Genomic DNA, 72,089 nt, shown 5'->3' on the forward strand with positions numbered 1-72,089 from the left:
ACAGCTTTCAACTTTCCAGCAACTTATTCAGAACATCAGGAAAAAAAAGCAAGAAATATATTCAATCAAATATATCATATTGTAATTCCTTCCCAATGTTGCTTTGGAGTAGTCGCAGACACAGGGCGCCTCCCTCTTCTCGACGCAGGTTAGTCTCTCCTTTCGCTGTCACCACAAATCTTGACGCAAATGAAATTGTGATGGCGTTGCCAATATGCACAACAAGCCTGTGATGGCAATGATGGCAACTTTAGGAACTAGTGCTGGCTAATTCCAACATCTTGTCAACACTGCGCAAGACACAGTGCATCTAGCTTTCCACGGCTTTGTGCCGTAAATCAAGTTTTTATTTTCTTGGCAGATCGCACCTGCTGGCAGCCAATATTACACATGGGAAAATTGAGGCTTTTAGGGACCCAATCTAAAGGCTGATGGTGTCTTTATTCTATAGCCATTACATTGTGCAATTTACTTCATAGTGATAAGTCAAAGCAAATAACTTGTCCTTTGCCAGTTAAAACAAATATATTTTTGGTTCATTTAACCTACAGACAGACCGAACAAAGTTGGGAGTTATTTGCTGTTACTGACATTTGTTAATAAATAATACATTTTATTTGTATAGCACCTTAAAAAGGTACTCAAGGCACTCACATTTAGACGTGACAGTGGTACCAATCCAACTCTGTGAAGCAAAGATGACCTATGAAGTGGTAGCGAATCACATGGCATCCTCGTTTCTCACTGAATCATCTGATGTGAAAAAAAAGGGCTTATCTCACCTTGTTTTCCTCAAAAGAGTCGAGCTAAATTAACCTGTGAAATGTCCGGAACAATTTGAGATAATGGGATTTGCTATCATTCCAAAACGGTCCATAACTGTATGGTTAAATCTTATAATAAGCTGTTTAATAGACATGTTGCATGGCTGGCAGGGATCTTTCCGGACAATGAGTGTAATGACACTAGATTGTTGAAATGGTATATCATTAAAATGAGTCTGTTAGCCATGCCTGTAGCTTCTGCAGCTTATGCTAACAACCCTGCCGACATTATTTCCTGCTCTGTCGGTTTTTGGTCACAGCATGCGAGTGAATTTGACCTTGCCACATTGGCCGGTGACTGAAGCCCATAGAGGACATCATTTTGAACCCACACAGTATTCAGCAATGCATTAATCCTTATTAATGAGTTTCTATGTGTGTGTGTGTGTGTGTGTGTGTGTGTGTGTGTAAGTACAGTACAGTTCATATGAGGACAGTGTGACCTTTGTAATTGTGCTGGCAGATAGATGGATGAGCGTATCATTAATAGATAAGAGAGCAAATCCAAGGCGTGCTACCAATCCCATGTTCGTAAATGATCTATTCCCTGACTCCTCATGTTAATGGAAATTCTCACAGACTCATGCACATACATGCACTAGACCACCCTTTATGGGTTATGTACTTCATGTCCTTGCAAATGTAGATAACACACGCTAACCTGCAACACTCTCTCGTTCATTTACAGTGTCTGTATTTCCGAGTCCACGAGCCCAGTACTGTCGGCACTTACAGTAAAATGCATAAGTGTACTTCTAATGTACACAGCATCCCATAGACTGGTCTGCTGCCATCCATGCTGTGTGAATCAAAACATGTCTGTGGAGAAAAACAATTCATCAACAACATGCACTCTGCATGAACCCTGTCTCTCTCAGAGCTCCTTCCTCAACATTTCCCTTTTGAAAACACTCGGTGGGCAAATGAGACGACAGCAGGGACAAGGACAGCCGAGAGCTGTCGAAAGGAAAGTGAGTGGAACATGTTCACACACACACACACAACAAAAGGAAAATCTTTCTTTCATCTCATTTTAGATATAAATTACAGTAATGCTAGACTGCTAAATAGATGACATCATATCCCATTGCCTCATTTACTCAGTCGCCCCGTTTCCATGGCGTCTCATGGGGAACCGATTTCTAAAGCAGATTTGATTGGTTGCTCGGACTGCTTCCCTCTGTGCTGCTAATTAGAAGTCGCACGGCTTCCCTCAGGTCTGTAGTGAAGTTGATGGGACAACACACACACACACACACACACACACCGGAAAAAAAAGGTTACACGCACAAATATGTTCTCACACATTCTTCTCAAGTATGGTGCAGGTGTGTGTGGTGCTGCAGGACAACTTCACCATCATGCGGGATCAACTTAAAACACAAATGTCTCTTCCTGCCACTCTGTAAGAGTAAAAACATGGAAGACAGTCAACTCCAATTGCAAATGTATGGAAACTGTGTGTCACAAAACAATAAACATCCTGGAATATAAAAAACCCACTCTCACAGCCCTGTTGTTTCACTCTTCAGCTGCTTCCCTTCAGCTGCCCGTCTTTCTACAACTCCCTGTTCACTCGCCTCTTTCCATTGTAACAGCAGTAACCCTGGATTTTATTTTATTTTCATGCTACTGTGGGATAAATTAAAAACACGATTGATGTTTCCAGAGACATATTTACAGTACATTGGGGAAGGATTCATTATTTATGAAGCAGTTAACATTAAAGTGAGGCAAAAGTTTATAATCAATACACAGACGTGCGTGAATACTTGGGAACAAGGGAACAAATATGTGGGGTAAAAAAAGAAAAACTTTTTAAAAAAAGGCCGGTAATAAATATAAAAATAAATAAATAAATATAAATATGACGTGAAGACAACCTCCTATTAGTTTAGAGTGACATAAAGACATCGAAAGGAAAGAAAAATATGTCTACCAGTCAGAATTTCTTGCTTCCACCCTCGTCAGTTGTGACTTAAGAAAGTGAAAGTGCAAAAACGTCTGGTGCAAAAAACCTCATAAAACCGCAGCTGGTCATTTATTTACCGTGAAGACATGAGAGAGGTATTAATGTCCTCATCTAACTATTAGTAAGACAGCAAATAAGCATATTTCCAAAACATCAAACTATAAAGTCCAACTGAATCTTAAAAAAAGCCTGTGAACGAATGAAACACCTGATTCTACCGTCTATTTGTCTATTAAAAGCTTAGTATTTACAGCCTGTCACATCCTAAAATATGTATGACCTTCTTCTGATAACTAATAACCTCATTACCATCTATTAGTGTCAGTTTGATGCAGCGCTGGATCTCATTTCAGAACGAACCCTTACCCGACATTAAAGGCAGAGCTCAATCTAACAAACAAGATCTCAGAATTTTTTTTCCTTATTTTTTCCTTTGATGCGCTCCCTTGCATCATGCCCTCCTTCAAACCAATGTTTATGAAGATCATATAAAAAAAATAAACTGCCATTCTCTGAGGGCGTGCTCATGATGAAACAGACCATTGTCTCAGGTATGATAGGATTCACACTGTGAATCAATAAGGGCGTATGAATCAAGGCACAACGGCGTCGAACACTTAAAAATCAATCTGCTCAAGTGGTGCATTCAAGCTCCTGACCGCTCCACGGACATTTCGCCACTCTTTGATGGCCACAGTTCTCGCCCTAGGAGATTGAAATGTGGCATGGAAGTCAAGTGTTGGCAGTAGGGCTGCCCCCCGAAACGCAGTTCTAACAATGTTGTCTTTTTTCCCCTTCACAATATAATCAAAAAGAGCCGATAAGAGTCCATAAGCAGAACCAATAAGAGTACTAATGTCCATAAAATCCTAACGGTGCGATCGAGAGGTGAAATGTGAAATACAGTTAAAGAGTAGGAGAGAACATTTGGAAATATAGACAAGAAAGTATAGAGAACAGGATGCTTGTGCGTAATTATGAGGGAACAAAGGATGATGTTCAGAGGGTGTGCAGAGGGTGTGTTAACATTTGGGGGGTAGGCAAAGGCGTGAGAGAAAGCAAGATCCAGAGAGGCCGGACAGACAGATGGTAAGAGATACAGTACGCGGCAGTTTAGGGAGGTAAAAAAGACATGACACAAAGTGAGACAGCAAAAAGAATGGAGGCAAGGAGGGAGATGTGTATCCTCCCCATGATCATGTTTCTCATTTAGCCCAAGGTTCTGATTAAGTCATTTGTGTTTAAAGAGGAGGAAGCCTCTAATTCCCCTCCTTTCATCTAATTTAATTATGTGCTCTCCCTTTCTTCCTTAGCAGGATAAAAGCAGCTTAAGCTTTTATGTGGAGCTGTAATGACAGCGGCGAGGAAACTTTACTGGCTGATTGCTTAGCCTTAAGTGTGTTGAGCCTCAACGCTGCACCAAACATAGTTGTGCACACGCTCTCGCAGACACACACACACACACTGTATTCCACCCGGTGGTGCCACAGAGGCACCGGGCGGCTTGTATGCACGCTGTTCACACACAGAAAGAAACACCAAAAGTCCTTTTATGTTCCGGCAGAGTTCAGTCAGCGGGCCGCACGGTGCTGTTTACCAAGCCGCTGCATTGATGCCTTTAGGTGCACTCCCACTGCATTTTGAAGTTGTCGGTACGGTGGATCAGTGGTTAGCGTGGTTGCCAACCTGCAAATCAGTTGGCTGGGGTTTTGCTGTGTCTATTTGCATATTATACATTTGTTTTTGTAGATTTCTTCGCACAGGCAAAGAAAAAGAAAGAAAAGGACGTTAAGTAAATTGGAAAATATGAATTACCAAGAGATGTAAAGCTTTTGTGTGTTCGTATGTTCACACCGTCAGAAGGCCTAGCCTTACAACTCCAATGCCAAACAAAAAAAAGAATATTTGACATGAATGGACTGTTAAATTTGAATGAACAGCAAACAGCGGCTCCCCTCTCCCTTAGCAACATCATACACCACCACGGTCTCCATTTCCACTGCTGTGCTGACGACACACAGCTCTACAGCTCCACCAAATCCATCACCCCCACCATCCCCAACTGCCTCACAGATATAAAGACCTGGACGCAAGCAAACTTTATCAAACTCAACGGCAACACATCCTCATCATTAGCCCCCCAACAAATCCCACCACAACGTCTCCCTCTCCATCAATGGCGCCTCTGTTCCTTGGTCTGATCTTTGACCCAACCCTCTCCTTTCAACGCCATGTCAAAACGCCTTATTTCATCGTAAGTCCATCGCCCCTCCCTCTCCCCCCCAGCCACATCCCAACATGAATGGTGTGCAGGATTCTTCAGAAATTGCAATCTGTCCAGTGTGCCCCGTTACCTCTCACCCAGTACGTACTGGGATAGGCCAAAACCACAGGATGAGCGGATCGAGTTTGAAAAAGTTAAGGATTGCGAAAAATAACATTTCAGTCAGTTCGCCGTGTATTTCAAATGAAGAGAGAAGCACCGCAAACACAAATGTGCAGTGTTTTTCTAAAAAAGCCTTGGGAATGAGACAAATATTCTGCATCAACAAAATATATCCATATGAATGATAAATAATGTTGCTGCCGTGTGGCACATTGGTCGACTGTCAGAATTTCTGTTGAGTTTCCTGAAAGCGCCCCCAGGCTAGGTAGAGTAGAAGAGAAAAATGATTGTCCAACTATCCAACACTGAATAAATAAATAGCATTTCTGGGAAAGATAATTAGGACAACAAACTGAATTTATATACAAACGCTTGCATTTTCTCACACGCAAACACATTCACAGGTTGCTTCGTTAATACTCTGGGCATGTCGAAACTTCACAAAGATAATCATCCCGTCCTCATCAAAAAGTAAGTTTAGAGACATTCATCAAACTACTGTACAGCATCGGCTTAACAGCCCTAAACCAGAACTGTATTTTAAAAATCAGCTGTATAAACAGTGCTACACAGGTGGGGCCCAGCCAAATCAGCAGAAATATCTTTAATTAGGATGAGGGCCATGGGTTTAGTCACACAGTCAAACTAACAACCCATTAATCACCTCATTGGCAGTCTCATACACACATATTTTAACTATGGACTAGCAGGTGTGTGTGTGTGCGGATGTGTGTGAGGACAAAAACAGAAAGACAAAAAGAGCATTCGGAGAGAAACCTTGATGAAGACGGTGGTATAATGGAAAGCGAACACATTAAAAGAGACAACGAGAGATGGATAATGTGCAGCGCGGTGAAAGGTCAAGTGTGATCGTGACAAAGAGGGGGAGAGAGGCAGCAGTCGCGTTTTTCCCTCCAACTGTCGAGCGGACTTTAAGCAAACTTTAGAAATGTTGCAAAGAAAGAAAAAAAGAAAAGGTGAATTGAGCGCGTTTCCGTCACGTTGTCTGGTACAAACAAAGCAAAGCACGCCGTGTTGTCAGAGGTTGGCGGTGCAGGCTACGCTTCAGTAAACGAAGTAGAGGTTGTGAGCAGGAAACAAAATAAGTCGCATTGGCCATCCAACCCATCTGCAAGAGGGACAAATCGAGCGAGGTACTTCCAGACAGTTCAAAACAGCTGATCAGCCATGCCAGTTAAATGTTCGCTGCGTCGGAACGTAGTTGGCGAAGACGTTTCCACATCCCATTAAGCACCTCAACTCTTTTTGACCAAGGGAGAAAAGAAAAAAAACACCTTAAGCGAGTGCAAATGTTTATTTTTCGCAATAGAGGAAGTGTCACCGAACTGTTTCCATACAGACTTTATGATTTGTGATACTTCGGAATGTGCATGGAAATTCATTTGCGAGTGAGAGGGAGGGTGGGTAAAATAATGAACAAAAGCGGGGCGGCCTGGAAAACAGAGAAATGTGTTTTATAGACCAACATTCATCATCATCATCATCATCATCATGGGGAAGGTAATGAGCCCCAGTGGTTTAGGAGCAGGACTCTTATCTGTGTAGATTAAACATTACTCTTAATATAGCACTCACTCACACACACCTCTGTTTCTGTCTCAAACACTGATAATGAAACACACTTCCATGCATATTGGGCTCAGACCTAATGGTTTATTTACCAAGCAGCCAGCCAGCATTTTAGAGGTATTTAGTGACCATCAACAGCGAGTCTAATGTTGGCCTCAGTGAGCGTGCTACAAGCGCCAGGATTACTGTTTGCTACCATTAGCATGCCAGCTAAGAGGACCCACGTGAATAAAGCCCCACTCGGACAGGATTAACATTAAAAAAGTAGAGGTGGGAAATTAAATGTGCTTTTTGGTCATTTCACTTATTGTGAATTCGCGGGATATTGTCTATTATAGACATGGACGTTCTGTATTCTGAAGACACCCCTCGATAAGAAGCAGGAGGACCCCCTATCTTTCTTTTAAAACTGCAAATGTTTCATAAAAAGGTGACGATTTACAGTTTACTACTGTGTCTATTGCAAATAAAAAAATACTTAAATCTGCATAGGAAAAGAGGACACAAGCTAATTACCAACCATACGGCATTGGGAGTGAAATATTACCCACATACACACTCCAGACCTGATTAATCATATGTAAATGGTCAAAAACTTACTGCATTAACATTCTAATGCAATATACTCGTGCTTTTCCAGCACTGACAAAACAAGTTTGTTCATCCTCCATCCATGACATTTTTCACTCGAACAGTTTGGCAAAAAAAAAAAAAACTTTTGTATCCTGAAGATTGCAAAATGTTGTCCTCAAAAGTGCAACATTTTATAATTGAATCAAAGATAGGGAGGTGCGCACACACACACACACACACACACACACACGAGGTACAGACAAGAGGGACGAGAAGTCTAAAGGGACCTAAACAAGGGATGCCTAACGAGGAGCTCTAACAGGTGTTTCTCATTAAAGCTGGAAGAAATTAATCTCGTGCAGAGAGAGAGAGAGAGAGAGAGAGAAAGAAAGAAAGAGAGAGAGCGAAGGGTAGAGAGAAGAGAAGAGGAGAGGAGAGAGGAGAGGAGAGAAGAAAATGATGAGCTGATATATTCCCGTGTTATTCATTAGTGTTTTACAGGCTGCTGATATTAATGATTCACTGTCCATAAGATTCCCCACCCTCCCGTACACACACACACACACACACACACAGGCTTGAAAACACTCTATATTTATCTCTCCTCCGCTCCCTGACCTCCTGCGCTCTATCTTAAAAGAAAAAGAAAAAGATTTGTCTTATAATCTAGGATGCTTCTGATTTTTGTTTTGATCTAATTTTGCCTCATACTCCCCCATTTTCTTTTCTTTTTTTTCATTCTGCTGCTGTTTTATGGTTCCCTCTTGCTTAATGAGTATTCCTGCCATCTGTGTGTGTGTGTGTGTGTGTGCATCCGTTGATCCACTGCAGGCGTTGGTCAAACATAGAATATTCGGTAATGGATGAAACTGCAAACAACAGGTTCTCACCATGATGTCTTCACAGAGAAGCTGCGAGCCACTAAAAGCACATATAACCACCTTTGCACACACTCACACTCTTTCTTCCCACTTGGCACGTGGTTCCTTCCTCCCATTTCCACACATTCTACATCAAGCCTCTACCTTTCCTAATTACCAGCTGGCTCCTTTACCTTGGGAACGGCTCTGATTAACCCTCAACCCTCCAGCGTGCCTTCCTCCCCCCAGGCCCCCCTCCCCTGCCTGGACCCACAGCACCCTTCCCTCGCCCACCACCGGCAGCACTTTGCCGCACATGAAAAAAATAAAACAGGGTGGGGGAGGAGGGAGAGGAGGAGGACGAAGGGGAGGGGCTCTCATTAAACACTTTGAGCCCCGACAGAATCTATTACAGTGATGTATCGATTTGTCAGCAGGTCCCGGTGGCTCAGTCAGGGAACCGGGACCTGCCGCCGAACAAGAGGGAGAGGGGACAAATTAAAAGGGAGAAAGGAATGGAGAGGTGGGAAGATGAGAGTCGAGCAATGGAGGAGGACACGAGCAAAGGAGAGATGGAATCGGGAAGGGCACATTGGAAAGGAAGAAAAGACAAAGAAGGGCCGTGAAGGAGAAAGCGAGGAGGACTAAAGTGGTGAAGTTAGGAGGAAATGGTTAAAGGGGGAATGGCAGAGTAAGTGTAAAAAGGAAAGGGTGGAAATAAGAGACAGAGGGAGAAATATAGACCTGTAAAATAAAAAAAGGAAGGGGGGGGGAATGCATTTCCTTATCAAACTAAAGCGGTCTCCCTCCAAGTGCCGCCCCGTTTCTTTCATGTCCACCCTTCCCCTTTCTTTAACTTCCATCGTCCACCTCCTCCACCTCTCTGTTCTTTGTATTTTTCTCACTTCATCTCCCTCTCTCCTCCCCTCCATTATAACTTTTCTCCGCCTGAACTCTCTGTCCAGGGCGCACTGTACTTTCATCTCCAGCAAACTGGGGAGGTCATTTAAGTACAGACGGGGCCACGACCTTGAAAGTAATTTCGAGGCCACAACTAAGTTAAAGCTGTGCAGGCCGCAACGTGCGAGGACGCCACATGGACCAATAATAACACTGTATGTACACGAAAACAGGGATTTGTGTTGATTAAAGTGAGGACAATATGGAATCCGTTGGGCTTCTAGTGCAATAAAGCTTGAAGATTGCTGGCTTAAGGCTTTTTTTTTTTAATCTACCCATCCATCTACTGAACGTATGCCTCCGGTGTATTTCTATGAGCACATGGGTGGTGCTCACACACGCACAAACACCCCTTATTATCATTCGCCATTTGCCAAAGTCATTTCACACCTGTGTTACACGTTGCTGCTTTGTCTATTCAGAGCCCGGGAATAATAGGGGAGACACATGCGACAGCCCGCACAAACTAAGCAGCGAGGAGGCTTTTTATGTTTCGCAGATGACAGACACAACACACACTCTCCTTCACCTGTAATGAGGCAGTAGGGCTCCAGTAGACAACCTGGGACATGATTAGATGGCACATTCACAGCAAATATGCCTCCAACCTGACAACCGCAGGAGAGAAGGCAGTCATTCACACACACACACACACACACACACACACACACACACACACACACACACACACACACACGCACACACGCACACACGCACACACACACACACACACACACCTTGGAAAGGCCCAAAGGTTAAAATAGAAAAAGGCTGATGGTGAAGAGCTCATGGCATTTTGTCAGGGTCAAGAGTAATCTTGTTGTTGTTGTTGAGCAGTTAAGACAAGTATGGCAAGCTCAGCGGAAGTGCGTTCTCGGGCCATAAATGCATGGACACACACACACACACACACACACACACATCTTAAAAGATGAATAAATACCGACCTGGATATTTAACCACACTAATAGACTTATGTCCCATATTTGTGTCTGCTACAGAATACATATGCTATCTGCTGTATCACCCTATGTCCTGTGAGACAAAAAAACATTACAAAAATAAAAGTTGTCTCACGAGGACAGCCCTTTTTACTAACCATCCGCTTCACCATCCTGAAGTCACCGGGGAAAAGAAGTGCACCATTGACCGTCTTCAGTAGCCACCATGTTGACCAGTATGTTATATTTTTTTGGGGACAATATATATATATATATATTTTTTATATTATTTTTGACTACAAAACTGTCACACTGTATAATATATATTTTAATTAGATATAATATTATAAAAAAAATATATTAATATATTGTTTTTTTTTGTCACACTGTATAATAAATATCTCCTAGGCTTAAAGAAATATATTTGGTGAAAAATATCACTATATAATTGACCGATATAGGCCTCCAACCAAACCTACACCCTGTAAAGATTCCGATTAACACTCATGTGCAGCAGTACATATGTTATAAATGAATAAAATGCTGCCCAGAAGTTTTTTTTTTATCAACATAATAAAGACACATTACATTTTGTTCAATATTCAATTCATTTGTGGGCATTAAAGCATGGCTATTGTGTTATTATGATTAGGCAAATCAAGCTTATGATTGTGTTCTTGTTTAAATAGAACCAATTTGAAGCCAGAGAGGCCCTTTTTCAATGTGTAACCAAAACCACCATCTTTAACAGACCGTAATCAAATAAATTCAGTGACTTAACCCTCACACACATGACACAGCCTGTCTCGCACTTTATGGTTAATAGGCAATATTTGTGGAAACATGTGCAGCAATTCCTCAACAAAAAAAACAACAACATTGAGTAGTAAAATGTCATTTCCCTCCAGAATATGCGTAAACTACAAGTCTACACAATAAAATATTCCTTTAAGAGTTCATAAAATGGCTAAAAGTAGTGATAACAACATCTTTCTACATTAGGGGTGCTAATTATTTAATGTTATCAATTTCACAGTTTATTTGTGGACTGAAATTGTCACACATGGATGCAGCTGCTTGTCCCTTGCAGTTTCCTGTATGTGTGCGAGTCCTTTCAAGGCATAACTAAGGGTAAAAAAAATCACAGTGAGTTTTGGAGAGACAGAGAGGGGGGGAACATTCTGTTATCAGATGTACCACCAATGTCCACTGTGTTCTGTTTAAAAAGAAAGTCAGAAAAGTTTCCAACATTCAACCCAAACAGTAAAAAAATAAAAAAGTTAGTTTCATAACACAGCATATTTTTTTTCTGTCTGCTTTTTTTTTAAAACACGCCCAGTCTGAACTCCAGTTCCAGAGAAGGGTCAGTTAATATAGCGCAGTTAAATGCCAACTCCTCCAGTTTCACTGTCTTTCTGACAGCATCCTCAACATCACAGACAACTCCGAATCAAACAAAGGTCAGCCGTATTTTGCCGTTCCCTCTCCCTGTTTGTATGAATGAGGGGGTGAAGGAGAAAGAATGAGAGACTGAGCGAGTTGAGATCTCGAAGTTGTTTAAACCGAGCCCAGCGGTTCGATATTTATCAGATTTATGTCTCTGTTATTTTTCTCTCCTAAACAGTATGTGATAAACTCAGTGAAGGACACAATAACAAAGACCTACCTTTTAACCTCCCTCTCTCCTTGTCTGTATCTTGGTCTCTCTGTCGCCGTGCTATCAATCAGTGTTGTGGTGATTGCTGTTGGATTACAGGGCTTTTGTTGTCCGCTTCTAGCGATTAACGCTGGGACAAATAAAATACGTATATCCCTCCACAGAGCCTAAGTGTAGTCGGGCCAAATCCACTCACATTAATATTCACACGCAAAGTTGTCACTTTTGACCTCCATTCGACCTACGTTTGTGTATGCGTCACACATAGTTGTGTAATAAAAGGTGTTGCCCCCCCCTTGTCTACCTGTGTGTCCTTGCTTGATCCTCACATGCACATCAGCGAGAGATAAAGCAGAGGATGGTGGGTTTTGAACTCAGTTGAGGACAGTGGCTGAGAAAAATTAATAAAAAATCCCACATCAACATGTACACACCACAGAGACGACAAACCAGTTCCAGTGTTTATCTTCCCCAGCTCCTGCACACACACAGATGGTCTTATTAACTCCCTTACAGGCATAATTCATTACCTGCAGCAGTGTCTTAAGAGTGTGAGTGTGTGTGTGTGTGTGTGTGTGTGTGTGTGTGTGTGTGTGTGTGTGTGTGTGTGTGTGTGTGGACATTCTGACCTGATCCAGTGGCACCCTAACCTTGTTAATCAGAAAACAGATGACAACAGAGCAGAGTGGGTCGTGTTCAGTTCCAGTGGGTAAGAGTGGCACTGCAGCACACTCTGTCACCTGACACACACAAACATGCACACACAGTGACAAACACACAAGGGGATCCGAGCAGTCTCCTGCTGAAAATTAAACGGAAGTCACCATTTATATCCCTCCCCCTCCCACCTCCTGTCTACATCCTTTGCCTGTCTCCTCATTTGCTTCATATACCTTCATCTTCAAGCATGTATCTAACGGCGACCTTTCACGTATGAGCGTAACATATGTTGTGAATCGAGAACATGGACACATAAAATAAAGGGAAGATTAAGAACTCAAATCAAAACAGTGTTTAATCAATTACATTTTTGTAGCCATCAATTTGCACAAGAGTTCCCCACAGATGTAGTTTTATGGTCATCCGCACCATCCATTACACCACGTGAACACAGTTTAAAATTACACCAATTGTGTGTTTTTGCTCACTTTCGTCTCTTACATCTCTGCGTGCATGTATGTTTAATTAATTAACAAGCGTGTGTGTGTGTGTGTGCGTGTGTGTTTATGTGCATGCTTTTGAATATCTCAAGGTAGTGAGAGAACACTCTGCCGGTCTCTCTGTGTAGCAGCCTCTTCATCATTTCGTTGGTCTCTGGCTCTGCCCCTGTAAGACCAAATCAACCAATCAAAAGGCAGAACATCCGACACGCACAGCAGTGAAATAAAAGGTGAAGGACAGATGTAACTAGTTTCAGATCATAGATTTAGCTCCAGAAGCCTTTGTGATATATTCAGCCGGGAATCGTGTGTGTCATCTGCAGTGGTCATGAAAAGGGCTGTGGTTTGACAGCATACTGAATCCAGGGTTGAATTCACCTGCAAATTATGATTTTAGTGTGAAATGTCTATGCCACTAAAGAACAGGAAGCGGGAAGTAGAAAAGTTGTAAATAAGAGTGCACTGACCATTTTAAAACCCTGGTACTATTAACTACACCAATGGAGCCTGCGTAGTTTTATATTGAGACATTTAGGAGTTTGCATCAGACTATGACAAGGCCTGATTACATTTGGATTCTATAAAGACAGCATATCAATGCCCACCTGATCTAACACTGGTGTCAACTCAGCCTGCAGTGATACTGATCCTCAAACAGATGCATGTTGCCTGGGTTTTATAATAAAACCTGTTCTTTTAACATCATCGGGAAAATCAAGCATTGCATTTTTTTCCTCAGATGTTTGATGAGTGTCTCTTACATTCAATTTATAATAGTGTTAAAACAGCTGTCCAAACAGGATTTCTCTGTAAGATGTGTTGCTTGCTTGTTGGTATTCATTAGTTTATTAATCAGTATCTCTTTTGGAAGTATCACAAACGTTTCCTTTGCTTTGCTTTCAGGAGCTTGTTGACAGCTGGATCTTTTTAAAAGTCCACAACTGACTTGTGTATTCCCAGTTACCATCTGTATCATAACCTTCAGTACGGCTATGTGTCAATAATCACAAGCATGCCAATTGTGTACCTGCTAACACATTCACAGCTGTGTATCGACTTCTAGCCCCGAGTGTAACCATCAACAAGAGAGCAGAAGCTGACACGCAGACTTTATAGGTCATAAATAGTCACGAAAAACCCATTACAGCTAATGTTTTAATATAAATACAGCGGGAAAAAAAACAAATATTCTAATAGTTTGATCCTACGTGTTTGTTTAAGAATAAACATTAAAACATCATGTTTGGCCAATTTTAATAGTCCTTGTGTGTGAGTGTGTGTGCGTGTTTGAAGGATGTAAGGAGCTGTTTTGGGAGCCCTCCGTGTAGTATGTGTTAATCCGGTTATTACACGTCTCAATGTGATATTCACAGTGCTCTGCTCAGCACAAGGCCTCTAGCGCAGATTATGCCCACTACTCACATGTACACACCCACAATAAACACCAACAACATACAGACACACACACTCAGTTTTGGGAATACAAGAAAAATGCATTAATGCTCTCCCTCTCTATCACACACACACACACACACACACACACACACACACATTAAGCAGCACATTAAGGCCTGATAACCAACATGCTGTCAAAGCTAAAGTCGTTCTGCTGGCTAACGATCCATTACACACTCCACATATCCGACAGAAAGAGGGATTGACGGAGCACACAAAAAGAGGGATTACCCCCCATTGCGACCATCGGAATAGTGGAGAAGTGTCGTGGAGTGTACAGGGAGCGAGAGCAATGGATTACATGCCGATCATGGTGACAAAGCACAGACAACAGCAGGAAAACAGGAAGTCATGAGGAGACACAGAGAAAAAAAAGTTGCTCCATAAACATGACTCTAGTAATTCCCACTTTTTTGTTTCTGGGAACCTCACAATATGATGTGGGATACCACAACGGCGGTGACATTCCACACCCTTCGGCAACTCAAAAACAGAGCCCATGGACTGGAGTTCACCCTTGAGGTGGGGTTTAGTTTGTGTGTGCATGTTACCCACCGTGTGAACCGATCCTTTCAATGCTGATCTTCTCCCGTACCAAATTCTGAAGCCCGCGTCCATGTTTCTGAAGTGGATATTGAGGAATGGTAATGCTTATGGCCTTATTTTTAAAACCATCATCACCAACGTGTCTTATAATCCATCAAACACTGTTGTTATTGACATCAATACAGCCATGTGTTGTTGCGATTATCACAAAAAAAATTGAATACAGAGTAATATGTTGATCACATGACTTGTGTGTTTCTGTACCAGTTGCCATGAGTTCCTGCTCCAGTATGTGGAGTGCGTGTGTAGTCGTATCAGACTCCAGGTCAGGGTCCTCGCAGGCCGTGTGGTCCACACTACAGATCTCCATGATCTCCTGGGCTGCCCGGGACAACGGAGGAAACCCCGGACCCAGTTCTGAGCCCAATGTGGGACAGGACGGACTGGTAGAGTGTGGGAGGTACGGAGAATGGGAGAGGGAAGGAGAGACGGGAAGAAGGTTTGTCTTCGGACCGTGATACAGAGTTGGTGTAGACTTGCCACACAGGCTGGACCCCGACTCTGGATAAGAAAGACAGGATAAATATATCAATGCACAGAAGGATAGATGGGTGAATGCATGGATGGATATGAGGACATAAGGATTGTCTTCCAAAAACACAAACAGAAAGTGTAAATGCGCGACAGAGATAAGAGGAGATGTAGAGGAAGACGGGAGAAAGTAAAAAAAAGAAGCAGGGGGGATTCAGGGGAAAGAGGGTGAGAGACAGAGAAACAGTCAGTGGAATGAGTGGTGTCTCATCCCAGTCCTCCGCGAGCCACATCAAATTGAATCAGATTGAACATCCATCCCCACCTGCTCACTGTAAATTACATTGAGGCCCCCATTGAGAAGCGATGATGGTGTGGGTGTTGGTGTGCATGTGTGCGGCACACTGATTGCTCATGCTGCGTGCTGTCTAACCAGTTTCAGCTCCAGTGTTAAGTATTTCATTCTTTCAATCTTCCATTGTCTCCTTACCTCTCCCTCCATCTCTCAGAGCCTGGCTCTGTCTTTCTGAACCTCCACTTACTGCCTCATAACCACCTGCACTGTCAAGACTAAGCAGCATGGGAGGAATGACGCACAGTACAGTGCTGCAATCACACATACACATAACCATATCAATTTACTTCTATTTCAAAGCAGACGGGACATACATCTAGATTGTGGTTACTGTGTCTGATTTAAAACATATTCAGGGAAAGATTAGGGTGAGATTCATATCTGATCTCTCTAGATGGTCAGACTTTAATCTTTCTTGTTTTGCATGTGTTGTTCACTTCTATATACAGTATATTCTGTTTTCATTTAAAAAGAAAAAAAGAAATGGTAAAAAACATGAATAAAATACGATGAACAGGAAAAGGAGGTCCCCACTCACTAAGATGCTTTTTACAAAAGCTATTTCAAGACATTAATTAATGACACATTAAAGCCAAAGCACAGATGTTTGGGCGAGAAGCCCTCCTCAGTGTGCTGTCAGACAGCACAGTGGAGCGGCACACTTACCAGACAGCACAATGAGGCACAGTGAGTGAGGCAACTTGCCGAAACATCTGTGCTGAGGTTCCCCTGTGGAATTAGAAATATTGAATACATGTCGCGCACCAGAGTCTTTTTGAAGCTGTAATGCAATGTGTTGAAAAGGTGTTGAGCTCTTGGGGTCTGTGAGGTGTGAACCTCCTTTTGAAGTATTCAACCTATTTATTTTTTTAAGAAAATGACTCCGCACGGCACTTGGCGTGGCATCGGCTGACCCGACCGCTAGCAGCTAATGTTGCTAACAGCAAAAGTTAAAGGGAATGGCAGGAAAAAACGTGGCTAGATGTGTGAAGAAAACTATGGACAGCAGAGGGCCAGAGGGCTTGAAAGGCTAGAAAGAACAGAGTGGTGTTCAATATAAACTCAGTTGTTTACAGTAAAATGGGTGAAGAGGGAAAGAGGAAGGGAATTAATGAGGAGTGGGGGATATTTAATATCATAGGATAAAATAGATTATCTGGTCTCTCAGGTGAGTGAGTGAGTGAGTGTGTGTCTGTGTGTGTGTGTATGCGCGTGTGTGTGTGTGTGCGTGTGTGTGTGTGTGTGTGTGTGTGTGTGTGTGTGTGTGTATTGGTATAAACAGATTACTGCAGTGTTTCCAGGATGGAAATGAATGTGAGAACACATTCCTGGACCGACTCCCAATCCTGCATGTGTTTGTACAGTAAGTGCGTGTATGACGTGTGCGCCTGCTCGTGTTTGTGTTCGAGAGTGATACAGCGTAATCTCTTTAGGAACCCTGCATACTCGTGCCAAGAAAGTGTTGCTATAAGCAGAAGTAGGTGTATTAATTGTGTATTAAATAGAGTTTTGTGTGCGTGAAAGTAAATAACTAAGTCAGTTGAATCACACACACACACGTACACACACACACACACGCACACACGCACACACACACACACACACACACACACACACACACACACACACACACACACACACACACATCTACACATACCAGATGTTCCTCGTTCATTTACTGATATTTCTCCTCTACTAGAGGGTCCGGTTGAGTGAATTAGAATCTCAGTTGGCTGCATGCGGTTGTTCCTCCTTGTTCTCAAAACCAGGTGTTCCTCGGTGTAGGTATTAAAGCTGCTGCTTGGCCCATAACCCTCTGACACAAAAAAAAGAATGAGAAAAGAACTGAGACTGGGGGCACATACAGATCTTTAAAAAAATATGTGTGTACAGAAGAATGTCAATATTTGCAGAGTATATACTGTTTTATTTATCCAAAGCTGAGGCTTTTTTGAAAAGCATCCCTTCTCTTTATTCAAAACACATCCCTGTTTTGCCCTTTACATGCTCTAAAAAACATTTGCAATATCCCTGGATCCAAGATAAATAATACCCGAGGACAAAGATCATGCAACGTCACGCTGTTATCAGTTGGATGTATGGCTAGCAAATGGAAATAGCTTTGCTATCTAACTCCAACAGAGTGTGATTTTGTATCGATTCCAATGCATGGAATACCTGTTTGGCTGTGACAGTGCCTCAAAAACACACCGAATATAAAACTGCTGTGTGAGTTATAGGATACAGCTATTCATTGTCATGGCTGTTCATTAATTTGAAAAATAAAACTAGGTCATGGTTACAAATGGTTGTAATCTTTTAAACATATCACTCTTAGTGGCCATTGCGTTCAGTCAGAAAGTCAGAATGTAAAAAATATATATATATTAGCCTATTATTACTAATGAAATTCATGCAAATTTAGTAAATGACATGTAATGCGATAATCCATTTGTCCATTCAGCAGCAGCAGCATCTGTACCAAGCCAATATTGCTTAACAAGCCTGTTCAGCCAATCCTGACAGCTGCAATGCAATTACTGGTGTTTTCTTCTTTCTCTCCAGTGGTTAGCCAATCAATTAATACCATTGACTGGATGGAGAATCTACTAACTACTCTAAATCAGCTGCAAATGAAAAGAGGAAAGGAGGAGAGGAGTCAGACAGCCAGCTTCTAAACTCAGAAGTTGGCTGAGCTTTAAAAGACTGGAATTCTGTCTTCGTTCATTTGTCTTCTAGTTGTTAATTTTCTTGTTGCTTGTCTGTCTACCTGTTAATCTGCTTTTTAGCACCTCTCTCTCTCTCTCTCTCTCTGGATGCACTAGAGACAGAAACTGCACTCTAACAACCTAATTTTCTGACTGACCGGGCGACAGGGAGTACGAGCAAAAAGGGAGAGAGAGGTGGAAAGGTAGAGCAGGAGACATAAAAACCTGTTGCATGAAATAGACAGATGGAGGGATGTGTGTGCAGCCTTGTCAAGGTGATATTCCTCCTCCCTAACCTTTCTCTCTCATTAACTTTGGAGTTTTAACAATGGTGGTTTGACGAGCGGCTGGCTGCGTGGCGCGAGGAGGGTAGTGGTGCCCTTGTGGGAGTCTCTCACTGTCAACCCCGTTCGTTTGACGCAAGCTGGACATCAGGACTCGGGGAAGAGCAAAAAAAAGTTGACTGGATAATCTTCTGGCCGTATAGCTTCGAGTAAAGCATTAATTAGAAATCCCTGCTGAATCAAAACAGCAGCCCCTGTTTGAAATGCATGTATTCAACAGCCTTGGACAAGAGTTGAAGGTGTAAAGAGCCCCGAGATAAATTATAGCTTTTGATTCGATCCAAGTATTATTATTTTAACTCTGATGCAATTTGGAGGTGAAGGCTGGACTTCCATCAGCCTTGTCGGACGGTCTGAGCACCCCATAGACGTGGCCAGTTTACAAATCACGAGTGTTAAAAAGTGATTTTCAAAAACCATGCTGTGGTTACAAATAGGAAATATGGAGGTACTTATGTGAAGTTAATGTCAGACGCCTTACTAAAAAGATCTTGTTTCAGCAGCATTGGTCTGGTGCAGTTCAAGGTGAAAGTTGCCAATAAAAGAAACAAGGAGGAACATGAATCCAAACTGTGGAATTATTCTACAACGTGTGGTGATGAATAGTGTTGGATAATGTAATAACATAAAAGTACTTTCCAGCAATAATGGGAAGGACAATATGTTTTCAGAAGCGTTGAGAAGTCGGACAGCCCATGCCTTTCAACTGCTCTCCAAAGTCAAAGTAAATATGGATGCCGTGCGAAGGAACACGGACCTGTTTGTTATCTACACTGGGAAAGAAACTGTGTTTTTCTGTGATGAAACGTGGACGTTGCAACACATTCTCACTCAACTCTTCAAACAGCCCAGCTTCGCTTCACACTACGACGTCGTCGGTACCCGTGTACAAAACCACTTACTAATACATTTAATTATATACATTTCATTTAATTGAAGACAAATGGCGCAATACTTATTGAGTATATCTACATTACGTGACAAAACGGATGTAAAATAAGTCAATGCCGGCTTGGTTTCACACTGGACACAAACAGCAGTACAAGTCCTGCATTCCTCCCATTGAGAAGTGAGAGTGAGAATAGGTTCGGCCTTTCACAAGTTTAAGGTGAACTTTGTTTGCCTCAAGTTGAATAAAATGGAGGCACGTCATTTAAAAAAGAAGCATAGGCACGTGCAGGCGAAGACATACACACATGCACACACACAAAACAAAAAAAGGCATCTCAGGAAAGCTCCCCTTGGACCCACCAGTAGTAAATTATCGATGTTGTCCCCCATCTCTCGTTTTCCACCAAGCAGCCAGCGCTCCTCTGGGTTTAAAACTCATTTTCATCTCTCTTGTAAGCTCTTCGTTTTTACATATTTGTTCTAAATCCTATTATGAGGCCTTTGTGATATGAATAACGCTTGCAAATTGGAAAGTATCTCCAGGCAAAAGTTGGACACAGAGATAATCTTCACAATCTAATCTCTTGAAGCACAAAAACAGCAAATAGCACTTTCTGACATAGGAAAACATGAGGCAGTATTAAAGAAGAAAAAAATCTAATTTAAGAGCATTAAAATTCATGCACACATGTAAACTTAAAAAGACATCCCTCTTTCAACCACCTGTTGGGTCTGAATCATGCGGTGAAGTTTGGCCAGTGAGCAGCGGGTCACGGTGTGTGTGTTCTGGTGTGTCGGAGTGACCGGACTTCAGGGCCAAACCCAGAGGCCGAAACCCATCCGGATCACAGAACTGCTCCGATCCAGGCCCAGCACCTTGGTTGTGCATCACCTAAGGGGACATGAAAAGAGAAGGAGGGATGCATGAGAAGGAGGGAAGGATGGGGGGGGGGGGGGGGGGTTAAGTGGTATAAAAGAGAATAAATAGAAGGAGGGAGGCAAAAATACAGATCATGAGAGGAGGACGTGGTGAGATGATGCACAAAGAAACAGATTATGATGGGAGCTGAGGAGGGAATTGGGGGGACATGGGAATAGAGTGTACTGGGGAATCAGGACTTCATAGTTTGTTCTCCAGTTCCATTTATATCCTAAAACAATCAGTTCAAAGGACAAACTGAAATTCAATATCAATTTAACTTTTATTAAGACAGGTAATCGTGTTAAAAATTGTGTTTTTCCATTTTCTACTGTGTGAACGCAGATAAATAAGCCGGTGTCTTTCACTGGAGATTATTCCCCTCTCCTCTCTCCCTGTTTCCTCTGTTTCCACTTGATGAATTGATTTTTAATTAACCCCTGGAGCTGTTGAGAGCATCTCACAACGGCGTGTTTGGTGAGCTGTTCTTCCCGCGCATGTGTCCTCCTGTGAGACGGGGGTGAAATAAGGAAGCTCTGTTTAGTTAAGATTAGATCTGATGCATTGGCATGCTAGGCATAGCTTTGCAAAACACTGACGATGGGCCAGGGCAAAATAGAAAGTAGTGCATGTGGGAATGGTATTGCTCAGAAATAGGGAGGAGCAAGGATGGAGAATGACAACAGGGAGACAGAGCAAAAGAAAGAGGAGGAGGCATAACAATGAAAACCTGAACACAATGTGACTGTGTGGAAGACGAAAATGGAGTTGTGTTTGTGTGAGCGAATGTCTCCTCATGACAAAAAAAGGATGCAGCAGTTGACTTGCTGCCTGAACTACGGCGTAAAGGTTCAACGAAATGGGGGGACAGCAGGAGACAAGGCAAGAAAGCTTACACAAAAATGACAAAAGAGAGAGAGAGAGAGAGAGAGCTGGGAAAAAATTACTATCAAATTTTAGGAGCAGTTTGATTCAGGTCCAGAGGCCACAGATAACCACCATCTTCACAATCATGAACCTCATTTTGCTCCAGCTTTTTAATAAAGCACCAGACCCCCTTCTTTTTTTTTATTCCCTTGTCACAGTATAAAGAATTCATACCATTAAATGGCTGATAGGTCATTTGGGACCATTCAAGCAGTGTCTTTTTAATCCACTCTGTTCCTCCTTTCTTCCTACAATGGTGTGCACCTCTAACACCACGGCCTTAGGCGTCTCGGAGCTATAGATGAATAATGTGAAGTAATTAGTACGATACAAATGTTATCAGATAGATCAGGTCAGCTACAATAAGAAACTCTCACTGAAAGTCTTGTAATTCTATGGAGTGATAATGTCCAGTGTAACGATGTAGTTCTCTTAACTAGCTAGCTCATTCATTCATTTTATGACCAACTTGAACATATTGGGATATGACTATTTACTACCTCTTTTATTTATTTGTTAGCAAACTAATAATTTCCCCACTGTCATATCAATAATATTTGTATCAAGTTTGCTGCAGCCCTCATTAATTAAAAGGTTGTGTGCCAATACATTTTGTTGCGTTAGTGACGCATGCATGGGTTTGTGTGTGTCCTTGCTGCTAATATATTTTTTAAATAGTCTAACAACTTCAAAAGCTGCAATGCGTCATCACAGTAGAGTTTTCTGTGATGACGCAGCCAGTGTCAAGTGAGGCCAGTGAGAGAAAAGACAAAACAGCACCGGAAAGAGGACTACGATTGTTAAAAATAAAGATTTTTACTTTGAGTGAAGTAATTAAGGTGGCCGAGGTTAGCATGGCTAGCACACCGTCTGTTTTTCACATCATAATTGGACACGAAGGAGCACGCACATGCCACACAGTATAAATATGTATGTTATACATTGTTAATAAACTCTGTGTTACTAACACATTGTTCCCTGTGCTGCTAAACTTCTTTCCATGCTCTTATATTTTTAATTTAGGAACACATGCACTCTTGAGGAAACAAATAATGGACTAAGTAATGGATTAAATATACTAAGCTTATATTAGTAACACTGGTTTAAAGTGAAATCTCTTTTGGATCTTTGCCCGATTGTCAGCTTGGCAACCACTTATAAAATGTTGCCCTGTAAATGCATAATATCGCTTGTGCTCCCCAGAAAATAGTGTTTGTACAGCTCTCTAGCACGAGGTTCTTCGTCCAAGAAGACAAAAAAGCACGTGGGAATATGAAAACATGTTACCGCGGATGATTCTGACAGTTGCTCTTGCTGATGTTTTTCGATTTCTGCTTCTGCGGGAACAAAGGGATCTTCTGAATGAGCTATGGCAGGATTCCCTTGCTCGTCTCTGGATCTCCCTCTCGTTAAACATCCATGCATCTGGGCTTCTTTGTCTGAGGAGTCTTCTTCAGACGGCACCAGACCCAGGCTATCAGTGGACATTTCATCTCCACTGTCTTCATGAAAAATAGAGGAGACGTTTTTTAAGATTTAGTACGAACACATTGGCCATTTGTTAATGTATCGTACTTTGAATCACTGAAGCAACATTTTCATCTCTATCATTCAATGCAAAATGTAAATGTGATGTAAATGTCCTTGAAATTGCCACACATGCATCAAGCTCTAATAAGCTAATAAAGCAGACTTTGAGTGTCAGACTGGTCACAGAGCTGGAAGAAGGGAAGGATGAGAAGGATGAAGGAAGACACAAAGATGACGGATGAATAGAGCAAGAGAGCTAGGGGTGTGAATCGTGACTGAGAGACATAAGAGGAGGTAAAGGAATGGGGCCATTTTAAAAAGTCATCACAGTTTACAGTCCTCAGTTCTCTATTTAAAGCCCATATTGTTACCAGAATGTATCATTTTGAAAAGACAGTAAAGTAATAAGTGTTTGGAAATAAATAAAATACCTTGACCAAACCATACCCTATACGCAGTCAAACGTTCTGGATGTTTGCACAAACAGACACACACACACACACACAGCGCACTTCAGCAATTCAGCAAAACACACTTCAAATAAATTGCTCCCACATGTGTATCTACTACTCTAGTGTGAATGCAGTGTGTGTGTGTGTGTGTGTGTGTGTGTGTGTGTGTGTGTGTGTGTGTGTGTGTGAGTGTGTGTGTGTGTACACCTGCATGCATGAGAAAGAAGCGCGTATCTGCCTCAGTGGATCCCAATGTGTGTCATTATTTCCAGTGTAATTACCTTCCTGTCTGTTGTGGCATTGTGTCACGTACTTACTTAAAGCCCTAATCGATATAAAAAATAAATAAAGAACACTTTTTATGGTTGGATCTAAATTGGCTCTGACAGCCCAGTGGGATAAGAGGAAGCCATTATTGTGAAGATCCACAGGCATTTTATTCATATAAACTGCTTGGCCATTGGGAATTGTTTGTCAGGCATCATGTTGCATGGCAAAATGTTCTATCAGGAATCGCTTTACTGCAAATCCAAAAATGTGAATATGTCTCTCTTTTTTTTATTACCAAAAACTTGGACCCAAAAATGATTGTTTGGTCTCTGGAAAACTCATAATAGTGCTTTGAAATAGAAAAATGTATGACATCAATGTATGCGATTCAACCACGAAGTATGTACACATAGTAGTAGTGCAGAGGAAAGTACGGATGTTTAGATGGATGTGCCTACAATCTAACTCTATCATCATGTACTAACTTAAAGTGTTTTAAACCCTTATTTAACCTGGCGAGTTAGGATGTCATGCATGCCTCTTTAGCACCATGGTAAGAGCCTTTGAAGAATATACACAAAAAACACACATAAGGAAACCGTGGGTGGCTGTTCAGAAATATGTCTGTAAGATTTGGTAATAAAAGAGCAATGAAGGTCACAATTCTGGCAGCAATAGAGGAGCAATTTCATTGTGAAATCCAACACAATCCTTTAAGTCCAAGTCATGTTCCTCCTTATACCAACAGTGGCCTTCATTTATGCATTATATCTAGTTTTGTTTTCATAAGGATTTAAGTGATTAAGCACATAGCGCCCCATGGCATATGACAGAGATACACTGATCAGCATTGGGGGGGAAAGTGTGGGTAATGGATAAAGTGCAGCAGAGCTGAAGACATTCCCCGCCCACTGCATCTTCCGACCACCATGGCCGACAAGTATGACCTAACGCAGAGTCGACCGCCCCAAGAAGAGAGGGAGGAGAGCCGAGATGGAAGATAATCTAATCCAGGTCTAGGACCTGAGGCCATTCCACTACCCAGCCGACTCCTGGCTGATGTCAGGCTGAAATAAGACTTCAGGCTAACCCAGCAACAGAAGGTCAAGGACTATTGAGCGGCCCACATCTTTACAGAGACCTGGCTCCATTGTGGCAACCTAAATCATTCATATATATATATATATATAATCGGCTCAAGAGTCATAATGTATGTCCCTACGCTTCTAAGAAATTCTCGACGAATATTTGATACATACGAAAAAAATTGTTCGAAACCATCTGCTGTGATCAGTCAACTCATGGAATGCAATATTACCCGTTGGCTGCCACTTCATAATCAAAACAAGTAAACATTGTGTGTTTAATTGGTGTTCTTGTCACCATCTCAACACCATCAGTGCACAGACACATATAAAGAAAGGCCGTATTACAATCCACTCACCTACGGATAGCTCACCTTCCTCCTCCATTTTCACAGCTAAAGGCGAATTCTTGATGACATCTAACTGCGATGGAAATGATGGGATACACTGCGAATCCAGAGTTAATTCATATTCACCAGAGATGGGGGTAGAGGACATAACATCTGAAGAGTCCCTATTTATTGGAGTTGACTCATGACCAGAACATGCATCTGGAGGGGACGCATTAAATAGAGATAAACTGGCTATGTTTATTACTGCTGGATTTGGTTCCAGAGATTTTGGTGGTTGATTTGGACTGGAAAACACACGTGACAGAGGCAGCTGGAGTTGATTGTCTGATAGGAGAGACTCTGGGTCACAGCAGGAATGCTGGGATTGCCTTGGGGACTCCAGATTGTTCGGGGGCAATTGAGAGAGCTTCAGTGAGATTGATTCGTGGAATAACTGGGAAGATTGGGGTTGTTCTAGTAAGAGAGATGAGTCTGAGCTTCTTTGTAATGGGCTTGATTGGTAAACTTTGGGCAATAAGGTTGACTCGGTGGAGCTTAATGGTGAGACTGTGAATGTCGACCTAAGGGAGAGGGATGTGGAGGAAGGAGAGAGATGGTCTTCTGGGAGTGTAGGTCTGGTACTGGCCAAAGGAGAAACATCAGGTGGAAATGAGTCCGGGGAGTGTGAGAATTTAGGGATCTCAGTTTGGGAATGTACCAATAAGGGAGTGGAAAAAACTTGTATTGATCCACAGTCAGAATCTGATTTATGGACATTTGGGGGGCAATTTGGCTTTTGTGTCTTGATTGATGACTTTGAAGTCCCTGGAGTCTCAGCAGTGGGGGATGCTGACAGCGTACCTTTAGAGGATGATGCTGTGCAAAAGAAAAGACAAACAATAATACACAGTTAAAAAAAGAAAATGTCATTAACATAAAACACCAGGGAGTTTTAATAATACTGATTTACCACTGATTTAGTGTTGCCAATATTCAATACATATGATCAAATCAACTTTTGGAACTGATTATGTGTGTTAGACAAAGATTCTCTAGAAAGCATATTGTCATGGTGTCATCACACACCACCACTGGTTTATGTCATAAGATAATATCCAACATTACATCTTGCTTTCTGAGGAGAAAACTGGAGACAATGCATACAAAAAACCACAAAGCTCACATTTTATTGAGTGTTCTGCTTGTGAAGTCTGAGGCTTAGACAAATTGAGCCTCTGAGCTGCTTTAGGTTGTTCTGGTGCTCCAGACTGCACGGATGGTTTCGCTGGACTGGGAGAGGAGCAGCTAACCTTTGAGGACCCAGTGGTTGAAGCTGTTTGGGGCACCAGTGCTCCCTTAATGAGGACCAGCTGCACAGAGGGAAGACTGCGGGAAATAGAAAGCGCTGTGAGGGAGTCCACGGCCACGCATAACTTTATGGCACACTGTTTTAATAAAAATGATTGGCAACCTTGTGAAAGATTAAACAGATTTCATTTCAATAATACAAATAGCTTATTAAATAGGGACTACCTTTTAATGTATGCAAGTAATGTATCATATATTATGAGGCGACTGGATGTTATTATATTTATCTTCTTTTCAAAAAGGAAACAAAAAGTAATTAAATCAAGTGTTCACCAGATTGTTTATCAATTCCCTTGTCTGTAGATGAAAAGCCTTGTTCTCTCTGACAGTCTCCATATTTGACAGACGTAGCCAGTGAAGCTTTTTCACACAAGCCACTGTGAATGTGTTATAAGCACCTGCGAGGTCACCACAGATACTTTTTTTTTTTTTAAATTAGGCTCACTTTCTGTTGTTGTCTGTCCTCCATTCAGCAACAACTCCATGTGTGTCTTTGTCTCGCTGTAGAAAACCAAAGAGAACAGTGTTGTCACACACATGAAGGAGACAAAGAGGGAGAAATGGAAATAAATAACATACTAAATATGTGAAGCACTGTATGCAGGTGTGTGTCTACTCGTTTGTTAAAATAAAACGCTTCAGTCACTCTCACCTCATCCATGACTTCTATGACGAGGCACGATTCAGGTGCGGTAATCTGAGGCTCAGGACTGCTGCTGACTGGGAAAGCAAACAGTGATGGACAGTAGCGACGGATATCCTCCTCCTGAGCTACGCACGCACACAAACACAAAAAACAAGACCAGATAAGAGGGAAAGAGGGTTGTGTCATGTGTTTCAACCTGAGTATTGTTTTTTGTTTGTTTTCCGTGGCTGGAACTAAATAATTATACACAGCATATATTAATTTGTTCATTAAACATGCATACCGGCCAATGTGTCGATCACAGGCCAAATCTAACCCCTCAGCACTCGGGTCGAAGAAAATGTCCCTATAACATCAACTTTCAGAGAAGCACTCCACTGTCCCTTTTGATTAAAAAAATGTCCAAGCAATTAGAGCCAGTTAATGGCATTATTTACAATGGCGTAAACCAAGTCGAAAATCGTAACAACGTAAAAAGAAAAACAGGTGCATTTGAGTGTTTCCTGTACCTCGCATCACTTTTCTACCTGTGAGGAAGCCTGGACTATTGGTACCAGTAGGGACATTTTCTTCTCCTTAATCGTCCTCCTCTAGGAATCAGAGGTCGGGGTCGGAGCTGCGCACTTGGGTTTGTAATAATTTATCGTAAGTTTCAGTTGAAAGATGTTGCTGACACAGCAAGGAATGAACACAACCCTGTGATGACACAACCCTGCTGCTCAAAAGACAGCAGACGCGTAATCTATGTGGATGTGTTGATTTTGAGCAAACATCAACCGATCATTTCATCTCATATGGTTATTTAAGCAGAAATACATACTGAATGTGGAGATACATTCACATAGTTAGATACTTTATGGCCATTTCTTCTTGCCAATAAAAAGATCAACACACTGGATGTTGGAATCCTCTTATCTTTTTCCTCTGAAGTTGTTTCAGTCTGTGTCTTTCTATCATTGTGCACGTTTCCTGTCTGTGCTACCTCCCCATCTCGCTCTCTTATGCTAACAATCCTTCTATAACATCCCCACATGTGTCTGGCAGCTTGGGAAAATGAGAATATAAAACAAGGGAGAGGTCCCACATGATGCCTTTAATAATTCATGGACAAACACAGAGCTCACTCTTTCATATTCAAAGAGAGGAGAGGAGGAGAAACTCTGCAACCTGTTGTAATTGACATGCGTTGGAAAAGTTTGAAGCAGGTGGAAGGAATAGTTTATCAGCCACTGAACAGCTTTACATTTCCCAAAGAGGCTGATGTCTTCCTCACATCTGCATATTGCTGAAACAATGGAATATTAATAATTACACTGTGAGCAGAGATATGAAATGCCATGACGACAACACCGTCTCTCCACCGTGGGTTCGGGGGGCGGTGTCAGCAGTGGTAATCGCTGTATGAGGGTTCAACTAGCTGCTAGCATGATGGGTATTTAATGAAGTAGTCTATTGGTATTGATTTCACTTTAAGGGTATTGGTATTGGTACCAGTGTTTAAAATGTTGCTTTACGGAAAAATAATCCAACCTTTGCAACTAGGAACACTGGATCTCGGGATGGAGAAGGTTGAGAAACCCTCCTTTAAGGAGCATGTTTTATTCAAAATAACCATAAAACCACTTGCAACAATTGGTCAAATCCCCAGGCATGAATTACTTTGACTGAACTTCAGCCTTCAGACTCCAAGACCAAGACCTGTCAGAAACAGTCTGGTTCCCTAAGTAGCTTTCTAACCATTATAAATTATCTAGAGGTTATTCTTGAATTGCATCTGTGTGTCAAGTCAAAAACAAGAAATTCCCCTCAAGTTCATTAACTCAGCCTCCCTCTTCCATTCCTTAAACCACCTTCTTGAAAAGGGCAGTGTTGCAATATTTCCACATATCCAAAAACCTGTTTATATCCAAGAATATACTGTTGACACGACGTGTATCGAAATTCAGAATATTGTCATAATCAGAATAACAATGGAATATAAGTGTGCATGTCAACATAGTCATTGTTGCGTAATCAATGCCTTTGTCAAAACTAATATTTTGTTCTGGGTGGTTGTGGGAGCTGAAAAATTGTGTAAAGCATTAACCAGAATGCAGGAGGCGAGAAAGAGTGATTTCTATGTCTGGAATGGGATTTATAAAAAGGGCAACCTACGATTGAATGGTCGGCATTATCAAAGATGCTGGCGCATGGACTACAAGAAGGGAGAAAAGTACAAAGCTGCCCATCTCTAAAAGTTGTAATACTTAGGAGACAGGAGCTGTTTTCAAGCTGAAGTTACTTTTAAGACTGCATCTCTGATTTATTAGATCTGGCACAGCGGAGAACTACAAGAGAAATTGTTAATTCATAATACCGGTGCAATGCCCGTTCAAAAGCTGCCTCTTGGGAACGGGTCGACTGTTTGGCCTCCGGTATTGCTGCTTGCAGCTTTCTCGAGAACCGCTCATCCAAACAACTTTACATGACACGGTTGCATCCCAGAGCAATGTCGGGGCATACGTGTCATTTGGGGGCAATAGCCTGAGCGAACAATGACGGCGTGAGATCCGTACCCAGTGTGCCGTTTGTCGTTGTAAAAGTGAATAATGTAACGAACAACGGAGAGAGCGCTCTAACCAGAATGATGTTGGGTGGTGTAACAGCTAATACTGTGACTAGCAACAGACAGCTAGCTGTACCCAGGATGCCGTTCGGTGGTGGAACAGCTAATCACCTCTCAATAAACTACCTAAGTCGTAGCCCAGTTACTAGGAAATATTAGTAAAAACTCGAAGCTTCACTGTGTCACATTTAGCTGGTTGTCTTGTCACATATCAAACATTTCTATGTGGAGCACAGGAAACCATTTTTAACCTCCAAGATTTTTAGAATAAATAACCAACAGCTATGTGGAAGGGGGCAAGCGGTGAATCTTGATTGGTGTGATGAGAGGCAGTTGACAGCTCCAGGGTCCACAGGTTTTGAAGGGGAGAGATAACCGTGGGTGCTCGGAATGCCAGGACCACCCCCTGGCTGGTGAGCTCCAAGCCCCGAGCTTCAGACAGGCAAACCCCCACCCCCTCTCGCTGCCCAATGCCTTTCCCAGGCAGGGTGCAACCTGTCAGGCATGAGCCGCCTCTAACGGCCCTCTGCCCACACAATCACAGCCAGTGATTACCCATCACACCGCCACGGCTGGATGGGCAGGCACTGATACGTCTGACCCGCTGAAAGGGAGAGGTTTTTTTACTTTTTGCTATTGTGTGTTTGTATATTTGTCTGAGTGTGCAGGTCATCTGTTAAACTACTCTATCCGTAGCTGTTTTTTTGTTTGGTCCAACAGCCTGTTTGGGTATGTATATCAGCAAGGAGTTGTGTGTGTAGGTGTGTGTGTGTGTGTGTGTGTGTGTGTGTGTGTGTGTGTGTGTGTGTGTGTGTGTGCGTGTCCTTGTGTATTACCTGTTAAGCTGCTTGCCGTCTCCTCCCCAGTGTTTGCTTGAGGCAGTGATTTTAAATCCGTACCAAAGGCCAACAGTGGACGATAAGTTTCGACAGGTGTTCTAGAAACCAAAAATCACATATAAATGAATGAATAAATACTAAATGAACAAAAATAAAACATGAACCCATACGCTCTGGGCCAGACCCAAGGCAAAAAAGTAATTGGCTGAGTAACAATTGTCTTATTTTCCTCTTTTCAGTCTGATGCTCTCTTTTCTTTATCCTGAAACATGGATTATGAAAGTGATGGATGGACATATTGATGGATATATGCAGTCTCTGGTTCTCTTGTCAAATCATTGTGCCGTAGTCCCACCTCAACCGTCCTTCACATAGTCACTCTTTATTTAACCCCTCCCCTTACCTCTATTCCCTCCTTCCTGGTCTAATATAGCCAGAGTTCAAGGCCAGCGTGAGAGACTTCATGAGAAGCTCCCGCTGTCCGAAAAGTGAGATTCCCAATCTCACCTTTCGGACAGCTTGTAGCTTGTATCTTTTCCTTTTACTAAGTCCATATCCTCAAACTTGGCAATGTTTATCCTTTCTCTGCCTTTTTAATTTACTCAGACAGTTATACTGTATATAATCCTGTCTCTCACATCCCTTTACACCATCCATCCCTTTTCTCCGTGCATACAGTACTTTACATGCAGTAGCCCCACGAGCCTCAGGCTGTTTGCATTTTGCCCGAGCGCACGAGAAGAAGCATGTTGCTCCTCTGGCTTCCTCTTGTGTTGTTTCATGTTCACCTCCCTTTGGAGGTACATGCTTGATAAAGTGACCTTCAACCCATGTAGCAGGTTTACGCATCCACAGAGGCAAAACTAACCCTGGTGAAGTGTTCTTGAGAAAGGATTCTGAATCCCCACCAAATGAGCCTGCACCCTGTCAGGAAGAGCGAGAGGAGAGTTTCCCTGAAGTAATTAATACAGTGTCAAATTATTTATACGTCTCTCTAAAAAGGAGCAGTATATCTCCGATGATATTCAGAGACAAATTATGGAACTGTAGAATTGAGTGACTGGGAGGTGAGACTCCGCTAAGTGATGTATAGGACATACTTTCTCAGCGGGCCAATTTTATTTATGATACTTCACCAGAAACAGGACTTCATTTTGGTTAAAGCATTATCTAAATGTCCCTTAGACTAATGGAAATACCCTTATTTAATGCCCTCTGCAATTAAGTGAAGTTAAAGCAAGAGAGATTTGATAGCAATGAGCCCTTTAAGAGGACCATTATTGGTGCTATATTTGCACTGCGGACAGCGGATTAGCTCAATCAAATTTGACGTATGTTCCAAATGTGCTTCATGGAAGTCACCGCATCTATCAGAGGTGATAGTTTGGCAATTTCTCCAACCAGCTAAGCTTCTATTTATGTCCTTGAAGCTCAAACTTTGGCTCCAAGTAACCGTTTGGCACAACTCACATTAGCAGCTTCAGATCAATCAGATCTGTCGTTTACTTCAGATCCCTATCGACAGTGTATGGACAGAGAACATAAACAGCCCAGAAATAAAGTATCTACAGTCTCACTGGAGAAAAGATGTCAAAGAACTGGGCTTGGCATACAAACAACAAGAACACAATCCACTGGACTTGTTCGTTGATAAGAGTTGCTTAGAAGCAATCTGACATCTATGGATGCTCAAGCATAACAAAGATGTTCTCTTTTTCAAACTAATAACGTAATTGGCTGTGACCTTACTCCAGTCACATTGGACCAGGTTTGGGTTGTAAATTTGGAAGTGCCAGTCGGGTGCAGTCAGGTCTTTTCTCACAGACGTGGATCGGGGCCAGTTCTATGCCCATGCAGACTTTTATTTCAGGGTTCAGTGCCTTGATCGCACACACTTTGACTGTTGATGGAAGAGCCAACCCACACTGCCCAGCCAGCTCAGGAAATCAGATTGATGCCCACCGGGTCACAATCCTGCTGTCTGGAACACCGTGGGCCACCCAATATTCCCAACCAGGTGATAGAGTTTATGACTCAAATATCGCTGAGCATGTTTAGCAAATTCTTGGAAAAGAATCCTTCCTCCTCCACGCTTCCCCCCCCCCCCCCCCCCCATTATTATAGAGGCTTGTTAAAATTCAGCCTCCCACTTCTTCGTGCCAGCCAGTCTCTCTGTCTCTCCATTAAGCTCTGCCACCATCACCGCTGCAGGCTTATTGCACTCCAGATTGGCTCTCTAGTCTATTCCACAGTTAGAGACTGCTACAGCAGGGGACTTAAGAGTATTCCAGCTCAGGCAGTCAACGGGCCTAAAACTGCACTCTGCTCTCCCCTCCTCTGGCCTGCTCTCCAGTGGGCAACTCAGCCCAAAAGGAGCCGCTTAAATAAAGGGCTGTAATAATGGAACCTGCTGAAGCCAGGCCCTCAGGCAGTCTAAGGCACAATAAGTGCTGAGAAACTGCTTTGTACACCGGTGGCTTATGGAGGCTGACTACAGAGCGCCAGGAGAGATCTGCGGTGGCAAGAGATGGTGTGTGTGCGTGCGTTTCATCATATGTATACCTATGTGAGATGGGATGTGTGTGTGTGTGTGTGGATGTGTCCCCAGAAAAGGGAGTGGAAACATCGGAGTAGATTTGTGTGAAGTGAGAAGGAGACTTGTGGAAGCTGTGTGTGCATGTGGGTATATCAACGTTCCCAGCTGTATAAAGAGCGACCTCAATAGGTTTTCACAAAGTGACCTCTGTCTGCGCCTGTTGAAGTGTTTAACCTGCTATACTATATACTAAAATGTTCTAAAGTTCATGGGCACATGGAGACATGATTGAAAAGAAAATTTAAAACTAATTATAAGGAAATGAAAAGAGTAAAACAATACAAATCTCATGTACCTTAGCATTGCTGCATTGCTTAAAATATGATAAATGTCACAGAACGGTTGAATTGAAATCACAATCTTGCATTACGTTAAGTCCACCCAAAGCTCCACAGTAACTTACTGTATGTGTGGTGTTATAGTTGTGAATATTACATTAAACAAATAGAGTATTACTCACAATTCACTATTGATTTAGATTCTACAACATGTCAACAATGAAACCACTTTTGGCACTAAAATCACATAATTTACCACAGGACATTACAGTCTGAACTCGCCATTGTCTATAGCACCCTTGAGCTTGACTAATCATGAAAACGGTATGTATATTACCTCTATATTATATTACCTCTAATAAAAGAAATCCTGAATACTTAGAAATCATCCCATTTTGTGAAGAAGCACTTGCAACGGCTTCGAAGCATCAGTGAGCACCAGGAAAGAAACCGGGAGACATCGAGGTAATGGAACAGCAGGGAGGCACTGAAGAGTTGATGGATAGTTGATAGAAAGGCGACTAGAACGACTAACTTTTGAGTTTCAAGTTTCCCAAAAAATATCTATTTATTTATTAGTAGACACTGTGTGAATGGATCCAGTGTAGACACTTTTAGAGAAGCTGTCAATGCATCCTGCATACTGAGTCTACTGCATACGAACAGCATGTAGTATACATAGAAAATGTTAAATGATTTACGATATGATCATTCTGACACAGCAATGACAAATGTAAAATCTAAACTAAGTAAAAGTGGAATAATAACTATAAGTTATTATTAAAGGAATAGTCCTTAGTTTTAATGAGTTGTGTCACAAAGAAAGCTTGTTGTAAAATGCATAATGAACACATGCGTACATGTCTCTAAACATGACTGTTATACCTTGCTCAGCAACCACATATTTTTGCTTGAAAATCATAATTATGTAACTATACAGCTTTGAGTTATCTTGTTTTTTGTAAAGGAAATAATTATTCGGTACAAAAAAGATATGTTGTCAGGTATAATGACAGCGTCTCATGGGGCAGACTGCCAGGACCCAATGAGAGAAGCCGTTGCATGCTTTAGGACCATGTATTTGTGGTGCATGCATATTTTTCTCTCTGCCATGTGTACCTGCGGTGATTCTTGAGAAGCAATCTGTCCATGTAGGTAAGGCTGTTTTCTGTGAACTCCACCCTGACAGGTACCCTCTCTTCTCCCCCTCCTCGTCCTACAGCGCCCCTGTCTGGAGAGAGGTCCGCCTGGGTCGCCATAACTGACACAGATACTGGAGGAACATGGGGAAGGGGAGATCACACAACAATAGAGTTACGGGAAGGGTGAGTAAAGAAAGAGAGAGGAGTAAAATAAAGCGAAACAGAAAGAAGGAGCCAGACAGGTAGAAAAAGGAGCAGGAAAACATCACTCGCCAGCTTCTCAACACCTTTCTCAAAACACCTCCCCTCGTGAAGTGAGAAAACACCTTGTCACCACGCCAAGAGTGCCAAAACACAAACAGACAAGAGACAGCCCCCTGGGAATACAAAAAAAGATGTACACAATGCAAAAGGAACATAATAAGTACATAAGAGAAAGGGAAAGATAGAGGTAAGAAAGAGGAATTCATGATTCTACTCCAGACACTTTGACAGTCCACAGTGGCGCCTTTAAATTGGACCCGGGTGCCATTGGCCTGACAGAAATAATTAGGGCTGGAGGGGCGAGCAGTAATTTGCAGAGCAGAGCGAAGGCAGAGAGCAGCAGAGTATGTCCAAGCGGTAAAGCAGAGAAAATAGGAGGCCTAATGAAAAGCACAAACACCTAGCCACATACACTCAGAACCTCGAATAATAGCACTAATAATACACACCCACGTCAACCTGCACACGCAAACAACGCTGCAAATGCACACATGTAGAAACACAGAATGTGTGGAAAGACATACAAATTGCCTGACCCAGTGGACCTCGTACACATACGCATACACACAGCTGAGGCGGTTAGTGCTGTGGTGTGGAGTAGGGCCACCCCGAACACTCCTCTCATTATCTCAATATGCAACAGCTATGGATTACCCCTCCTACTGCAGCGGTAAGCACTTTCTATGAGGCCTTAGCAGATCAGAGCACAGAAGGGGAGCGGTGAAGTGGGGGAGATGCAGGAGATGCAGGAGCGAGGAAGAGCCAAGAAGAGAAGGATGTACAGGCGGAAGGTGGAAAGAAATATACATTTCTGTATCTTCACATACCATTTTGAGGTACCTGCACTTAACTTAAGTGCTGCATTTCGTGAGGGACACACTATAGTATACTTTTATATTTTCATCTGATCAGAATTAACTTATTAACACTTATTAAATATGATACTCTATATACGCCACTACACAGAGTATTTGGCTAAGCACGACTCGGACCACCGCAACATACCATACACATACCAGGCATGTCAAACATCTTAACGGGACCACTTATCAGAATAAGAACTATAATACACTGTTCATACTTTCACTAAAGTATGTTTTTAATGCAGAGCTTTTACATTTCATGAAGTAGGGTTTGCTACTATTACCTAAAGGTCCACTAATTGATATGTCATGCTACTAGTTAATAAAATGACAATGTGTAATGTGAGAGCTGTTGCCTGGTTACGCCGTAGCCCCTCACCCTCACCCTGCCGAATCCTGTGTGTATGTCTGTATGCCTTCCACCATGTCGATGCAGTTCACCTGGTTGGATGGGTGTCCACATTGCATCCTCGCTCATGGATTCTCCTGATTCCTCACTCTTCTCTCCTCTCCACTGTCGGAGAGCTTCGTGGAAAGATCTTGCAGATTCCACCTCATTGTACTCTCCTTTAAGAAAGGACATTTTCTGCCCTTTTTCAATCATTTCCACCTTTGTCTCCTCTCCATGATCCTCAGTCAACACCTGCGAAAAAAAAGAATATCCCTTGACTTAAGTTCGTAATGGATGGCCAAAGTATGATAAGGTTAAGAAGCTTCTCTCCTGTATATGCATATCATTAATAAAGGTCATCCCTAGAAGGAATCGAACACCGGTCAAACAAATCTTGTTTTCCGATATAAATTGAATTTGTATGCCTGTGTATTTTCCCTTTTGCACGACTAAATATTCATTCGTTGATGAGTGCAAAATAACGGAAGGGACAGTTAATGAGATTTTGAGTGCTGCACGAGCAATATTGCCTGATGAAGCTGCTGGCAAAGGAACCGCATGTCTTTAAAGTGTACAAACATGCAAGCCTGGCTGTGACCTTGGCTATACCTTTGTTGAGACACCATTAAAAAGTGATGGGGATATTTTCAAAACATATCCGACCTCTGAAACGTTGCTTAGTTGGAATAAACACAAATGTATGTTTATGTTTATTAATGTTTCTAAATGCAGTTCCTCCTCACATACTCAAGAAAACATTTCAGATCGTGTGACTCAGCTCAGAGACTTGTGGTTCTGCATATATATACACACACACTGTCTATATATATATATATATATATATATTCATACTTTTGCTTAATCCTGTTAAGCCTGTTCACACTTATCTTCAGTAGCTAAACATATTACTTTCCCTTTTAAGTCAGACAATTGTTGTATTTGCTTCTCAGGTTTGTGGCTTGTTGGTCTCTCTTGGTCGCTGAGTGAAGTCCACTCTGAATATGTCAGTTGATATCTAGTTTGATATATATACACAACATATTGATCTTCTCAATATCTTCTGATCCAAAGCGTTCAAAACGACTGCTGTGAGAATGAGATCAACTGCACTGTGTGGTGTAAAGAGTCTGAAATGTCAATCTAACTGTTTGTGGCAGACCAAGACTGTTGGGGGCATATTTTAGTCCAAAGGTGCATGCAGTTCAGAAGCCTTCCTGTAGACACGGCCTGTGGATGGAGCGACAATTAGGGTTTGTTTGAAGGCTTTTCAATTGACTCACAGGGTGTGGAGGTAAAACTCACATGGTGCAAAGGCCTGTTTGACATGGCAAGTGAACTATAAATGGAGAGAAATTTCCTTCATGGATCAATAACCATTTGAACAAAAAAAATATATATATATTTTTCTTCCAAAATATTCTTTTATGGATCGTCTTAAAAGGTAAACTGTGTGGAGAAGAAACTTATATAATATGGCTCTCCAGTAATTTAAGATTCTGCACTGTTCTCTAATATTAAGTCAACAATCATTTGTAAAATAAATTTGGTAGTAGCACAAACAGCAGATTTAGAAGATAGAAGCTTTGGCTTAAAGGACCAGAAGTTAAGCTAAAGAAAGAAATACTGGACTGCCTACATCCATATCCGTATTCTGTCCACAGCAAACGTCACCAGATAGCTGTTAATACAAGGCCCACTGATGACTCATCTTATTAATATATCTTTTTAAGAGTCGCTTTCTTCTTTTCTCCAAACAATTGACTGTACTACATGCTAAACGATGTGAGTCAATGTATCTCAACATAACTGTATTTTGTCATCCAAACTCCACACTTGATCATGTAGAAGTGTGTGTTACTAAATAACATCACCACCTACCTGGCTGGGATCAGGGTGCAGGTGCTTAGGTTTTGCCACAGCGTGACTCGTGAAGGTAGCGGGATCGGAGCTCGGGTTAATCTGTTCCTGGAAGCGGCCGACAACATCTCTCGTACTCATGTGAGTCTGTAAGTCTGTCTGTAAAAGAAGGCCAAAGTATGTGAGATTAAATCAACATTGTTGCTACTGAACAAAAAGGCAGCAGCTGGCACTTTGTGACAGAGATGTGATGCATTTTAAATTAAATACATAAAACATAATAGCGGGGAAAGTAACTGAATCACAAGTGGTAAAATTATGATAATAATAATTTGCATTCATTGCATAAAAGCAAGAGATAACAACTGCATAAAATAAGAAGTTAGTCGGTGATTTATCAAAGCTGTGCGTTTAGTTAGAGAAACATAGAGCAACAAGAGAGTTGGTAGACAATCAACTGTGCTGCTGCCTCCAACACTGATCACCAACGCGTCAGAGACGTCACACAGGAGACAATAAATGAATACCTTTTCATACCATTAAAAAAGTTCCACTGCATATACACTAACGATATGAAGGCGATGAGAAGACACTACAGGCAGCCACCATGAACCCCATTTGGAGGGTGCAACCTAATTACTTTAAGTGCTCATACCTCCATCGCGAGCATAACCTTGAAAGTCACAATGATGAACTCAATGTTATACCTTTATTTTATGTTAATGAAACCACAAAGACACTGGTGATGTCCATCACAAAATAACCAAGGTGGTCTCACACTTTATGCATGTTGCCGATACATCCCATCTTAACCACAAAGCAATAAGGATCTATTGATAAACTTCGTCCAGTAGCGCGTCACACATACGCCAAGGCAAATTTTTGTTATAAATAAAACCACTTACGGAATGTGATCAGACATCTCCATAATTTTGGACAAGAGAAAACGGAAAGCCCACCGAATGAGTGTTGATTGATTTTCTCCATTCCACAGGCTGAATTCATTATGCCGCTCCATTAATCACCAGGGACCAGTAGGGCTGCTGAGGTTAACCAGTCTGTCCTTGAAAGTGTCCAACGGGGACGCGCAAACAAACGAGTCCGGGTATTGTGGAGAAACAGCGAGCTTGAGAAAGACGAAATTCAGACTAGGCGAGCAAGCTTTATAGTATAATTTTGCTCATTTCCTGATTTTATTGCTTGCCCTGTAGCACCTTCAGGGAGATTCACATTGTCTGACAAGAGCCTGTTTCTGTAGGACGCAAGCAGCCTATTGAGCATAGAGAAACTTTATAGGATCCCTTTAATCCTTGGAACACTAAAATTGGTCTTATGAGCCCCTTTGGCCCAGAGACCTTTGTCAGGACCTTGGTATTTCCACCCGTGAAACTTTAAACGTGTGGGTGTGATAACCGTCTAACGAGTATGCACGACTGTAACTCTGCCACATTAAAAGGAGGCTTCTTGCAGCATAAGATCATTTTGCACCCTGCAGGAACAGAAGCACAATCATATATTTGTCGTCTCATTGCGGGTGGCACTTAGTTTACGCCTGTGCTACTTCTGCATCTGGTGTTGAACAGCCCCACGCGGTAATATCGTCATTGTAGATCGATGAATCTGTGTACGCCCAATCTGGCAAAGACAGAGACTCGTTATTGGTTTGAAATATCTCAGGTTTCTTCCGTGATGAAAGCCGAGTGTAGCTCATTCTATCCATGTGTTGAATTAGTGTATTCAGCACCTCGCGGGAGAGAACTTGCCCATGGCCACGAAATCTTTAAGAATCAAATCTTTGTCTCCAAACAACCCCTCAAGCCTGGGGACATTACTTTCCTCATCTTAACAACTTCTGATGGAAAATCTTTCCGTCGCAAGAGGTTTCAAACCGTGTCCCGGCTGAAGCCATCCCGCTGGCTCGGTTTCTCTCACTTTTCTGTCTTTTTGCTCACCAGCCAACTGTGCTTACAGGTGTGCACATCAATGGACACTTAAGGCCTCAGTATGCTTCAAGCTGAGAGCTTGTCATACCACCCAACAGTGCCGGAAACCACCGTAACAACCTTTTGTGTGTACAACCAATTGCAACACAAAGGTTGCCTTCCAGGAGACATTGTTACAAACGGGACACATGTCTGAAAAACTGGCATTTCACAATTGTAATCCGTCTGTGTTATAAAACAGTGCATTGGGTTTATCCGTTGTTAGAGACAGAACATAAGCGACGGGTTACTGTTCCACTGACAATGACCCACTTGGCCATTAGCTCAGATCCATACAGTAGTTTGAAGCATCAGGGGTTCACATTCATTGTAAGAAGCATTATTTGGTGGGCCCCCAGGCCACATTATTGTATCTGGTATTGTGGCCAAATACCCATCTGATTGTTTGGATTAATTACAGACCTCAGACTGGATATACAGTATACAGTACACACACACACACACACACTACCATCATCATACTAATGTGCTCCCTGCATTCATATCAAATCAAAGTTGTGCAAAAAAAAGCCAGTGAATCTTCCCCTGATATACCAGCTCCAGGATGCTGCCCAGCAGTTGAAGCAGCAGCGCTATCTTGTCTTTTTACGGGAGACAAAGGGAAATCAAATGTTCCCAAAGGGAAATAACATTGCATGCTTTATGCTTCTCATGTGATCATCACACAGAGAGAGAGAGAGAGAGAGAGAGAGAGATGGGTTGACAAGAAACAATGCCATCAAACAATACAAAATAATCAAACATTTAAATAATATACAGTAAATGATGTGATTTTTAATTATTTCTGTATGATGAAAAGCATACCACACCCATTTAGTACTCCGCACAGGTTTGGCTCAATCAAATACCAAGAATGCTCTGCCAACATTAATTGAACCAACATGCGTGACTGTGTGTATGCGTGTGTGTGTGTGTGTGTGTGTGTGTGTGTGTGTGTGTGTGTGTGTGTGTGACTGGAAACATTAGCTGATGAGGCACTGACAAAAACCCCAGCACAGCAGACTGATGAAATTAATATTTTTTTTTGTCTTTCTGACTCTCGTTCGCTCTCCCTCCCTCCCTCATTCTTTCCAAGGCAAATGAAACAGGATTAACAGAGGAGAGAGAGAGAGAGAGAGAGAGAGAGAGAGAGAGAGAGAGAAGCCTGCGTCAGCTGCATGTGTATAATCTCTTTCTGTCCTGCCAAAACACACAGTTTTGCATGTGTGATTGAAAGAGAGTATGCACGTGTATGTGTTCCATCCAGCATCACTGAGTGTAACGTTAGGGGAGAAACAGAGATGAACACTGAGGACACATACAGAGATATAGAGAGATTGTTTTTCACTGAGCCGTTTCACTGTTTTTTCTCTCTATCGGTGTGTATGACTCGGTTCCACCACGCTGGCTTTCCAGCAACATACTGTGACCCAACCAGCAGTCAGTTAGCACACGGACAAAAGCACTGAACACAGACCTGTGTGCATGAGCAGAGCTACACTGCAGAACGGCTGGTGAGCTGTTCTGTGCATAATCAGACAAAAGGCCTCTGTAGCTACACAAACAAATATGCAGAAAAAGGTACACATCATTGTACGCCAATGCCCACACTATCACACATATAAATCAAAGGCTTATCCATGCACAATTACAAAGCCCCACGTCATAGAATATTCCATCTCTTTGTGAGTAGTCCGAGATGAAAATAAGAGCGCCCAAGAAAACAATCATATGACAAGAAGCTAGAAGAACCGCACACATCCTGGGGAAGAAGCAGTACAGCGAGCAGAAAACAAGATGCAGAAAAGCGTACATGGAGTAACTCTATAAAACACCGATAATGTACATACAAATGACCTTCGAACACAATAAAAACAGAGTGCGAAACCAAAGAAGTGAAAGAAAATCCGTACCCGAGCTGAATATGGATAGACTTTTCGTCACCTCCATGATCAGCTTAGCTTGGTACATTATGGAGACCTTGGTTTCATAACCAATTGGATCACGGCAGTTAAATGCAGCAGTGGACCTGATAACACGCTGGCAATCGAGACAGGGCTAAAGAAATTGATTTAAAGAATGAGTTCATTTGAGAAGCAGTTGTTTTAAGCAAAGCCTGCTTAAAAGGAGAAAATGGTGGCTTTAAAAGTCAACTAGGCAACAGTAGGTTTACTAGTAAAGATTAAAAATCTTAAGCGACAGCCAACTACTGCTTAGAAAACTGTGCGATAAAAAAAGAGCAATTACTGCTTAACACTTAATATCGTCAATTTTAAATTTGACGTGATTAATTAAATTTATCAGCATACTGTATCTTATTAAAGTATTTGGTATTATTTATGGGAAAAATTAGGTTCCACTATATTAAATTGCTTTCAATAAAAATATGGTTCAATAGGATATTGTCTAATCAATACAACTCATTGTTAGAGAGTGTGTGTGTGTGTGTGTGTGTGTGTGTGTGTGTGTGTGTGTGTGTGTGTGTGTGTGTGTGTGTGTGTGTGTGTGTGTGTGTGTGTGGGTGTGTGTGTGTGTGTGTGTGTGTGTGCGCGTGCGTGTGTCATCATACGTAAACCTACGTGAGATGGGATGCGGAAGCAGAGAAAAGGGGGAGAGGTTGAGATAAGTAGACACTGTAGTCAGGGACGCAAGAAATGCAAAAGAAGCATGAGGAGAATGGAATCAGGAGAGATATTATTGAATGTATCTATTCAAGAGAAAGAGAGACAGAGAGAAACAGACCGTCACAAAGAGGAGGTGGACTACATGCCCGTGGGACCATGCTCACCTGAATAGGTATCATTCTGTGGAGCTTCAGTGCCCCCTTCTGGTGGAATTTGTTAAAGCAGCCAATGCAGTAGTCTTCTGTGCATTCAGCACACACCTACAATACAGAGATACACAGTGAGGTCAGTGGTTGTGTTGGTGTGTGTGTGTGTGTGTGTGTGTGTGTGTGTGTGTGTGTGTGTGTGTGTGTGTGTGTGTGTGTGTGTGTGTGTGTGTGTGTGTGTTAGAGAGAGGATTGTAGGGACTATCAGTAAGTGTACATGTAGGCTTTTGTGCCTAGAGTCTGTGGATGGTGTGCACGTGAGTGCATGTGAGCGCATGTGAGTGAGTTCATCTTAAGGGAGGTCATTATCATTTTATTCTATAAGAATCCGGTCTTATTAGTGGGGAGAAGTCCTTGTGTCAGCAGGTTGGGGAGAAAGGTCTAGACCAGGTAGACGGAGCACGCGGGCAAGGCCAAGAGGAGACAGCAAATGAGAATGGAGGATGTGTACAAGGGAGGGAGAAAAGGATCAAGGCTGCTTCAAATACATAAACAACAAACAGTAAGAAATGTGTTAGTTTCTCTTCATTTAAGGTGTATTTTCTTGTTCTGGTTTACTCATCAAAACCATGTCAAATTCTGAATGTATACTGGTATTGACACCGCTCTGAGGGAACAGTACAAATTCTACTTATCCACAGTGGGACTATCACTGTTTTTCGCGACAGTGTGGTTTATTTCTGGATCTAATGATTTAGAACCTTCTTCATTTGTTCATTCATTGCTTATTGTAATAGATCATTTACTTTTTACCAAGTCCCGCCCTCAAACGCAGCCCGGCCAATCATAGCACGGCTTTTCTCCAGCTTGTTTGACGGCAAAGTTTGACATCCTTGATATGTTCTTCAAGCGCATATTGTAGACCTTTCTTTCTGCTTTTCTCTGACACCTTGACGGAGTAGCAACAGGGGGCGTGGCATAGTAAATGGTAATTTGAGCAAAAACAAAGTAATACACTGTTCCATACGTAGTCATTGTGGATAAACAGAGGTCTGACAGTGCAGTTTTTCTACCTGCAGATTAACCCATTAATCCTGCTGCTTTATTTTTACTCATCTTTTCCCCCTTTTGGTCCTAGTGTGTGGGCGTGTGTGGGCATTTATGCATTCAGATGCAAGCGTACAGCTGCGACATTGCCCTTTTAATGGTCCCATAAAGCAGGGCCTCATTTCCGCTCTCAGGCCTGAGGATAAATTACAGCCACTCCCCAGGGACTATGGCATCCCTATCAGGCTGCAGGCAGCATATCACTGCGCTCTCCCGTGCTACACAGAGGGAAACAAGGTCCCTTTTTTTTGCCTGGATGACTCGCCGTGCACGGGTGATTTCAGTAAAGTCTGTGCCCGTATGTGAGTTATAGTTCAAAATAAGCCCTGACGTGTTTATGATTGTGTATGTGTGTGCATGTGTGTGTGCATTTTCAGAAAGAATGACGGGGACAGAGTCATGACGCTTTCCATTATTGCCATCATTATAGGGCTATACAAAACCTGTGAGTATGTGTGAGTGGATTGTGTGGATTTGTGTGTGTGTTTAGCCTATGTGCTCGCCCAGACTACAGAAAGCATTGCCATTAAGCCCATCACTGTGGGGCATTTGGGGGAATTGAGCCTCTCGTTGGCCAATTCAGTGGCATCATCATCAAATGCACTATCAAGCATTAGCACATTACATTTGACCACACGTGTGTGGTGCACTTAAAACAACTTATTACACAACAAAAGGGTCAGACAAATGTTGGCTGCCAGTTCAATCTATTCAGCCCCTCCCTCTAGCCCTCTTTCAATCTCCTTTTCTCTCGCTCATTGCTCTTGTTCTCTCTCTCTCTCTCACTACAGTAAACTCAGCTGGCTTCCCGGTCGGAAAATGGGAGTCGCTGAGGATCTAGAATATAGCGATGTGGGAAGGACTGGTCTTCAAGCTTGTATTACTCAGCTCCATTATACACAGACGTACATATACAAACACACATACAGAATGGCTTTTCTCTCTCTTAATCTCACATATAGTTGGAGGCCAGGGTCACTCCTGAGCAACAGTGGATGAAGAGTGAAAAGAATAAACAACGGTACCCTCGGAGGTCTCGGGTATCGATGAATGGATCCAGCGAAACTATTATCAGTGCAAACACACGGATAGACCAACAGATAGGACAGCACAGGCTCAGAGAGAGAGATAGAGAGGGGGGGGGGGGGGGGGGGGTGGAAGCAAGAACAATGTAGAAGGATGGGGGGGAAATGCGTTGTGTGTGAGAAGGAAGGAAAGAAAGAAAGACGGTTAAACATGCACGTGATGCAAAGAAAAAGAGAACAGCAGGGTGGGAGATAGCAGAGAAGATAACAGCTGATGCAGGAGGAGAGAAACCAAAATATATAGAAAGACACAGAGGGCAGAAGAGACAGCAAAGCACCAGAAACAGATGAAGAGATGGAGAGTGATGGACAGGTAGGAAAGAAAGAGAGAGATGGCAGTGTGAGAGAGAGAGAGAGAGAGATAGAATAGTTTTGTAACTATAAGTGTAAGTTAAGTTGTGTGACTCCTACTGTTGGGTCAGATACATCAAACTCTGTAGATTCATGACTAAAACTCTGTGTACCGAAAAATGAAGAAAAATGCATTCAGATTAAGTTGTTGGAATTATATAGGTTCATAAATATGTTTTATTAATCTCAATCATCGTGGAATTTCCAAACCCACAGATAGAATAAAAACATAATGTAGAAATGCCCTTAAACATCTGTTTGCGTATTAATACTTGTGCTACTCCACTACAAGCAGCACAAGTATTAGGCTTTTCAATAAGAACAACGGAAAAGAAGGGCAATGTCACCGTGTGTGTCACATTGGTGAGGTTCTCCAATAACACCTAAACAGCTGGTGTATTATGCACGTCTGCGTCTTTTTATGGCTCCTGTACGACTCATTCATCACAGGTAAACCATCATCTTGGTGATTACTCAGTTATCATTATTAAACATCAGAATAATGTTAAATGGTTAATTCATAGAGTTCATATTGACGATAACATTATATCATCCACGGGTAAAGAATGGCTCAAATGTAAACAAAAAGAATGATACAAATCCTTCACTAAACTAATAGTTTAAAATAAAGTTTATAAATTCGCCCTTGATTGACATTTTACAGAACGCTGTGTGGAATGCAAGAATAGTAAATTGGCAAATTAATAGGTTATGCCACATTCTCACCACACAAACCGCTTTTTAAAATACCAGTACATGCAAATGTTTAATGTATACATCTGGATCCTGTTGTTATTTAAGTGTGCGTGAATTTGTGTGTGTGGCGTTTGCCATTTTTTGTCGGTTGAAAAACTTTTCATGTGAACATTCGTCTGTAGATTAAATACTGAGCTTTCTATACGGAGGCGAAATGATTCAACTGCCTGAGCCAATACAAAATGTCCTCATACAGTGTCGTCCATGTGTGTTTATGCTTACGACTCCTGCAGTCTTGATTTCACATTGTCCACAGCGTGTTCCCCTCAGACGGTTCTTTCTTCTATCTCTCGGGGGTGGAGGCAGAGGCGGTGGCTGAGGTGGGGCTAAACAGAGCAAGTATACTGTTGTTGACACAATGGGATCTCATTTAATATCGTTAATATTATATGTACTGAACTGACTTCCTTGTAGAGACATGTAGAGACAGTGCCAAAAATATAGTACATACAGCAATATTTCAATAGAATCACTCCTTATGGTTTATATGCAAAGATTATTACAAATTGTCATGCTTATACAACTAGTTGGAATCGTCAGCTACCTTTTATTTTTTTTGACTGCATCATTTAGACCGTCAATAAAAAGTTTACTTTAACACGTTTCAGCTCATTTTGGAACATTCCGGTTCACGGTGTGATTTTGTGCCTCAGGCATGTTCAACACATTAATAATTCTGCCCAGGTTGGCCACAGGTTACACAGATCAATCTTTAACAAGAGACCTCTACCGGCTGGCCCTGTGATGCCAAGTATCCACCTCACCGAAGTAACTGTGAGCAAGACACAGAACCTCCACCGGTTCCCAGGGCTCTGATCCGTAGCCGCTCTTGAATGCCAACATCCACGTGGAGAGTCGAAAAGAATCCCAGCACAGGGAAGTGTATCAAAGGACCCACAGGTGTTGAGAACACATCTGTGTCAAGTTTCCCTGGTGCAGGTAACGCACAGTTGGAAGCCAACGTTGCGGCTGTAAATGACTCACCCGTCAGTGGTTCATCCTTCAGCACTCGGATCTTCACCTTGCCTGCTGACAGCTGTTGAGGAGACAGGGAGTAACACATCTGTGGCGACGCTTTGTGCGAGCTCCCCGTTTATGTGCACGTATGTTTCTATACATCTATGTGAACTACTCTGTGTTCATGTTATATCGCTTGCACTTTCACATCACTGCATGGTCCAAAACGTGCTATCCATGAGGGTTTTACATAATATAACATATCACGTGTTAACCCGTTCTTCAATTAAATTATTATTGTTCTTCATTCTTGTACTCTCAAGGAGTTTACCCAAAGGCCTAAATGTTCGGCCCCCGAGACATGGGGGACAAGATTAAATAAAAAAACAAATTAAGGGCAATCTCAAGTCTGCTATGCACAGTGCATAGCAGACTTGGTTGGACATATTTTTATGGATGCGGGCACATGGTGCACCCACAGCAGATGTGGAAACAGGAATTAGAATACATATTCTACCGTGCAGGTAACCCTTAAGGTCACAACCCACAAGAAGAAGCTTCTCAAAATTTAAAGAATGTTGTTAAGTATGTTAGTTTAGGTGAAGTTGTCAACAAATGTGTTGGCAAAAATTACAAAATATCCTAATAATCTTACATGAATTACATTTTTGAATGCAAGGGCTTGAAACAAACAAACACACCAGACACAGTTAGATGTTCTCTTATACCTTTTGGAGCCGGTTCTCCTTGTTCTTCTTCACGCCAGTTGTTACAGCGTTGCTGTTTAAAGAACCAAACTGTCCAGACTTCCATCTAAACCCTCCCGAATGCCTACGCAGACAGAAAGACAAAGGGAGAGACAGTTTGTCTTTGGCAATTGTAAAAAAAACAATCTGGAAATACATTTCCTTTGAATTTGACACTCGTAGCTCAAATACAGTAGCATACCAGTATTAATAGCTATCACATTTCGTGTTTACATCTGTTTATGTCCTGGATTTGATTTGTTTATGCCTCTTTTTGATGTCACAGTCACTTTGATATTCGTTCTACGTGAGAAGATCTGGGTATGGCAGCATAATCATAAGAATCCTTGATTAACATCAAAATGACACAGTTTATTAATCATTTTTCTCATAATATTTGAGGGCTTTGGTATAACTATCAACAAAGCAGGCAGTTTATGTAAAGAAAACATAGTGAATGAAGATCGATTTTTCTATTGAATGAAGAAACACAGAGAGCCCTCCCTCTCAATCTGTACTAGACTTGTTAGAATTAGCACAGCGCTGCAGTGCAAACACCTCGCCATTCAAACTCAGGATTAATGTTTCTTTAATCCACTGAAGTACTTAAGCAGACAGAAGCATTTTAATAACAGGCTTTAAGTAGAGGAGAAGGCACTGATGTCAAGAAAAATATACAAACATGAAAAAGGTGAAACATCACCATATAACTTAATCCCTAAATCCGTGAAAATTAGACAAATAAATACATTTAGAAAATCACTTTGTTCCATTAAATAGAAAAATAGTTGTTCATGCATCACATCATTGTCCCTGTTGAGAGGAATTAGAGCAGCAAGGAACATACACATACACACAATAACTTAAATTAGACAATAACATATGGGTCGAAACTTTCACATCAGTCTCAGACCAAAAGGATGTTTTCTGTCATCAGACAACTATCTGCAATTATCTATGACCGAGGCATCGATATAGATGCAGACGCAAATATAAGATCATGAATGCAAACGTGCACTCGCATACTTGCATGTACACACACACTCTCACGAAGGACGCTCCTGTCAGTTTTGGAGCGTGAAGAAATGGAGGGGGATCCTCATTTAGACGAGAGTTATTCATGCTCATGTTGTTGAATTATTTATGCTATTTATGCTATTGTGATGTCTGACTGTCTTTGAGAGAAGTTTATTTTGGATTGAGCTGGCAGCCTGTCAAGGCACAGGAAGTCAGCATCTATTTGTGTGTGTGAGTGTGTGTCTCTCTGCATCCGTGTGTTGTGTGTGTGTGTGTGTGTGTGTGTGTGTGTGTGTGTGTGTGTGTGTGTGTGTGTGTGTGTGTGTGTGTGTGTGTGTGTGTGTGTGTGTGTCTGATGGCAAGACTCGCCAACACCCCTGACGCTATCGATGTCCTGGGCTGACACTGATGTTAGGCGTCAGGTAATCACCCTAGCGACATTACCTTGGCAACTGGACTGTCGCTAGGGGAGACAGTTGAGGCACACCCCTGTCGGTGCAGGATGACAGGGTGTCCCCTTAGGACAGGCAACCTGGAGAGATAAAGTGTGTGTGTCTGTTGGTGCATCTCTGTGGACTTTGCATTCGCAAAGATCTCATTATCCAATACACACAAACACACAATTACACCCACACAAATACGTGTGAGTAAACACAAACTTCAAAACAATAAAAGCTTAAAGTTGCCTATAGAAACAGAGGTACTGACACGTTTCTCTCTCTTGCAAACATGCAAATACGTACACACAAACTGGGGGGAGGGGGAGAGCGAGAGAGGGCAGGAGACTTGAAGTGACCTAACAACAGTTACACAGAGAAAGTCACATAAATAGACACACTCACACACTCCTATCGCACATCGCTGCGCCGCAGAGTGGACAGGGAGTCACAGCTCGCATGTTGAAAACAAACATCAAACGCGACACCAAATGCCACCTCGTCAAAGAACATTTCTTCATCAAAGTCAAAGCGGAGGGAACACAGTGAGGAGTACAGCTTCACATTAGCTTAGAGCGAGCTCATATTTCTAAATGATAAACAGATATATGTTGCGACGACCGGAGGAGAGCAAGGCACACACCACCTTGAAACACTCATGTCTGACACGCGGCTATCACCTTTAACTAACCCGCCTCACCCAAAGGGAGAACTGACAACATCTGCCCCCTGCACACACACACACATGCAAATGTACACAACCTCTGAAGTCTAATACCAAAGTAATCCAGTCTTCTCTCAATCCCCCCCACCCCCCTGCTGTGAGACGAGAGGAAAGGGCAAACACGTTGAGGGTTGAAACAGGATATAAACTTACCAAAGGCAAGAAAGATCCTACAAACACAACCGTTAACACATTTTAATCCAGGCATGAGCCGTGTCGGGTCACAGAGTCGACACACACGTATGTGCTGAATGCACCAAACTGAAGCAGGTGATAGGAAGAGGCGAGCTAAACAAATGCAGAAGACAAAACACGTGCAGTGGAGAATAAAAGAACACGGAACAGGAATAAACAAAAGACGGGCGAAAGAGTGAAAGAGGGAGCAAAGGAGCCGAAAGAAGGGAAAACACAGCCGAGAGCCAGCCGAGGTGGAAAATGGGGAACCTCAACTGTACTTTCAGATAAGGCGAGAGCTATTGTCTTTTAAGATATGTAGGCCTTAAGACAAAGCTACATTGAATCTGTGAGTCGGGCATACCAAGACAATGAATGATGTACTGCGTTTGCCCCGAGTCCCCGGTCTGGCTTTATTATCGCCTGTGTACTTTTCCCAAACTGATTATACCGCACCTCTTCAGAAAAAACTAATTTGTTCGCCTATTCTTTGGGTGCGTACGTAACTGTGTCTGTGTGTGTCTGTGTGTGTGTAGCCCGACTCTAAGACATATCTAGTCTGGGAGCTCTGCGATCTGAGAGACAGCGAGAGGAAATCAGAGTGGTTCACAACACAGACACACACTGCACCGCCTGAGCAGAAATCACAGCTTGAAGATCGACAGTAAAGGCTCGTCAAAGACACCGGCATGTTCTGAGAGGGAAAGCGAGTCGGGGAGGAAGCTTAAAGAAAATCCAGGTAACCTTCACATCATACATCACAGCACCTGATTACCCGCCACAGCGGCACTCTTGCCTGCTTTCTCCCATGTCAGTCAGAGAGGAAGTGATGAGAAACCGTTTGCAACTTTTTCATTAGGTGTTTCAATTAGCTGTTGCTGGAATTCACATCTAACAAACTGTTGCATGGCTGAACAGCCTTCAGATGAAAGGTAGGAGGGAACTGCAGCTACATTCATGTGTGGTTTCTGTTTTATTTTTATTTTCCTAACTCCATGACGGCTTCTCTTCGATCCCAGTTCACGTGTTTTCACCTTCATCACATCTCCAACTTTTCTTCTGCCATCTTCTGCTCAGCCAACAGACCAACAGACAGCAAATATATACATTTACAAACAAAGCTGCGTTTAGAAAAACTAATAAAGGAGTGGAAGAATGTTTAAGTGGGCAGTAGTAAAATATAAAAGGTTGAAAATGGTATCTTCCCGCTTATCTGACACACTTCCTCTGCACAGCAGTAACGCTAAAATATTAAAAAGGTGATAACATGTTCAACTATGCTCTCCTTGACAACAAGACTTATTAGTGAAAGCAAAAATAAAACGAATCAGCAAAACATTAATTTTCAACAATGGCCTGTGCGAAAAGAAAAGTTATATTCTCGACAGGAAAATAAAAAGATATTGGGAAAGAAAAGAATAATTCTGAATATGTTATCACTTTTCCCCTGACCTCTCAGACACATCATATCCAGAGTGCATTATTTCATCCATCTACACTTTGTAGCTAAGCCAGGTGAGTCTTTCCCCTACACACAAACACACACACACACACACTATCTCTCGCTGTGTCTTTCCTCCTCAAGCTGTAAAATATTTTCCAAGCTGCTAATATTTCAAAGACACAGGGTTTAAGCATAATTTCTGTTGCGCGACGCTGTCGAGTGTGTCTTTACTGATTAGGGAACACAAGACAAACACAACCAGCAGAGTGTAGTACTCTCTGGAACCTGCATAGTGTTACAAAAAAAAAACACACACACAAATACAAGTGCCATTATTTATGGAGGTCTGCTATCAAAAATACACGCAGGCCGTAGCGCGCGCACACACGCACACACACACACACACACCTTGACGTATCTTGGGGCTGGTGGAGCGGTAAATGTTGCAGTACTTCAGTGTGACAGGAAACACTGTGTTTATGTGCTTATCGTTTGTGCAGCCTGGACGCGACGGCCCTCTCCCCATACTGATGTATGGCTTCTTAATTAGAGCCATAGGCTTCACTTAGAAACAGAGCAGCACTCATATACAAGGACAAACACGGACACACAACTCATCCCCTAAAAAACTAAAACATTAACCTTCAATTATAATCTACAATGTGCATTTCCTTGTTTGTGATGATGTAAACATGCCAGCCAATAGAAGTAAATCATGTGGAGCTCTCATCATACCTCAGCTCTAAATTACTGATATTGTTATTAGCGGTGCTGACTGGAAATGTGTTTGTGTGTAACCTTTTTTTCTGCCTGTTCTATTTGAAGGGGTCCATGGGTAATATACGTACTCTGCATCTCCCTAAAGCTGTTCCTGAGTTATGTGCTCATATATTGTGATACACAGCCCTATTACGCTGTTCTCTATAACTTCACATTGGATAACACATCTCTGAGTTATTAATGAAATGAGATGAAATGAGGTAAACCGAGAATGGGAAATAAAACAATCACATTAATAACCAGTGTTTGTTTGCATTCAGCATATTCATTTCCTGCTTACGCGTGGCAGGGATGGCCCTCAATCTTAATTTGTTGGATAATAGTCATAGTAATGGGCCAGGTACATACTCTGTAATGAAACGAGGTGAGAATATAAATGCTATGTGGTGTGTGTGCTAGCCAATCCAATTTAACATAATTTGAAGATGCGCACGCATTTTTAATAGTCTTATACACAAAAACAATCACACGCACACACACACACACTAGGTCCAGTATAATTTCTCGGTAGCCTGTGTTTATGTGCCTCTTTGTGCATGTGCTTGTTCACTGTCTGTATGCTGTCCCCTTTAAGAATGCCATAAAGCTCAATTAAAATCCAACTTGTTTTCTTTTATTGGAAATCATAAACAAAAATCACAATAGATGTGATTGTGTGTGTGTGTGTGTGTGTGTGTGTGTGTGCGTGTGTGCGTGTGTGCGTGTGTGCGTGCGTGTGTGTGTGTGTGTGTGCTGTATATCCAGTCTGAGGTCTGTAATTAATCCAAACAATCAGATGGGTATTTGGCCACAATACCAGATACAATAATGTGGCCTGGGGGCCCACCAAATAATGCTTCTTACAATGAATGTGAACCCCTGATGCTTCAAACTACTGTATGGATCTGAGCTAATGGCCAAGTGGGTCATTGTCAGTGGAACAGTAACCCGTCGCTTATGTTCTGTCTCTAACAACGGACAAACCCAATGCACTGTTTTATAACACAGACGGATTACAATTGTGAAATGACAGTTTTTCAGACATGTGTCCCGTTTGTAACAATGTCTCCTGGAAGGCAACCTTTGTGTTGCAATTGGTTGTACATACAAAAGGTTGTTACGGTGGTTTCCGGCACTGTTGGGTGGTATGACAAGCTCTCAGCTTGAAGCATACTGAGGCCTTAAGTGTCCATTGATGTGCACATGTGTCCTCCGATTGTGATGACGTCATCTTAGTGTGGCAGCCTTTCTAAATCATTCATTCAGGTTTGATACCCATGTGTCAGTTAAAGTAGATATGGTGCGTTGGCAACCAAAACACGGACACATAACATCCCCACTTTTGTATTCTGCCAACTGTTAGAATAACTGACAAAACATTATTTTATTTTTTTTCGACAACTGAGAACTTGGAAATATGAATGAAATGCTTATGATTAGTGTGCGCAGTGAATGCAGAAGGCTTTTCTCTGAGTTCTTCTATGAGAAGGTGTTACGTGGACGTGTGAAACGTCATCAGTCGCAGATCAAGAACTGTTCCAATTCAAAAGGCATAGTCAGCCCAATGCAGTCCAAATGACCAAAAGTGTTTCACCTGTTTTATCGAGGATAGTTTAAGAGATGTTGTAACTTTTTTTTCTAGGACTGCCATTGTGTCACTTAATTAATTTGTTTTACTTTTCAGATGAAAGAGAAACGCTTAATATTTTAAATATGCGGTCAATATGTCCATGTTTTCCCTTCTAGAAATTTGCTCTGACATTTATGAAACGTTGAGGCCGGCCAGTAATCTCGGCAGCTAGCAGCCCAACCCCCCGAGATGACTGGCCGGACAATGTCTGTCATCATCCTTTAGTAATTTACCACTGGCTCTGATGTCTCTGTGACATTTAGATATATGATGTAACCCCTTTTGGATGATAAATGTTGGTCCCAGGGATGAAATATAATATCTGTTGCTGCCATACCAGTTCATCGGAAGATAAAGGTTCATGTTTTTATTGGACGGTAACAGCACTGCCTCTGTGTGATCTTTTTATGGGCTGTATATATATATATATATATATATATATATATATATATACACACATACACACACACACACACACACACAGGCATACCTTGTAACTGCATCTCACTGTGAAACGAGGACCTTAATTGAGATTGTCAGAGTACAGTTAGAACGCTGCTGTCCCAAACATTTGTAAATTGATTGTACTGCTTCGGACTCCCTAGTTGAACTTGTGTTACATTTCTTGAAGTTAATATTGTATTCTTTGTCACAAGAGCACTTTTTGTTTTATTTTCCAGACTAAAAACTCCAGATATAACTGAAAGGCATCTGCTTGCGATAGGATTGCTTACTGTCAGTATCATGGTAATAACATACGGTCCATCTGTTTTGAAGTGCAAGAACAGCACACATAGCTGTATGACACTGAAAGTCACTTCTCACTTTCAGCACTGACTTTTATAATTCTAGCCTTTATTTTATTCATTAGCTTCTCAAAATGAAGTAAGTATATTTAAGGCATTTAAATAATGTTATATTTTTTGCAGGGCAACACCGCATTAATGAGGTTCTGTAAATCCCCTGCAATTACTCAAACGAGTGGTGACAGTTCATGTATGGTGCAATGCAAACACATGTAAGCCTAATTTAATATATAGAAGCAATTACAGGGGCAAAATACATTGCGGACAGGTACAATTTAGGTTATAATTGTGAAAATCTGGGAAGAAAAACTAATAACAAATGGGATATGTGGGTCAATACAAGTAATTGTATTACCTTTATTTGAAGACTTAGTTTTAACAACAAATGCATATTTTTACATCACTCATTCTTTTAAGAGTGAAGCTGCATACAAGGTGTTAGGACCAATTTCGGTATGGTTCCACTGACCTTTGGAACAGTCCACAATATGGCAATGAGCTTGCTCCATCTATTTTTCAACTCTCTGACTGCTCCCTTTTTACTTCCATTCCACAGCAACCTTTTCTTGACCTTTATAGGGGGAGAAGTCATCGACATCCCCTTCTTTCTCATTTAGTCCCCTCCTCCATCTATCTCTATTACTCAGTGGCTGCGCTCTTTTTCCAACAGTCGGGACACAATTCGGCGAGAACTGACGACGAGTGGTGAGGGAGGAGCATGGTAGTAGGAGAATTCCCCTCAAACAGAGCGATCAAGGTTTATTGTGTCATTAATGGATGATGAGATAACGATGTCCCCGATAATAAATGATGCCAGTAATATCCTTCTGACTGCTCTTCTGTATGTTAAGTACATTTTATGGCATTTGCACATTCAGTTATATGTATTCAATGTTCAATGTATTGTACTTTGCTATTTAGGGCTAAGACTGTAATCGCAATATACTAAAATATGTTTGTATCAGCCATGTGATCGAGGTAGCATATGCTCAGGCTGAGATGCCTTTTAAATGGTGTGCAGACTCCGCCTACAATAGGCATGCGCCGACATGGTAATGGTAATTCATAAGAGAAAACCAACTGAACTCATTCTCGACTTAGTTGCACAACTCTGTTATAAGCAGCTGTTACACATCATTTAAGTAAAACAAATGCTTTGTCACACCGTTACCAAGATAATGCTATAATTCTAAGATCAGTACATGCCAAATCAAATACAGTATAAATCCTAGTACTCGGATTGATGTGAATCCGGCATGTAATTGTTGAGAAAACTCTAGTGTGTGAAAGACAGACTGACAGATGGGCTGCCTCATCTTTAAAGCCCTGTGGGGTTCACAACATGAAACCCTCCACAAGACGAACCGCAACAAACTAATAATACAGATATTCCATGTGAAGGAGTGCAACAACACAAAGAGCACTAAAATGATCTGTGCAGTAAGCGCCTCTCTCGCTATCCCTCTCACTTCTTATCACCTTCTTCTGCCTGCTGTGATGTACCATCTTAGTTCCATTTTCACCTTCCCACTTCAGTCTGCTCCTCCTAGTCACCTCTCCTTCCCCTCTCTCCTCCTTTTCTAGTCCACCAACTGTAACACTGATACTCACCCTCTCTCCTCCTTCTCTTTACTCATGCTCTCTTTCAGCTGTTGCAGTTTCTCCTCCATCTCATTGCTCTCCTGGGCCAGAGTCACTGTCTCCATCTGCAGTTCTTGCAGGTTTCTATAGCAACACACACAGACACTTACATAATGTGCAATCAATCAACAACAATCAATCATCCAAATGACCTCTGTCAGATTGGACAGCCTGGCTTTCATCGATAAGTTCTGCACTAGTAGATGTCTGTTACCAGGACTGATCAATGGTTTCATCAATTAGACAATGGATAAGGGTCCCAAAAAAAACACATATCAATTACCTGTTGGAAAACTTTATTTTGCATTGTGCATTATGAAGAAAACAAATACACTGCACTGAAAAACGAATCAGATCGTAATCCCGGTCACAAGGTTTATCTTGCCTGAAACTGCATTTTGTGAAATACTCATTCTGTCGGCAGAATTTAAATGGAAACAGATGGAAACAGTATGGCAACAAAGTAACCCTAATGGGCTTCGACCAAATGCCTTAAATCACATCATTGATCTTATCTCATCTCACCTGGCATTGAGCTTGACGGATTTGGCCTTGTTGTTAGGAAGCACGACAAAGTCATTTAAATTCATGTCTCTTCTTTTTGGGGCCTCAGGTATTCCTCCTCCGTTTTGCGCTGTGCTTTTTTTTTAACAAAGAGTCTTTTCTGCAATAAAAAAAACAACAGTAATGGTAGAAAACCGTCTATCACACTGGGCCTAGTCTAATTCACACACTGCCATAAATGAATACTGCTACAATGAAATAGCAAAATAGCAGGGACAGATTTGCTCAAATGTACAAGAAACAGTTAAAACAAGCAATCGTGTGTGTTTGAATTGTATCTGGCAGACGTATGTGCTTGACAAATGGCTGGTAACTCTGTTAGGTAGTAGATAAATTAGCCATTAATGCAGATATAATATATTGTCATATGATAATGGAACATCATCCACAACTGCGAGAAACGGAGCAGATTGCAAAGTGACAGTAAGTGGAGGTGATTAGCTACTATAAGTTTCGATCAAGGTGGGTAACCTCATAAAAATAGACCCTGACATTTCACCTGCTAGTACCCTATATAATAAAAAAGCATCGCTCACAAGACTGTAAAATAGTGCAGTACCCTCCAGCGGAAAATCTGAACTTTTATTGAACTCAGCTTGCATATGATAGCTCCAGACCTTTTTCAGAGGTGGGGTTACTTGGCATAGCAGGAAAAGCCCAGGTGCATTAACACTGGCTCATGTTGCATTTAGGAGCCTTTTTTGAAGTTGCACAACATCAGGGCGAACAAAAGGACGCAGCCTTAATTATTACTATTAATCACACCTGTGCCTTTCCTGCCATGACATGAAATTGTGGGTCTGTTGTTGACATTCAGGTGACAGACACACTAGCTTCAAACTGCCTTGTCAACCACAGTGGACAACTTATGGGTTTGTTTTGACAAAAGTATATCTGAGAAGACGTCGTTTGGTTCCCAGGTCTCTCTTGTGCCACTGTTGTCCGTTTGGCTCCAAACCAAAACTAGCTTTGCTAAAGCAGCAAAATAACACAACGCTAACTTACCTCACGCTCTCGCGCTCTCCTCGGTTTACCTGCGTGTCATAGCGCAATTCAGCTTCAACTTTGTTGAATTGGCAGGCTTTATTGTAATGACATTGACAAATGAATTATAATAATTTACGCTTTCTATTTCAATATGTCAACGTTTTCGCCGGCGGTACGCTCCAGTCTCCACTTCACTCGGAGAGGACTGTGTTGGGCTGTCGTAACTACGGCAACTGACTCCGGTCTCGCGATAGTTCCGCAGCGGGTTATGCTTTCCTCTCCCTCATAAATAATCTGCGTTTACACTACAGTTTATGAGTTTACCGCAGACCGTTTTTATTTATGAATCTGTTGGTTTGTTGTTGTGAACTTTTCCCTCCATGATTTTGTTGATTTATCTTACATTAAAAAAAATATATATATATTGAATTCAAAGTCAAGTCCCCTATTGCCTCAGTAATCATGGGCAGCGGGAATTCCCTTCTGATTAAAATCCTCACAGCATCATGTTATAGCTCTGATTAAAACTTTGAACCCCTTGTTGTTTTCCAAGAGTCAACTTTCATGATGACAAGCATTAGAGATCAGAAGCAAAATAATGTTCCATTCGCCGCATAAGATAAATATTTGAATGAATTTCACAAGAGAAAATGTATGTATGTGTGTGTGTGTGTGTGTGTGTGTGTGTGTGTGTGTGTGTGTGTGTGTGTGTGTGTGTGTGTGTGTGTGAGTGTGTGAATGTGTATGTGTCCATAAGAGTACAGGAAAGCAGAACCACATTGTATCTGTTTATTACATAAGTGGGAACGCTGTATACACAATTGCAGATAAATCTTATTCATTCAACTATAAAAAGGTAATATAAGAGAAACAGACTTGACTATGTGTCAATAGTTTAGTTTGAGTAAACTTGAATATGTACACTGGTTAATGCTATTATTAAAGCATATACATTTCCCATATGGATATATATTCCTTTGAATTACAAACGAACTATACATTGAAAACAATTTTTTATTGTGAATAATGGTTTCATTATTTACGATCACATTTCTAGGTATGTCCTTGCATAACAGAGGAAACTCTAACGGACCCTATAGCTCTGTTTCTGCTTCTATGAATCTATCTCTGTCTGTCCCAAAACAGTGCAGCCAGGCAGTCATCCACTTTTTTATGTACCTATTCTTCTTTGCCGTCATCCCCTCCAAACCACAGGACAATTAAGGCTCAGCAAGCAGCGAACACACCTCCACCGTCAAATCTCTCTCTCTCTCTCTCTCTCTCTCTCTCTCTCTCTCTCTCTCTCTCTCTCCATTGTTGGCATATGACCTATTGCTCCTGCCATCAGGGAAGTGTGAGTGTATGACTTATTGAGCGTGCCTGCGCGTGTGTGAGCGTGGATGGTCATTTAGGGTCGTGACCCTCCAGCTGGATTCTGTGCGGCTAAACAGTGACTCTCTCTCCTCTCTCTCCTCTCTCTCTCTCTCTCTCTCTCTCTCGTTTTCTCTCAGCTCTGCCCTCGTAGACAGCTGGGCGTGCTGTAGCATACCGATGAGTGTACGAGTAAGAAGAAGAGAGGGAAGGAGTAAGAAAGGGAGCGAGAGATATAGAAAGAAAAGGGGGGGGGGTGTAGAGGTGGAGAGGGAGGGGGCATAGCAAGAGGCCAGCAGGCACATGAAAAAGCAATGCAATGGAAAGAACACGAACAAGAGAGCGACAGAATGCATGAAAGGAGGGGTACAAAAGCAGAGCAGTTGCGGGAAAAGGACAAGCGTTGTGCTGTGAAATGTCAGGGCTATTTAATTCATTAGGAGGCAATGATTATGGCGCCGTACTGAATGTCATCTGCTGGGTTAAACCTTCCTCCGTGGCCTAATGTTGGATATATATTGACTGTTTGGCAATGGTTGGAAAACCTTTTAGGAATGACAGAGTGGTTGCAACAGGGACAGAGAGAAAGGAAGGAGGGAGAAAGTCGTCAGCCAGCCAGTCAACAGCATTTCTGTGACTCCTGGTATGTACAGGTGGATTGTGGGTAATCCTGGGAGTATATTGTTAAATAACCTTGAAAAAAGGTGATTGGGCGCTTTTACACATTCATCCTCTCTACCTACTTATTCCTCCTCTCAGGGGGGTGAAGACTATCCCTGCATGCACAAATGGTAGGGAAGCAGGTCACCTGTCCATCATAGGATTAACACCAAGCAAATGTATAGAGGCAATTTCAATCCTCTAACTCACCTGATCTGCATGTCTTTGGGGGGAACACCAGAGCAAGCAGCACGAAGAGGGGATGGGGATTTTGAAAGATAAACAGCTGGCCATTGATCCAGGACCTTCTTGCTTTGACTGTCAGGTAACAGCTTTAACCATAGAGCCCATTAGCTGCCCCTCACTGAAAATTAAAGGTTGGGAAATCGTTTAGCCTTATACTATTTGGATCCTGACCTGGACTTATCGTACCAAATCAAACTAAAGTGCTCTAAATCCAAAGGAATGTGTGATGTAGTAATTGAAGTCAACTGAACTAACCTATAGTGAAGTGATGCTGCCAAACCATTATGATACTGACAAGTCAAACCATTACTCCAACAAAAAAACTAAGAGGAGAAGGACGACATGCGCAATTATGTCATCAAAACAAAGAATAGAACCAATCTAGTCTCATGCTACTACTACTGCTTCATCGGCAGCCTAATATGAGAAATTTCTCAACATTCACAGCTCACACGTTGCAGTACAGCCTAAAGAAAATAAAGGTCACTTAAATAGATTTAGCAATCAACAGTCATAATACATTCCCAATAATGCAATGATCTCCAAATTTAAGAGAAGATAATTAGAGATGTCTGCCTCCACCCCAGTTCAGTAGTCCTTAATCACAGTAGACATTTGTTCATTAATGATGGCTGAATTTAATTTTGATATGTCAGTACCAGGGTCCAAGTATTGTGCATTCTGGCACGCTTACTGCAATACTTAAAATGGAACAGAGCCGTCATTACCAGTAACTTCCACCAGTGCTTTTTATTCTATGACAAGTCAGGATGCCGTGAAAGTGGCCGATACGAGTGTGAATAGAATTGTATTTGTAGGGCTCACAGCATTGGACAATTACATTTAGAAAAAATTACATCAGAGAATTTAATTGCAGCTACTTTCTACTAAAGACATCAGTGAGACAACTGTTCTGTCGAGAGGGATGGTGAGAATGATTCTGGAAGAAATTGAAAAACATGGTGCTGATGAGTTGCCTTTGGGACAATACAGATACAGTATCTAAAAAATGACAGTTATTTTCATTTATTCTGGTAAATAACACTGTCCCTTCCCTTTTCTTTTTTTTACCAAAGTAAACAAACCAATAAGAACACAGGGATGAACCATGTGCAGTAAGAAACAGTAGCCGTTTCAGGAGTTTCATTCTCCAGAAAAACAGAAAACACGACAGCCAACAAGGCTTTCTAAGTAAATCACTCGTTTCCAAGTAAATTCCAATAATATCAAATGGTCAAATGTAAGTTTTAATTTTGATATTGTAAGCCAATTTTCAACATGCCTTGATGACACAACTCTGCTAATGGCTGATATTGTTGCTGAGCCCACAACCATTGCAAAGCTCCTTTTGTTAAAAACACACAAATAATTGTTAACTTCTGGCAATAGTTATTTCAAAGGCCACAACCACAATGTACTCCCACTGCTGTGTGTGGAACATCCAACAGCAGTGCGCACTGAAAATAATGAGATTCCTTTTCGCTGAGGTCCTCATCACTGAGAAAAGAAAGAAACTCAGGCCACGGCTGTGAAGAGAGGTACTCAGTGGACAGATCTGAGCGATGTGATGAGGGGCTACAGAGACCAGAGCAGAGAATGAGTTTCAGTCCCATTACTTTTGGGCCACAGTGGGACGAGAACATGGAATACTTCTCCATGTCCTTGTCATCATGAAAAGAGTCCAGTATTATGTCTCTCCTAATGATGTCTTCATTCCAGCCGAAGGTCCCACCGGGTGGGTGATTAGCTGGCTGCTGTGTAAACTCTACGCGTGTGTGTGCATGTGGAAATTATTGACACCGATATATACAGACTAATGTAGACCTTTAAAAATCACAATGTGATTAACATTGACACTGCATGAGTGCCAATGAATGAAGGAATAAAACACAAAGCACATTACACGGACGACAGAGACAGCAGCTGGGATAGAGGGAGAAAAAAAAAGAGAAAAAGAGTATCTGAAACACAGAGCTTGACCAGCTGATAGTGAGGAGGTGACTGTATGGAATGAAAGATAGGAAATTAGAGAGGAAGAACAAAAGTGGAGGTAGAGGGAGCCAGTAATAAAGACAATCGCAGTATGAGTTAAAGAAAGAAAAAAAAGAGAGAGAGCGTCGCAGAGATAAGAACATCGAGGTGTCTGGAACCGACGGTCAGCCAGACATTGGATATCACAGAGAAAGAGAGGTAATGAGAGCTCTGGAGGAAGGGAGAAAGGCCAGAGGGCTGGACACAAAGGCCAAGTGAGAAATTGAGAGGTTGAGTATGGGAGGAAAGAAGGGAGGGAGAGATGGATTGATGAGTGCCAGAGATGAGGGAGGAAGAGGGTGGATGGGGGGCCATGGGGGGCCATGGGAGGGAAGCATGCGAGTGGCTCTTCCTCATCGTAGCTGATGCTGATGGCTCTCTGTGGCAAACCCCCAGACACTCACGCAGGCAGAGTACATACATGGAGATCACGCACAAGCTTGTAAAAAAAAGAGGTAGAAGAAGTTAAAAAAACAAAACAGGACAGAGGTAATGACTGTTACAGACGATCACAAAGCATTTGAATACAAACAGAGAAAGTAAAGTGCGCAGAAAGACTGGAAAATGAAGGAGGATACAGTAAACCACAATCCTCCACTTGACGATGATGAATTGCTAATTCTGACTCGGGCGGAAGGTTTGACAGCAGCACTGACTTGCGTTGTTAAAGCTGCGTCAAAAAATTAAATTGTGTCATTGCTTTTTTATTTATTTCCCCCTGTTCTATTATATCCCACTCTAGGAAAGGTAGTGAGTGTGACAGTAACTGCTGCAAAGGAATCTGGGTCAGACATGACATTTAATAACCAGGGAACAAGCTGATACTGTTTGATCACATCAGCTTATTGTTCTGCCATGGATTAGAGAGACAAATGGTGGCACGAACAAGATTTAGAATAGACAATTTCCCCTCCAATGTCTGTAAAACACTGTGCGTGGGAGCACAGGTAAAAAAAAAAAAACTTGGATACCTTTCAGAGCTGGAATAATTTTTTATTATGCTTGATAGCTTGATCACTCTCGCCTCCCTCTCTCTCTCTCTCTAACACAAACAGATTTTTGCTGGCACACACACACACACCTGCACATAAGCACACGCTCACGGGTCACAGACATCTGTCAGTGGGCTGCACCTCTACTGCCATCTAGAGCTTATGTGTGGTACATGTCGTGGATTGATAGCGCCACATTGATGACAGCTATGGCCTGAAGAATGACTGTGGCCTCTGGAGCTGTCATTCTCTACATACAGGTCGGGGGGAGGGGAGTGGTCACCATGCTCAAGAAGTGCTGGGATAACTCTACGGATGTGATCCGCTCAATACGTCACATGTGACATGCCATTTGTTTCCTGCGGTGTTTGTCGCAAACACATTTAGAACTTACGATCCCTAAAGGGCAGCCGCGTGGTGAGCATGTCAGTAATTATTTAAGATCTTAACGTGCATGAGGAGCAAGTAACCAGTTGAAATCAATCATGTCGGTTTCTCCTTTGGTGTCGAGGCCTCTGCCTCAATGATTGTGTCTGTGTGTTCACCGGTGTGCATCTTCCCTGTGTGCTCCATGTACACAGCAACAGCTTCTGACTAATGCCTGCGTTTGTTTCATTATATCTGATATGACTGTTTGTACGTGTCAGTTTGTGTTTGGTGTGGATGAAGCAGTTTGCAAAGATTTATTTTACCAATGATAAGAGCTGGGATGTGTGAGGGTTTTGTAAATATGAGATCTTGTATAAACTACAATTTATAATGTGAGACAGAGAGGGACATTTACATAAACTCAAAAACCTATAAAGAAATTGCACTCATCCGTACCAAGCACACAAGTCAAACCTGAATCAAGAGCACCATAACTAACCACAACACCTTCCATTTTAAAAGAGCACTAGTATTAACATTAGTCACCTCTGTCAACTCTGTCTATATTATGTTGGAAAAATTTTTTTTTTGCCTTCTAGCCAAGGGTAAGAGGAAGAGACCAATGCCACTGTTATATCGCTTATCTTAGCATAGCCTATCTTAGCATAGCTCAGCTTAGCATAGTTTAGCTTAGCATAAATAATGGAACAGGTGGAATTGGCCCAAAGTCCCACAATCCAATCACCAGTGCCTCTAAAGTTCACTAATTCACACATTGTATCATATTTAATATGAACACAAACAAAACAATAAGCTAAACTAACCACCTCCTGGTCCCAGCTCTGTACCAAATGCACAAACATATCAAAGGGGTATCAATCTCCTCGTCCAACTCTCTGGAAGAAAGTGTCAAGTGTCAAACTATTCCCTTTAGCACCAAAAACAGATCAGTGTCATGGGGGAAAGACATGGGGAAAGACAGAAAGACATGGGGAAAGACAGAAAGACATGGGGAAAGATATGGGGGAAGACATGGGGGAAAGACATGGGGGAAAGACATGAGGAAAGATATAAAGATATGGGGGAAAGACATGGTCAAAGACATGGGGAAAGATATGGGGGAAGACATGGGGGAAAGACATGGGGGAAAGACATGAGGAAAGATATAAAGATATGGGGGAAAGACATGGGCAAAGACATGGGGAAAGATATGGGGGAAGACATGGGGGAAAGACATGGGGGAAAGACATGAGGAAAGATATAAAGATATGGGGGAAAGACATGGGCAAAGACATGGGGAAAGATATGGGGGAAGACATGGGGGAAAGGCATGGGCAAAGACATGGGGAAAGATATGGGGGAAGACATGGGGAAAGATATAAAGATATGGGGGAAAGACATGGGCAAAGACATGGGGAAAGATATGGGGGAAGACATGGTGAAAGATATAAAGATATGGGGGAAGACATGGGGAAAGATATAAAGATATGGGGGAAAGACATGGGCAAAGACATGGGCAAAGACATGGGCAAAGACATGGGCAAAGACATGGGGAAAGATATGGGGGAAGACATGGGGTGTAAAGACATGGGCAAAGACATGGGGAAAGACATGAGGAAAGACATGGGGTGTAAAGACATGGGGAAAGATATAAAGATATGGGGGAAAGACATGGGCAAAGAAATCATGCACAATAGTGTGTTAAATCTTCTCTTTCACCAGCTCTCAGGCTCCAATCCTGCTTTCCCTTCCCCAGTTACACCACATCCAACACTGTTTAGTGGTGGGAAATGGTATTTAATTAGCTTTGCTGATCTGTGTTCATGTATCCAGCCTCCACCAGTAAACAATTCAGATGTTGTGTTAACTGTCACTGTATCAGGCCACACCACCTGCTGATACTGATTATCTATGGATTAATGGCCATCTAATCACATCTTTCACCACAGATACACATGGGCAAAAACACATGGAGAAACTTGGCAACATGAAGCTATTTACTATCTCTTCATCATTTATAATTAAAGTCATGGACACAAACACGCACACACACACACTCACAGTATAACATACATGAATACATAGACTCGGGATGGACAATTTCTGTCATCGCAGCACTTTCCCAAACAGGCTCTGATTAAACAGCAGCTTAGAGCGCTTTAATTTCATGGAAGAACAGACAGCGAGAGAGGGACCATTGGAGAGAGACACACACACACACACACACACACACACACAGAGTGAGGGAGGGAGAGAGAGAGAGAGGGGGGGAGTGGGGTGCTACAGATGCACGGACATGGGGAAGAGGAGAAGGGAGGACGAAGAGAGAGAATGAAACAAGCTGCAGCCAGAGAGTGGATTAAAAGGACGGATGGAAGATGAGAGAGAACGAGTGAGACGCAGTATAGAGGGAGATTACCCGGGCCGAGGAAGGAAGAAATGATAGACAGGATATGGGGGAGAGAAAGAGGACGTGGAGGGGTGTAAGGGCACAGGAGGAAGGAGATAAGAAAGAAAGAAAGTGAGAGAGATATGAACGGAGAGATCCTGTCCAGAATTTTAAAAACCTTGAACAGAAGGTGAGGAGAGGTTGGAAAAAGATATATACGCTGCAGGCAGGTGGAGGGCTTCAATATTTCAGTCGCATGAAAACATTTTTGAATCTCGGCTAAAATCTGTGAATATTGCGTATTTGGGATTTGTCTTATGTTTCGTCACACAACATGCTTTTCCCCTCTTATCTCTGCCTTTAAACACACGCGCACACCCTATAATACTTTCATGACACACACATGCTTCCAGTTAACGGCTGAATGGAAAGAGGATGGAGATTATTAGGGGATATCAGTTATGGGGATGTGACCACGGGGCCAAACTGTCACACCGCGTTCTGAGCCAACACACGAGTGAGCGGCTGTGTCCGGAGAGCCTGAAAGGAGTTAAGCCACCAGCCCGGAGCAGTCAATTTCTCCCAGTTCAGGTGCACTATTCCATAGATTTCCACACTGAAGTAGTTCAGTCAAAGGGCTTTCAGCATTCAAAGACAATGTGGACTATGCAAGTGCACACACACACACACACACACAATACAGGCTTTTTAAAAAATGCAGGGCTTTATAATATATGTTAAAGTACTCAGAAATCCATTTGCTTTGAAGAGCTCACTGTGGCCTTAAGGAGAAGAAGAGAGCCGTATGGTACCAGAATAGTAATAATATATAAATATTTATGCCATTCTCTATTCTGAACTGCCTATAGATGGCATGGGATCTTTACCGCTGGATGTTTAGGTCCCAACTACTTGTGCTCGCAGCGGGACCGTGCACAGAATATGGATACTCAAGTTTATTTTCGTGTGGGCGACAACTTACCTTCACACTAGATGTGAGGATAGACATCAACATCAAACCCATAGCTGCCAGGCTTTCTAACTAAAATGATGTTTGAAAATATTTTTAAACAACACAAAAAGAGTCAAAAAGCTCAACAGTGTGTCTCGACAAAAATACCACATGGTTGATGGAGAAGGGTAAAGAAACGACAACTGTCATGTGCAGATTAGTGTGGTGTTATGAGCTGGTGAAACACACACACACACACACACACACACATACAGTAAAAGTGTGTGTTCTACTCACCTCAATTCCATCCTCTCTTTCGCTGTTTATCTACGATTTCTCTTTTGCCCCTTTCTGACTAACCTCTCAACACTCTCACATGTCCTTCACCTCTCCATTTCCCCCATTTCTATCCGCCAGTCAACCTCTCATCCTCCTTCTTTCTCCATCTTTCTCCATCTCCTGATTCTGTCCTCTCTTCTTCTCATCTCATCTCTGCCCTCTTGTTTCCTCTCATCGGCTAGTCCTTTACTTGTTTCTTTCCATTAATATGTTTTTTTCTTCCATAACACCCCAAGTCCTTTTTTCTCAGTCCGCACCACGCTTCCCCTCGTTTTACATACGTTATACATCCTCTTCCTCTGCCCTACGTTTGGCAGACTCGAGTAGATAAAGTGTAAAGGAAACCTGTTTTGACTCGTGAGGGCATCAGTATTTACAACCGTAGTGTGTGTGCACCTGCTGATCAGTAGCATCCTACCCCAGGGAAGCAGCACACAGTGTCAAAGTGGATTTATTGCCTTACACCCTTTTCAATATTAAGACGGTTAAAAACGGCTGCTTAGCATTCTGATCGCATGCATCTTCCTGCTGTAAGTCAAACGACCCTCCTGCACTGATTCAAGCCAGATACGCACACACACACACACACACACACATAAAACACTCAGGTGGGTATATAAATGTAGTCATGCACACACACACTCAATATGATATACAGTTTCATAGCACTTTTTTGGGGGGTTCCTTTCATGTCATGCATTAATTTACTGTTCAGACGAGGTGCATTAACGGACACACTGACCCACACACACACACACTCCTTCCTCCCAGGGTGACAATAACACAGCACATAAGCCTGATTTGAGTGATCGGCATTCATAATGCTGTAGTTCCTGTATATAAAATGCTAGAATGGGTTGAATAGCCTCTCCTCACTATTCCCTTCTCTCTCTCTCCCTGCCTCCCATAAAAAATATAATACCTGGTCATTTCCATTTTTCCAAGTGTGGCTTTGGCCATAATGCAATGAAAAACTCATTCAGGCAACATTTGTGTTAAATCCCCTGTTTTTAAAAACACACAAATAGGAAGACAGGTAGGAAGGAGAGTAGTGAGCAGGCATATACGCAGGTTTATTGATTCAATTCAATTCCATCCATCCATCCATTTTCAATACCGCTTATCCTCATTAGGGTCGCGGGGGCGCTGGAGCCTATCCCAGCTGACATAGGGCGAAGGCAGGGGACACCCTGGACAGGCCGCCAGTCCATCGAGGGCACATGTAGGGACATACAACCATTCACTCTCACATTCACACCTATGGGCAATTTAGAGATCAATTAACCTGCAGCATGTCTTTGGACTGTGGGAGGAAGCCGGAGAGCCCGGAGAGAACCCACAATTCAATTCAATTCAGTTTATTTCGTATAGATTGGAAAGCCTCAGGGGGCTTTTATCTGTACACATACGACATCCCTGTCCCAGGACCTCACATCGGATCAGGAAAAACTCCCCAAAGACAACCTTTCACATGGAAGAAAGGGAAGAAACCTTCAGGAGAGCAACAGATCAAAATGTAAGCAAACAGAACGTTATAGAAAACCCACAAAGGAAGAAAACAATGCAGTTGTTTTCAATCAACTATAGATCCCATAATACTTACCAGCCCACAAGCCCGGGGTTATTACTGAAATCACATGGTGTCAGCTACGGAGCAAAAACATTGACGAATGTTCTTTGTTCAATGTTGCTGTGTTTGTCACCTCACGGCCAGCAAAGTATGCATTGGCAAAATGGCAGCCACTGTGGGAAAGTACAACATATATTTGTAATAATTAAGAAATGCGATGAAATATGAGTTAAATCAAAATGCAAGAAAAGGCTAATAGACTAACGCTGCACCTAAAACTACTTTGAATTAGCCAGTATGCTTTTGCATATGAAAATATGACATCTGGAGTTATGTCACGGTCAGCTGCCAGCACTCGTCTTCATATCCGTCTTCATGGCAGATTGAGGATTAAGATTCAGCTCTTCTGTGTTATTTATCCTTCCTCAACAGATGTATTCAAATTGGTTGTGCTTTGTCTTACTGTATATTTTTACAGTTTGCATCTGTTTCCGGATTCTTTTTTCTATCAACACCTCTTGGCTATACTTTCTTTAATAAATTAATAGTTTCCTCAACTTCTGGAGCTAATTAAAATCAGTGAAAACGTACTGTTATTGGACAGATAATATTTTGAATACAGATGATAAAGTTACACTGAAGGCACAACAGTAGAGGCAGTTCAGCTGTTAATTTTGTGAGAGAGAAAAAATTGAAAGGCTTCACATATTATTTCATTCTATTTTCTTATCATTTAAATAACAAATATTTCTTTTAACTTTATGTGTGAAGTATATACCGATTCATTCCAATAATATTCAAAAAAATAGCCCGAAACGATTTCCCCCTCTTCCCAGCTAATAAGGAACAAGTGAAGTTTATTACATAAGTATCATTGTATCTTGGTTTTACATCATCACAACATTTACTAGCTTTATGATTATGGACAGAATTAAAGGGAAGAGAGTTAAAACAATTTTAAAAAAGAGCTCTGAAACATAGCGGACATGACCTTTGCTAATACTTGATGAATGGAGAAATACAGTTTTGATCAACCAATGAGTGCGTGTGTGTGATCTATCACTGACAGGCCACACCAAACACCAGACGGTCTGCATAAACAATGATCAGAAAGTGTGCAAAGTCTTTCTTTAATTTGTTGTGATATTTACTTGACAAAGGCTGCAGTTATTTAAAGACACTGTGTATTTATGGCTTGTTTTACTGTGACAGAAGTTTCTTGTCCCTGCCTCAAGGTGTCCACGATGAACATACAGCGCACGCTGCATTTAGAGGGAATTAGAGTCTCTAGATGTGGTCTAAAAAAGAAAATCACGTTTATTTCGAGACACATGCCTGAAACATGCCTGAAACATTTCACCAGTCAGTGAAAGTCAGTGTGGGGGTGTTGTGGTGACATCGGTCCTGTGGACGAGTTCTCGCAGTGCATCCCAACAATCTACGTATCTGAGTCACAACACTCGCTGGCTGAGAAGCACGCGAGAAACGACGAGTAAAAGAATGCGGGGTCGCCGAAGTGAACACCGAGGGGTGAAATATTGTATCCAAAGTGTCAAATGTTCACACACTGTAGTGGCATTATGATAGCTCCCTTGAGACATGCGTGGGAGGTACATGTGTATGTGTGTGTGTGTTCCAGTTATTAATCTGTATGACAATAAATCTTATTTGCAGTGGATGCTAAAATTAACAGGCAATACCAAGATGAGTACTAAATTACATGACAAATGTAAATTTGATTTATGGTAATTATACTGCAATAAGGAAGCCTGATTGCCAATAAATGAACCTAATTCTCTGGCGGCAATATGTACGTGAGCTGTGGGATTGCAACTTAATGGTAACATAAATTATATGAATGTTTTTTTATGATAGATAGACTCACACGAATGATCATCGAGATTCATGCACACATTATTGCGACGTTTACAGCGTGTGCGCATGTGTGATGTGATTCCCACAACTTGAATCCCATCGCCTCAAAAACTAAGCTGACTGACACTACTGAACTGAGCATGCAAATTATGTGAACACACACACACACACACACACACCTGCACTAAGAGGCACCGTACAGCAGTGCACTTTAATCACATTCAGTTCATCTCATTTCTTCTCCTCTCTCCTTCATCACTGGCTCGGTTGGCATTCATCTTCATCAGAAAGCAGAGGAAGAGGAGCCAGCTCCTAATAGCTCACTGATTTACATGATGAGCGTTTCCTGCAGGGGGACGGGAGGAAATAAGAGTACGCACACACACACACACACACACACACACACCTTCACACCCTCTCTCTGGTACACCCAAACACACGCATTCAGAGGAATGTAATTTGTTTTCATATTACTAAAACAAAGGAGCAGAGGCAGATAAACACACACACACACACACACACGCTCATAGAGAGAACAAACCCGGCTATAAACAGATGAGTTAGCACTCGCGCACCGCTTTGCTTGTTTAGCGTGTAACTCAATTTGAAATGCTAACACTGCCACAGGCTCAGGGGCACGCAGGCTAGCATCATCAGCCCATTTCCGAGCAATTTAACTCCACTCGTTCAGCACAGAACAGTTATGCTCTGGTTCCATATTTTACACACAGTGAATTAGATTAATTGGGCATTTTTGGTGCACACGTTGCTCACCGGACCTACTTTGAATTGTAGCTGAAGAGGAGAGGAGGTGGCTGTAATGTGCCGCATCATATTCAAGTGGCCATGTTTGTGTCTGTGTTGTTTCTATTTCTGTGTGTGTGTGTGTGTGTGTGTGTGTGTGTGTGTGTGTGTGCATGTGCTGTAGAGCTCACATTAAGATAACGACTTTGGGATCAGTCATTAGAATCCATCATCAGTCTGAGATGTTTTGGGCTTCGAGGGAGGATAATAACAAGGATGAGGGAGAAGAAACTAATGACTGAATTGATCATGTATGTACATTTGCACATCACATATGAAAAAAAAGCATTCAGGCTCTGCTTGGACGGTAGTGAGTTGAAACACTATTAAGTTACCAAAAGATAATTTGCTCCTCCATCAAAACAATGGATAACGTTATGATGGTTGAATTTAAATCTACAATGTTAAAGATCACACAATGTCGTGAATACAATAAT

The 72,089-nt window shown here is 42.0% G+C and overlaps 1 protein-coding gene across 1 annotated transcript; it reads right to left on the bottom strand.

Annotated features, from left to right (window-relative positions):
• Window positions 1–14,950: 14,950 nt before the first annotated feature.
• Window positions 14,951–57,093, bottom strand: zbbx (zinc finger, B-box domain containing). Its single transcript, XM_034549030.1, has 17 exons — window positions 57,029–57,093; window positions 56,474–56,587; window positions 47,854–47,956; window positions 47,153–47,204; window positions 46,391–46,494; window positions 42,888–42,983; window positions 38,139–38,276; window positions 36,311–36,512; window positions 34,720–34,873; window positions 30,724–30,824; window positions 27,289–27,407; window positions 27,082–27,137; window positions 26,579–26,654; window positions 20,477–20,645; window positions 17,468–17,626; window positions 15,189–15,485; window positions 14,951–15,000 (listed from the first exon to the last, which is right to left on the bottom strand). The coding sequence occupies exons 1-17, from the start codon at window positions 57,091–57,093 to the stop codon at window positions 14,951–14,953; spliced, it is 2,055 nt and encodes a 684-aa protein (XP_034404921.1).
• Between the last annotated feature and the right edge of the window lie 14,996 nt (window positions 57,094–72,089).

This window comes from Cyclopterus lumpus, chromosome 13, assembly GCF_009769545.1.
Source record: "Cyclopterus lumpus isolate fCycLum1 chromosome 13, fCycLum1.pri, whole genome shotgun sequence".
Classification (NCBI taxonomy): Eukaryota; Metazoa; Chordata; class Actinopteri; order Perciformes; family Cyclopteridae; genus Cyclopterus; species Cyclopterus lumpus.

Excerpts from the sequence above, each read along its gene's own strand:
- zbbx (XM_034549030.1), bottom strand. The coding sequence starts at position 57,093 with ATGAATTTAAATGACTTTGTCGTGCTTCCTAACAACAAGGCCAAATCC. Across the intron at positions 27,138-27,288 it reads TCATAGAAGTCATGGATGAG|CGAGACAAAGACACACATGG; the intron begins GTGAGAGTGACT and ends GGTTTTCTACAG. Across the intron at positions 15,001-15,188 it reads GCAGGAACTCATGGCAACTG|AAACATGGACGCGGGCTTCA; the intron begins GTACAGAAACAC and ends TATCCACTTCAG.